Source organism: Seriola dumerili, unplaced genomic scaffold, assembly GCF_002260705.1.
Source record: "Seriola dumerili isolate Sdu_G_001 unplaced genomic scaffold, Sdu_1.0 BDQW01000044.1, whole genome shotgun sequence".
Taxonomy (NCBI): domain Eukaryota; kingdom Metazoa; phylum Chordata; class Actinopteri; order Carangiformes; family Carangidae; genus Seriola; species Seriola dumerili.
The window spans coordinates 1649508-1720976 of record NW_019174299.1 but is presented as its reverse complement, the minus strand read 5'-3'; the positions used below and the strand labels follow the sequence as shown (position 1 = coordinate 1720976).

At 38.9% G+C, this 71469-nt stretch overlaps 5 protein-coding genes across 7 annotated transcripts; 3 read left to right on the top strand and 2 right to left on the bottom strand.

Moving 5' to 3' along the window:
* Nucleotides 1–25416: 25416 nt before the first annotated feature.
* On the top strand, nt 25417–32004 carry kdm8 (lysine demethylase 8). The gene is made up of 8 exons (XM_022739618.1): nt 25417–25585; nt 26893–27371; nt 28408–28580; nt 29297–29429; nt 29556–29606; nt 31366–31515; nt 31618–31710; nt 31814–32004. The coding sequence occupies exons 2-8, from the start codon at nt 26916–26918 to the stop codon at nt 31976–31978; spliced, it is 1221 nt and encodes a 406-aa protein (XP_022595339.1). The 5' UTR covers nt 25417–25585; nt 26893–26915; the 3' UTR covers nt 31979–32004.
* Nucleotides 32005–34168: 2164 nt separating this feature from the next.
* Nucleotides 34169–45554, bottom strand: LOC111217542 (UNC93-like protein MFSD11). The gene is made up of 13 exons (XM_022739455.1): nt 45130–45554; nt 44387–44442; nt 44172–44279; nt 44000–44079; nt 42543–42639; nt 39634–39692; nt 39306–39450; nt 38163–38212; nt 36677–36742; nt 36461–36586; nt 36201–36375; nt 35960–36095; nt 34169–35005 (listed from the first exon to the last, which is right to left on the bottom strand). Exons 1-13 carry the CDS (start codon nt 45217–45219, stop codon nt 34853–34855), a joined length of 1341 nt encoding a protein of 446 aa, XP_022595176.1. The 5' UTR covers nt 45220–45554; the 3' UTR covers nt 34169–34852.
* Nucleotides 45555–47278: 1724 nt separating this feature from the next.
* ubfd1 (ubiquitin family domain containing 1) lies at nt 47279–52991 on the top strand. Of its 2 annotated transcripts, XM_022739294.1 has the most exons (8): nt 47290–47324; nt 47503–47534; nt 49316–49588; nt 49693–49901; nt 49982–50047; nt 50188–50293; nt 50391–50473; nt 52221–52991. In XM_022739294.1, exons 2-8 carry the CDS (start codon nt 47519–47521, stop codon nt 52329–52331), a joined length of 864 nt encoding a protein of 287 aa, XP_022595015.1. In that variant the 5' UTR covers nt 47290–47324; nt 47503–47518; the 3' UTR covers nt 52332–52991. The 2 variants fall into 2 exon arrangements, with proteins under 2 accessions (XP_022595014.1, XP_022595015.1); XM_022739293.1 differs by lacking the exon at nt 47503–47534 and having other exon boundaries at nt 47279–47324.
* Nucleotides 52992–53922: 931 nt separating this feature from the next.
* rmi2 (RecQ mediated genome instability 2) lies at nt 53923–57283 on the top strand. The gene is made up of 2 exons (XM_022739486.1): nt 53923–54270; nt 55901–57283. Exons 1-2 carry the CDS (start codon nt 53931–53933, stop codon nt 56050–56052), a joined length of 492 nt encoding a protein of 163 aa, XP_022595207.1. The 5' UTR covers nt 53923–53930; the 3' UTR covers nt 56053–57283.
* A 94-nt stretch (nt 57284–57377) lies between these two features.
* On the bottom strand, nt 57378–71148 carry zc3h7a (zinc finger CCCH-type containing 7A). 2 transcript variants are annotated; one of them, XM_022739484.1, is made up of 23 exons: nt 71025–71148; nt 69565–69668; nt 67382–67421; nt 66998–67201; nt 64969–65127; nt 64269–64349; nt 64066–64119; nt 63929–63968; nt 63492–63835; nt 63128–63380; nt 62939–62967; nt 62687–62831; nt 62391–62549; nt 61846–62051; nt 61095–61195; nt 60795–60976; nt 60569–60642; nt 60088–60224; nt 59022–59127; nt 58811–58919; nt 58599–58732; nt 58009–58172; nt 57378–57912 (listed from the first exon to the last, which is right to left on the bottom strand). In XM_022739484.1, the coding sequence occupies exons 2-23, from the start codon at nt 69630–69632 to the stop codon at nt 57723–57725; spliced, it is 2979 nt and encodes a 992-aa protein (XP_022595205.1). In that variant the 5' UTR covers nt 69633–69668; nt 71025–71148; the 3' UTR covers nt 57378–57722. The 2 variants fall into 2 exon arrangements, with proteins under 2 accessions (XP_022595205.1, XP_022595206.1); XM_022739485.1 differs by having other exon boundaries at nt 60088–60221.
* Nucleotides 71149–71469: the final 321 nt, after the last annotated feature.

Genomic DNA, 71469 nt, shown 5'->3' with positions numbered 1-71469 from the left:
GAGGTTAAACAAGTGGCATGAAATTGTAATTTTGTTGTTTTGTGTCATTGTCTTATCACACAGAATGGTCTTTTTGCAGCTCTGGTTTCAGAATGTTTTTCTTTTTCTGAAAAATATCTGAAGAAATGTTTTCTTTTCAAATTTCAGCGTTTGAATTAATTATATGTCAATTAGGCTCTGAGAGACTTCAGATCGATGTCACTCTGAAGAGTCTTGGTCTGGTTTGATGTTTTTAAAGCGTCTATATGTAGGATTTAAACATGCATGACTTTAAAAAGATACTCCGTCAGAATTTCTCTACAAACAAAAATCGAATGCCACAATGATGTGAAAGATATAATTCCCAGTGAGTTATGACGCCCCCCCCGAGGCAAATAAATGTGTATCTGAGAACCAAAATGAGACTATGTGCTTGGATCCTTGCTTTAAAAATGTTTATCTTCAGTCTCCAGTAAACGCTCCATTAGGCTGATTAGTGCAATTCTCAAACTCTGTACCACAGAGTGAAGCTCTATACTTTCATAATATTCTCATTTTCAGAACATAACCTTTTTTCTGTTTGACAAGTATTTGCGTTGTTTGGATTTGTTTGGTAAAATGTATTTCGATGTGTTTGGGAGGCACTTCAAAGCGATGTCAGAGCGCATCATCTCACCTGAACTCTTTTAAAGCTCCTATGTGTAGGATTTGAACATTTCTGACTCTAATGCCCCCCCAGTGGTATAGTATGAATACATACACTTTTCACTTCGATGTTTCACACAGTGATGAAATGTCTCGTTTCTCTACAGACATCAACCAAAATCCATCACAGTGATTTGAAAGATCCAACAATCACATAAAAAATGTACTCACAGGGATTTTAAATGTCAGGTTTTCTTTTCTTTTAAGTCATAGGCGTTCCCTGTGAGACATATACATATTTATCAGAGTATTTAAATGAATCTTTCCTTATCAGAGTATGACCAGCTGACGTATCACGTATGAGTTCAGTGAGTTCAGTTCAGTCAAACACTGACACAAAGTCCAAAAGCAGGAGATGTCACCTCTCTATAGGTTTGGTCACCAATAAGACCGTATGGGATTTGACTTACAGACTTGTGACACACACACACACACACACACACACACACACACACACACACACACACATCAGCATCACATAATGCCCTGCCATAACACAGAGCATCCTGACAGATTAGTGAACTGGTTGTTTTGTTTCCTCTCCTGCTGAAATCCCTTTTGTCATTCACCGCAGCCTCCGTCTCACTCGACCTGCCGCCTCTCTGGCTCAGAGTGACTCGGCTAAATTAGTCAAATAAAGCAGACAGACACTGTTGTCTTTCCAGACTGATTCTTGTGTGAATAGTCATCTGTAGCCCAGAGAACAGCTTCATTTACATTGTTAAGGTCACTGATCTGTAGCAACAGTGCTTTGGTCCATCCCATAGTGACAGAAACGCTGTAACTAATGCCACTTTACCAGGTTGTTTTCATCCGTCTCCATTTTCTATAAAGGATTGACGGTGTTGTCCCTGAGGTAAAAGTATTGAGATTCATCTGACGTGCGACTGCGTTGTTATTCGAGCAATTTTCAATTCTTACGACCCAACAGTTTGCAACAGCTATTGATAAGAAAGGGCGACAGATAGTGATAACAGGATCAACTCTTAATCTCTTCAAATACTTCTGGCAGAAGTACAAAAGGGTCTGTGGCTCTTTAACAGTTCATTTGATACGGTTGAAAATCCCCTCCAGCGTTCAAAGCTGACAACGTGAACTCTTAACATCACAGTCATTGTCTCATTTCACAGTCAAAGTGCGAAGAGAATGAGGCCAAAAAAAAAAAAAAAAAACCTCATGGAGTTACACAGCCTGAATACTGCCATAGTTTTCTCTGTGGATGCCTTCGCAGATGTTCGCCTGAACCCTCGCAGTTTTTTAAACTGGAGGTGCAAAATAAGTGCTGAAAGAAAACCTGACCTTTTCCCGTCAAATAGTCCTCAACCGTCAGTGGCGTCTGCCTTTGGTTCTCCTCTCAACAATAAATAAAATACTAACATGTATTTATTAGTGGGATTAACTGCACCAGGCATCGGGTAGGAAGTCTGAGGGGATTCTTCTCTTTTAGCTTTGTCAGCATGAAACAGTAGAGCTGAGCCGCAGATGGACTCTCCAGTTTACAGATAATTCGCTATAGTCCTGTCTACTCATGCGTTATATTGGAACTGATGGCCAATATCATATAATATGTATAGGATATATTTTGTGAGGACTTATTTTATTACAATACAAAATGAAATCAGGAGTATTCATGTCCTACATGATTTAGTATATGATGTTTCATTTAACATTTTTAAAAACGAAGACGGACTAAAAACAGTTTTGAATTACTGTTTATAAATGTTTAATCACATTTTAAAATAGAAAAGAATTTAATTCATTTTTATTTCATATAATTTCGTTCCATAACAACATGTTTTATACACTTATTTTATACACAATATGTACATAATGCGTATGTACAGTTCATTCTACCGCTAAAAGTCATTATATAAAATCATATTGAGATTTGTTCCTGCATTTAGTTAATTCCTGTTTAATACGATTCCAAATGTGCTTTTTGTTGATTTATTTTCATATACTACTTCATATATTAGTTACTAAAGTGGATTTCAGTGCACAGCGGTTTATCATCCACTCATCCAGTTAGGTTGATAATCAGTGTAATCTGAGGATCAGTGGACATATCAGCTCTTTTTAAATCAGTCTCTCTCAGATATGAGAGGGTTGATCAGGCCTTGGAAGGCGTCCAAGCTACATGTATAATCTATACATCACTCTTCTTTATCCGCCAACCATCATCAGAGCCTGTTTCAAATCGCTGCTGCAGTATCTGTACATCTGCGACGCCCCCAGGAGACTTTCACAAATGATCCTGATACTGATGGCTGGGCTACCTGACCCCCGTGCACTTGCCTGCCTCTTGGTGGTCCACCTCCCCCGGGGAGCGGTGCCGTGCACGCCTGCTCAGTTAATCCAGGCCTGCCAGGAGACTGCGGGGTTTGTGGAAAGACATCTGTGTGACCTTCCTTGATGAGCGCATACTGTGTACATCACTCCTAGCTGTGCCGTCAAGCCCTGATACTCTGTCATCTTCTCATAATTGAGTCTCCTCTAGCCGGTTCTTCTGGGACAAAGTCAGCACACCTTAAGCACCTGTGCTGATATTTCAGACTGCAGCACATTGTTTAGACTATAGGCACGGTAGCAGTGATGTGAATTAGAGCTGAACTGCTACACTTTGAACTGTCTGTCTTAAACTGCTCAGTTGACCCTCTCGGCTGTGGCTTCTCTCCTGCTTTGATGAAAGTGGAGCCGTGCCAGGCTGGGTGGAGTATCTCGCCTTCAGCACCTGGCTGTCACACCAGTGATGACTCTCTCCTCCCAGCGCTTACAGCTTAAGATGTCTTACAGTCTTTCTCTTTGCAGACACGGAGAGCATAATAGTCACCCAGCAGAAGACGTTGGAGAGGCTGAGGAAGACAAAATAAACTGACTGAAACATGAACCTGACTGAAAGAGGCCTGGAATATCAGTACTGAAAACAAGAGATCCTACGCTCCATCGCCTGCTCCCATCCAGTCCATGCACCTTACCGTCTTATTGGTGTGTAACTCTTGCACCGCTGCTGGCACTTCCTCCGGGACCCATTGTCAGCTGTTGTTTTCTGTCCATCCAATGCTGCAGCACGGTTCTGGTTCAACGAGTTTAGCTAAATGTGTCCAGATTCCTCTCTATGGCTGGACTCTGCGCATTAGAGGCCTTATACCCCCCCCCCACCAACCCCACAAGTAACCACAAAGTGAACAGTGAATGCAGCTTTGTCTTGTTCTTGTCATCATGTTTCGATCTTCCCCTGAGAGCCCTCAACGGCAGACAGCAGGAATTCGCTGACAAATCCAGGTCTTGAACTCACTTGAAGGCCTTGATTTTCCCCATCGTCACCAAATATGGGTCTAACGGCAAACTAATCATCACGATGGATGCTACGTCCTTCAGGTTGCGGTCAAAGGATGGATTGGATGATGGATGAAATAAAGGGAAAACACTTTTTTTTCTTCCAACAGATGAGAGCTTGTTTCGCTGAAGATTATCTTCGCCCCAGATGATGTAGATCGCCAGTTTCTTGAGGCAACAATCTCAATAAAATGTTTTTTCCTGCTCACAGATGCCTCTTGTTTTTATACATCAGACGGATATATAATTGAGCTTCATGTGATGTTTTTGCGATATTTCTAAACCTACAGCTGCACTTTCAATTACGTCCCTACCATTTGCATGTGTGAAGAAAAGGTGTTAAAAGACATGGCACTACCCTCAAGCATTTGTACATAAAGTTATCTTTCTTCATCGAGAGAGAGAGAAAGAGAGAGAGGGAGAGAGAGAGAGAGAGAGAGAGAGAAAAAAATCACACACACATAAATAATGGATTGTTTTGAGTTGTTGCAGAGCACTCAGCGAGAGGAGAGAAAAGCAAACGCGACATATTAGAAAGACTCCAGTTTGTTCTTGTTCTTTGCTCGCCTCTCACGACACTGGGACTATTTTCACACATCTGCTGCTGCACTAGAGGCTTCTGTCAGAGTTATGATACCAAACAAGTTCAAGCAAAACCATTGTGAGATACAGTGGGATAAATTATGTCCAAATATGCCGCTCAGTTTTCACAAACAGAGATTCTTCCTGTTTCATGCCTCAGCCGGCATGAAACACAGAAGGCAGAAAAAAATGCCTTCACCTAGCCTTGATAGTTACAGTGTATAGCCTGTTTAAAATGAGGGATGTTAGGCATTTTGAATGTGTGTGTGTGTGTGTTGCCTGTGCGCGGGGGGGGGGGGGCGGGGGGGGGGGGTTAGGAATTCCCTTTATTATAATAATTAATTAATTAATTAATTGTGTGTAACAAATGAGCGACAAATAATCATTCAAATATGAAATAATATCAGTAAATAGCTGCTATCTGTAACTTCAAATAGCCTACAGCCATAGACCGATTATGAGACAACGGGCCCCTGGGCACAAAAATGTAAATAGTCCCCAACGGGAGCAAGACACCGAAACTGAAAGAGACAAGATGAGACGAGACAAGTCGACTACAGAAGCTTTGAAGGGACAAAATTCAGTGTCCTGAACTTCATATGCATTATACCAACATATAATCCTAATATAATTATTAAATCAGCTAGTCGATAAAAAGTAAGTACAGTCATTAAAACAAAAGTCTCAATGTAACTTGTCAGATTGTGTTTTGGTCCAAGAGAGTGTGGCTGTTGTGTTGTGAGCAGGGCTTTTAAATTTGTGTGGATTTGTAGTCACAGCAGTTTTAGATCAGGGCAGGGAGCCGCAGCCACACTGTTTATAATGGATGCAGTTTCATCCACATGCTATAAAGCGGATACTCACTCACTGGTTCATTGCAGCATTTGCCGCTTTCTCGGAGGGTGCATCAAATGAAGGAACACTCTGTGTGAGTTAGATTTGCTCAGTGACCCTCTTCATAACACTAATGTTCATTACTGGCTAATGTGAAACTTTGAAGTTCCCCAGATGGTGTTGGTTGTTATTATTCATGCTCAGTGTTCAGGCTTCATGACCTGTAAATAATACTCTAAACTGTGTTGTTTTCAAAGCTGAAAGTACATATGGGAGCCTCGCTTGTCGAATTTCCAAGTGTCATTCACTGGCTCTTTTAAATACATGACCACACTGTTGAGGAATAACCTCTTTTTTTTTCTTTGTTTCTTTCATTTTTTTGGACAAATTCGTATGATCTACTTCACACACAACCTCATTTATTTTAAGGCCGGTGACAATGAATGAAATGCGTTTAATAATTCCACGTTGGATCGTGGCATAAATCTGCAGTCTCAAAACAACAGTGTGCAAACAACAGAGAGCATTTATACATTAATAAACATAAGTGCACCAGGAAACCCACATAGCGTAATAAAGGGAACACGTTGCATTAATAAAGTAAGCTGGTAATAATACAACTGAAAGAATCACAGCTCCAAAAACAACAGGAGAGGAATGTTTAAATCCAGATTTTTGGAGACAGTAAAAGTTTGTGGCACCATAATTCCATAGTTAATGTTAGACAAGACCACAACAAGATACAACCTGCTGATTCAAAGATCATTTAAGCTTTCACTAAACTCAAAAATGCCTTTTTTCTCAAGCTACACAGCACTCTAACAAAATGCAACTAACAAAAACAGACCCATAATGGCAGCAGCTACAACTAACATGTAACAACATGATAATCGCATGGTGTCATGGTATATATGACTGCTGCATAAGTTTATTATTTATCAAAATTATTCATCAACGTAAAGCAACATAATTATAAAGGTCAAATATATAAGAAAATATTTAATAGATGATCACAAAGACAGAAAAAAACAAGAAAAGGAAGCAAAATATTGTAAATCGCATTATATACACTTCTAAATTCAAGAGTGGTTTTTCGTATTATAATAACATCAATCTTGGGCTTTGCTTTACTTGCTCAGTAGAAATAGGATTCGGGTTGAATATGAGACACTCCTGTTTAAAAATGCCAGCAAAATTCAAATAGACCCAAGTCTGTATATTTGGATTTTTCTGAAGAGGATAAAGGTTGAGAGTCAGTACTCATTTCTTATCGGGGCTCATTGGTCATGCTATCCGCTACCACCTTGGATCTTGTCTGGCCTGTTAAATGGATTACTGATAAACCAGTTATGTTTTGGGTGGCGCATTTAGCTTATCACTCACTGCAAATTTGAGCTGTGTAAGTGATATTTTTGGATTCCTCCACACAGTAATTTGGATGAATAAAAGAGTCTCTTTAGTATGCAGGTGTAGTTATGGTGGCTATTAGAGTGGCTTTACACCTCAGGAATCAGAAAGAGAGCTCCTGATTCTGACTGATCCTGTGCTCAGGGCAGGCCTCTGCTACCAGCTCAATGATTCATCCTTTCATAAGATACATTTATGTAAAGGACAATATTTGAAGATATAAATCCACTTTAAGTGTCTTTAAACCCACAGTATTTCCTGCAAAGGCCAAACCTCTCTAGTTTAGCTTCAAATAACTACAGTTTTATCTGCTTTTTACTGGCTGTTCATATTGTTTCACACAAATTCTCAGCTTTACGACTGAAATACATGATAGCACACGGCACCACTGAAATATATGATAGTAAATCTGGTAAGTCTGGTTTATCGAAGTCTACAACCGAACAAATATTTTATTTCATATTCCAGTGCAAGTAATCAACTTCTTTTCTTTTTGATGAAGATGTTGCAAACCCTACTGTACATGAACACACACACACAAAGGAAAATTATTAATAAAGATTAAGGTTACAAGGGCTGAACAAAAGGACCCATTCAACTCCTCTATTATGTTGAAAAAAGAATGACATCCATTATTAGGGCAGGCATTATTATAGGAGCAGCAGCATGTCCGACATGAACACAAAGAGACTGGACAAGCTGAGCAAAAAAGCTGGGTCTGTACTTGACAGGAGTCTGGACTCACTCAGGACTGTTGTTGAGAGACGCATGCGACGTAAGATGGAGGCCATCTTGGACAATACCAACCACCCTCTCCACAGCACTCTGGCAGGACAGAGAAGCAGCTACTGCAGCTGTAGCCAATGTCTCATCTCACTGCATCTCTGATGATGATGATGATGATGATGATGATGAGCTGCTGGACACCTGAATTTCCCATAGGGGATGAATAAAGTATCTATCTATCTATCTATCTATTATATGGGTCAAACTGACCCACACTGTTTAAATGCACTCACAAACAGGCCGAATCTGAGAAATATTAAAGACAAATATTAAATTATCTGGTAGATACACTATATTTTACAGCTATAAGATAAACATTTACAAACTGTGATATTTTGACAATTTTGTTGATATAATGCATTGATTTCCTCATATTCTGTAATGCTAAATATCAAGACAGTGTTATGTGGAGCTGAGTGTCATGCAAACTGACTGGTTGATCCAACTCCTGTCAGGAAATGGATTCAAAACAGAGGGGAAAACAAGACTAAGAGTCTGCAGCCATGATCGTGAATCTGTCAAGTTGTGTGGTGCTTTCAGCTATTTGCTCACAAACTCAAATATTGGACAAACTGAAATTTTCAGCACATGATGACGCTAAATGAAAAGTTAAGGAATCATCAAAGATCTTACAATTTGTCCTGTTGCAGATATGAATGTTGGAGAATGTCTGTAGCAAATTTCGTGGAAATCTGTCTAATAGTTCTCATGACGTTTGATTAAAAGACAAAAATGTCAACCTCATGGTGGCGCAACATGAAGAGTCAGGGGATCACCAAAGTCAGAGGGATTCATCCTCTGGGGACCAGGAATGTCTGAGACAAAGTTTATGACAGTCCATCTAGTTGATTCTGGACCAAAGGAGTGGACCAGCAGTTCAACATTGCCACCCATAGAATCTTACCTCTAGCATGGCTAAGAACTGTTAATGGTACACAAGTTGTATGTTATATGTACAAGTAGCCTGTAAAGAAACAGCTCACAACACCTTTGGCATCTTTTCTTGCAGAGAGCAAATGTGTTATTTTTACCATGATGGGCCATTCTTAAGTAGTCATGATGACAAAGATAAATTTGTATTTTTTCTCTGTGCAAAGATTTACATGTATGAGAGCAGACAAACAAAATGAGAAACAAAAGGTTCTTTGATTGCTCATACTGCTCATAGTCTCTAAGCTTCCTCTATGCATTGCTAATTGCTAACGTAACTAACTCATTAATTAGCAAGAATTTTATTAGAGCCACACGTGTGTCTTTGCATGCTATCATGTTCAGAAGAATGTGTCTACAGAGTCACAGACTCACAAAGTCACAGAGCAACATGGTCAGAGAATGACAGTGTCATAGAGTCATAGGCTACGTCTAAACTTTTTAGTTTTCAAACGCACTGGCTCCGCAATGCCTCTGTTTTAGTTTGAAAACTATGGAGTTGCATCATAATCTGGATGGGCAAAGACAGAGACCTTTGTTAACGATGACGTACACACCCACGGTCGCACCCTGATTGGGCCTTATCAGCCTCTACTATGAATGTTGAAAGCAACATGGATAATGAAATACAAGCAGTACTGACCTTGTTGTCTTTGCTAGCAGTTTTGCGGAGTTAAATTCTAAAATCTAACACTACAGCTGTCTTTGCTGTTCCTCGTTCATAGTATTTTTTCTGCAACGAATCAACTGCAGAGTAAACAGTCTGCTTCCTGTTTACACCAGCTCACACATGCTATGCTCAGTGTACGTGATGTTTTCAGGTGCGATAGTATGGATTGAGATTGTTTCTGATATTGAGCAAAAACAGTCGTCTGGACGGAGATTTTCGTTTTAAAGCACAATTCTAAAATCAAAACATTGTAGTGTGGACGTAGCCGTAGAGTCACAGGGTAACAGTAATGGAATCACAGAGTCACAACTTCCAACGAGTAACCAAGTTCTGAGAGGGTGTAGTATATTTGGAGCTGCAAGTGTTGACTTATGATTACAAGCAAAATCATAGTCAGGCTGGCTGGCAGGCTGTAGCCTGACAAATCTCCTGTGTAAACTGTCTGACAGGCAAACCAACACTGAAATATGTTCAAAACTATGAAGGCCGTTAAGGCCTGTCTATTGAACCAAACCAGTGAGTTGGTGAGTTGGATTTGTTCAGTCATTTCATTGAGACACAAATGAATCTGTTTGCTTTCCAGCTCACAGATTCTTCATTCATTATGCCTGACCATCTGCTACATGAAATATGGCTGATTTCAATCTCTCCAGGTTCAGAACACCAACAATTAGTGTCAAACCCCAATTCATCCATCCATTCCATTCATCCATCCATCTATTGTTTGTACTTGTTGTCTTCTTCTATTCAGACTGAAGCGCCTCCCAGCAAACACTAGGCAAAAGACTGGGAAACACTTGGGGCAGGTCAGCAGTCTATTACTGACTAACACACTTTCACACTCTCATTCACACAGCGGTCAAGCTGACCTGCATGTCTTTGGAGTGCGGTAGGAAACCGGAGCACCCAGAGGAGAAGCCTTGTGAAGTTACAGTAACTCAAGTCAAGTTTGCTTGTACAACCCTATATCACATAAAATGTCTCAAGGGGCCTTCCAGATTCACAACAGTTCCCGACACAGTGTGAGCTCTCAAAGGAGACGAGGAAAAAAACTCAGTGAAAAGATAAGTAGAGGTCTACTGAAGAAAAAAGAAGAAACCTGGGGAGAAACAACAGCGAGAGATCAACCTTCTTCTCCCAGCTGGATGAACAGTGGGGGCTACAGGTGAGAAAACGGCATGAAAGAACACAAAGTTATACATAAATGCGAAACATGAAAAAGATAGAATGAGGTAGGTGCATGCAGACACACTCTCAGAAAGCTTCAGGTCAAACCCTACATGAGTATCTGCATTGGATGTTCTCTTTGTACTACATAGTCTTAAGTTACCACCCACAAAGTTGATTGAGTCCAACTGTGGTAACTGATTATTCATCTGTGTGATTACATGTATTTGTGAGGTCAGGATCAGTTTATATTTGTGACATTCACCTTTTCTTTCTTTTTTTTTTGAAATTATTGTAAACTCATTAAGGGTCATGATGTCATTGGTCATGTATATATATTTGATTTTGTATATTTTTGTATGTATATAAAGCTGTTATAAATGCAATAATACATGAGATTTTAGTTTTTCACAGTATTTTTGTTATTTTTTTATTCATTGTAAACACACTAGGTATACATAGATTGTGGTTGCCATACAGTATATTTGTAACAAATAATTGTATCCTGCAACATCAGGTATCATAACCCATGTCATCTGCTGTGGATTTTAGTTCCTCAGAGGTTTTCAGAACAACAGAATTATTATTTTGAAATATAACTGCACAGAAAAAGATCTTATTCCTTTCATAACATCTTTTGTTTGGGTAAAACTGTATGTCCTGGTGAGATTGTTGATTGTTCTGAGGGTTATCAGCATTAGATTCAAATATTAACAGGATGTTCCATGTTCCATTTGCGATCAATGCTTTGGTCTCTCACAGCTGGAGGTAATATACACAGTAAAGGAGGGGGAAAGAAGAATTTCAGGAGTAGTTTGGTGTAAGGAAAAATGGTATTTGTTCACTTTGTGTTCAGTATCTTATGTGTGTAGATATTGATGAAACTAGTTACCTTCATTTGGATACAACTCTCATGAAGGAAGAGAAGGTTCGAAGAAAACATAATTGGCTAAGACTAAAGCTTTAAGTGGCTGAGGGGCTGCATAGACGTGCGGGTTTAACTGACGCGCTCAACATTCTTGACCACCTGCTGATGTATAGCGGAAATATTGTTCAATTTCCTCTTATTGTTTCTGATGCAAGGTTTATTTCTCACCGTTCTAGTCCATACAACAAATAAAGGAATCCGTCAATCAGTGTCCAGAAACATCCAAATGACAACATATTTCAACCTATAAGTGCAGCACACCTGGCGTGACATGGCAAAGTGTTGCAGTCAAAAAACTATATGCCCTCTCCGTCTAGCAACACCTGTCCCTCAATGAAAGCTTGCTACCTATACTGTCTGACCCAGAATAGTGACACTGGCCAAACTGGAATCCCACATACATTTATAACAGAAATGGCTCCCATAGTCTGTAAAAACATGCTTTCATATCAACAAAAAGGGCAAGGTATCAGTGATTCTTTGACCTGCTTATGTTTCTGCAATAAAGTTACATTTTATTTATTCCTAGAGGTGTCAGTGCCATATGATTCAACATACTGCAGTTTTAAACACATTAAATTCCATGTATATGTGCGTGCAGTGGAGACATGGACAGTATATCTCTTAAATTTGTGCTTTATGCCACCACAGTTCACTCTTCTCTTTTTTCCACATTTTTCAGATTTTTAAGCCTTTGAATTATATGATCAAACTGTTGTCACACCTGAATCTAACTAAATGGCAGCAGTCTTCATGTATACGATGATGTGACATTAGTGCTTGGCAGGTTAGAGACCAGATAGATGAAAGTCAGGGCGTCAGTGGTGTCCTGATTTGGTTATGTGAGCACCCTGAGGCAAAACTATACGTATAGCTCAAAGCAGCAGTGTGCTAATTTCATTTAATTATTCTCATCACACCTATAATATTCTCTTTTGACAAAAAAAAAGAAAAATGCGCTGCTAGTAGAGAAAAAAAAATGTGCCTGACTTACCTTCATTAGGACCTGTGAGACCCACAGGAGTCCTGCAATTATGTAGGCTGTCAAGCTACAATTCAGGCCACATAGGGATACATGTACAAAATGATTGAGATGCCCTCACCTGGAGTCCTATGGATGTCAACTGCTGTGGATGTAAGAATGTAGGAGGAGGTAGTATTTCTATACACCGAACACCAGAGCAAGACAGCTTAGTAGAAAATGAAGGTTTAATAGCCAAGCGTTTTGATGCAATTAGAAAATTAAACTGATTTGTTCAAGCACCCCATGGTTGACTGGGACTGAGAGTAAGATGCAGCTAAGGCAAATATCTCCAGACGAGATTTTTCTTGCTTGTTTATTTGAAGGAGTAGAACAAGGCGCCAGAGCTCGCCATTACCTCAAATTACATCCTCATGTTTTCAAAGAACCACAGCCACTTAAGGTAAAGGCAAATGTATCACAGTGTAAGCAGGATTGTTTTAGCAGTCGGCCCTGGAAAAAAACCTACAGCCCTCATCTCTCCTCTGAGGAAGACACTCCTCCTACAAAGCATGTCTAATTTGAAAAAGAATGGGGGGGGGGTGATTTCAATGAGCCAGGAAATGTAATGCATCTGGCCCAGCAGCTTTGATGGGAGTCTATCAACTCCAATATTAATGTGAGGATTTGCGTGGCCATTCATGTGTTGTGCTCTCCGGCTGAGAGAGAACACAGTTGTTCTATTACATGGGTTAGCACTTCTATAGAGATCACCTGAGACCTACTGGACATTTTCCCTCCATATCCTCTCCCACATTGTCACTGCTGTGCTGAGTGAAGTGGAGTCAAACAAATAACACCTACAATATGCAGATGAGACAAGCCTGGGAATGACCAATATACCATTTGTTATTTGATTTACTTAAGAGATTTCATGATGTCATCAAGAGGCAAATTATAGAGCTCTTTCACAGCCTGTGAATAGGAGACTGATTTGTAGACATGGTAACAGCACCCATGTTGATTTTACAGAAAACATGAGGATATTTTCTGCTTCATAACGGTACAATTTAAAGAAGCCCACGTAGCTCATTTATATGTAAAAGGTCAAATATAAGAAAGAGAAAATATGTGTAATGTTGTCTCTTTGTTGATAAATTTTACCCTTCTTTCAATTTCAGAGTTGATCATGATCATCAGTGCATGGATTTTATTTTTGTTTCGCTTTCAGTTTAATAGTTCAACACTGTAGGACACTCTAATACACTTATTTGCTTACTTGCCAAGCATTAGATGAGAAGATTGATTCCATATTTGTATAGTGAATATGTTGCTGGACACAGAATCTGGTCAGCTTAGTTCACAAAGACTGGAAATAGGGGGCTAATGGCTAACCTGGCTCTCTCCAAAGACCTCTAAATCTCACATGTCATTTTTACACTTCAGTTTTTGTGCGGCGTAAAGGACATATTTGTACATTTTGCTATTGCTACATAGCCAACATTAGCATAAACAGCTGTTTACTTACCAGTCTAGAAGAAATGTTCCGAGTTCAGCATCAAACTTAATTCCTTTACTCTGCAAGAGCTGTCTCCAGAGGTGGAGAGCAACACCAATGTTAATTTTTATTTGGCTTCCATTTCTATCACTTCTTCGAAATTAGCATGCTAAACCGGTAGCCCCAGCACATTCCAGCCCGTCTTGTCATTTTCCAATACCAACTCACTATAGCCTCCAATCTGCCCTGAAGATGTAACGCTGCTCAGAGGGCGTATTGTAACCTCTTGTATTTAAGGATGGCTGAAAGCTCTTGTCAAGCAACAATCACCACCACCCACTCCCAGCGAGAAATCATGTTCGTTGGCAGGGAAAATTTTAAAATAGCCCCTTTAAAAAAAACGAGATGTTAAATGTTGTAGTGAGCTTTGGAGGTTTTTACCTTTGAAGAGAGCCAGGCTAGCAGTTTCCACCAATTTCCAGTCTTTATGCTAACCTAAGTGACCTTGCAGTCACAATCCCCTCATGTAGCTCTCAGCAAGAAAGCCAATAGGCATATCTCCCAAAATGTTGAACAATTCATTTAGGTTTAAAAGATCTATCAGTAATGCATCCAGGGTCAATAGCAATCCAAAGTCACTGCTCAAAGATTAACCTGTACTTAATCTCCACACTGAAATGGGAGTTGGGATAAACCAAGCGCTCAAACATTGATGGCAGCAGTCTGGAAATTCAGGGGTGCAAATGTCAGGGCGTTTAGGTGTAGTGAAGAGCATGCAGAGGTTGAAGCTTCTCGAACACAGTGCAGCGCAGCACACCAGCGATGGGAAATGCAGGACATCTTGCCAGGGTTATGACTTCAAACATGTAACAGCCTGAGCAGCTCCAAGCCAAGGGAACAGATTGCTAAAATTACAGCAAGCCTCACACACCAGAGTCCCCTTGACACACGCAACGGTCTATTGGAGTGGACTTAGGGTAGTGGCATGTTGCTCTGGAGCACTGGGGGCCCACACATCCCACTGCCAATCTGTATTCTGTTTGAACCCACAGACATCTCCTTTTAGCCCAGCTTTCGTTTCAAATTCTGTTCAGACTGGGTGTTTTTGGCTGCCAACACAGGTGATTGGCACCTTCTCTCTGAATTTATAACAAAATCAATTCTCTAACAGCATCCCTGAGCACATCAATCTAAGAGAGATGCTTGCTACCCCCTCATTTTCAGCTTCACAGGCAGAGTGGTTATAGATGAATCCCTCAGTATACTTACCCGTATCGGCTCTGAGTGCCGTTGCAGAGCACTGCTTTAATTGGCAGCGTCAAGTGATGCACAACATGTTAGGAGCCAGCAGCATTGGGAATCACCTTGTTAATTGAGGGCCGCATTTGAGAGATTGACTAATTGATCAAGGCCTTTACAGAGGTAGATAATTCATGGCAGCAACGCCGCAGGGGGAGGAGCCTTGTCAGTGATGATTCATGTGTCTCTTGGAGGAGAGTTGGTCTCCATGGTCTCTTTTGTTCAGCAGGCTCAGTATGAAGGGGACTGTATCATCAGCACCTCCACCCAACCATTCACTTCACCCTCTAAATCAGAATTAAAAAGGTGAGGCTGGTGTTGATAGGTTGCCACAAATGATACAGTGTTGTATGTCTGTATACTTCCCCAGATGGCTGCTGCGCCCCCCAAACACCATCAAGATACAGGGAAGATGTATGGTTGTGTTGTAATGAAAGCATGAAGGGAACCCAAGTCACAGAGGAAATGTCTCCATCACACAGGTAGAGAGGTAATCATGCCCCAGTGTACTGTACTCTGGGAAAAAAATGAAATATGTGGCAACAATGCAAAGCTTATAAATTGAAGGTGAGGCTGAAATACCTCTGATCAGATCTGTGAACTGAGGTGGTACACTGTGTTGTGGTGTAAATACTATCTGAGGTTTATTTCTTCCTGTCAAAATATTCATGCAGGATGTGTAAGTGGTATATGGACAGGATGGTGAGCAGCACCAATGTAGGGTAATGTAGGGTAAATGTCGCTGCGGTGGGGGTAATAGAAGCTCATGTTGTAGTTTTTAGGGCAGATGGATGAGGCAAAAAAGATAAATGGAGAAAATGGCAGGTATGTAGTAGATGTGAGCATTCAAAAATGGATTAAAGAAAAAGATAAAGCAACAGTGCAAACATACAATGTCTATATGCAGGTGTGTAAGGAGTGATGGAATAAAAATTGAATGTAATAGGTCACTTTATGAACACAAAGCTGGTGGTTACGTACAGTATATGCATATATAGAGAATATACGGTATAATGTGCTTAGATTTATATTTGTATAGAGAGATATAATGACCCACACTGTTGCACTGGGTTTCATCATTATAACAACTACAACCTCTATAGTTTATTTTGAGCCAATCCCACATACACCCTCGTAAATACTCACCAGTGGACCAAATATGTATTAGTCCACCCCAAATAGTCCCCAACGAATGCACTACTTACTCCTGTTTGGTTTATGCTTGTGAAAAACTACAGTACCCAGCTGTTTTAGAAAATAACTTAATCTTTTTTTTTAATGAAATTATACATGTACTGATAACTGATTTGTAAAGATTTATGATCTCGATTTAAAGAATGTACACAGCCAAAACAGTGACTGTGATCTGGGTTTGGTAGATTCTTCTCATTTAATAGTTGGAGAAGCCTGTGTGTAACACAGCCCAATATGTATATAAACATAAAATATAATGGCTATTCTAGATTCACTTTTTGGTTTGATGAATGACCGGAAAAAAGTCAAATATATGTTTTAGGTATACTTATTTTTAAGTAAAAATAATTCTATGTTCTGAAAAGTTTTGAAGCAATGTTATTTTGTGTTATAGCTCAATCTATGTTGTTTAATGTCCCAAGGTACGTGGGTATGTTTGGCATAACGTTCATGCATTAATTATAGTATTTATTGTTCATTGGGATAGGATAAGATTCGTTATTCATATACCTAATAACTAAATAAATCCTGTTCATTCATCACATGTTTTGTTTAAGTTAGAGGAAGAAATCAAATCTGGCTATGGTAAGAAGAAACCTGTTATGCTTTTTTTTTATCATTTGTTTTGTTTGTCAGTTTTGAGAGATGAGATCTGCATCATTCTTCTTTTTCCTTATGAACGGCTTCTGTTTTTATTTTCTCCCAGAACGGAACTCATCACTTCCAGCTCAACTTGAGGAGGCTTGGAGGATCTCTATATTTCATTTTGAGAGACCATCCCAAGGGAGCTGAAATTAAAAAAAGAAAAAAAAAACTTTGCATAGTGGTAAGTTGATCCCTAATAGTAACTTGGTACTTGCTGCATGCATTATTCTTTTTATTTTGGGATATGTTTATTTTGGAGGCGCAAGTATGAATGCAGCGTCTTCAGAAAGTAATCAGACCCCTTCACTTTTTTGCAAACTTTATTGTGTTGTACTTTTCACTTTAAAGGAGTAGAACTGCCATTATTGCCCATCAATCGACACTCAATAAAGTGAGAATATCAAATTAAAAACTGAAATCTCTCATTTACAAAAGTATTCAGAGCCTCTGGTGTGGTGAGGTCGGTCCTGTTGGATTTGATCATCCCTGAGATGTGTCTAGAATTGACTGCCACTGTGTGTACAGTACAAGTCTGAAGTGTGAAAGTGCACATATACTGTATGTATGTTTGTTTGTTAGTTGGTGGGTGAGGTGGGGGGTTTTTTGTTTTATGTGTTTGGATGGGGTGTTGCGTGTGTCTGTGATGCATCCACATTTTGATTATACAGTCACATTTAATAGACCGTGATAATGCCAGTGACTGAGATGATGATGATGATGATGATGATTATAGTGGCCACACATGTTAATGTATCATGTCTGAATAATTACAAAATTACCTTTGATGGTGGCAAAATATAGTGTAGCTCTGTTGCATATCCTTGTTGTTCAAGTTTGTATCTTTGCAAACTATTTGCTTGATTTGGACAATGAGCGACTGCAGTGAAAAAAATGACTTAAAGTGAACAGCTTGAATTGTTTTGATGATTTCACACAGGCTACTCTCAGCTACAATACTGAATCCCAGTATGTCTATGTTTTACTTAGCATTAGCATCGAGATTAGAGGGCCATTTCAGGGAGAGATTTGAGTTTGAGACTCCCCAGTCTAACTGAGCTAAAATACAAAATATTGAGGCTTGCCAAGTTTGCCTGGAGTCAGTGAACTGCCAAATCTCTCACATCGTAAAAGCAAAGGCTTCATCTCAGTGTTTCAACAGCTGAAAATGTGGCAACTGGAAATGTTTTCTGTGGCCAGACAGAGAATCAAAGGGTCTTCCCACTCACAATTTAACTATTTGCATGGATTAAGTCTATTATTGATTACTGCAGAACTGCTAAATCCTCTTTATTTTGCTGAAAATGAAGGTGAGTTGTGAATCATGCTGATAGAAGTTATCCTACCAGGGGGGAGGAGGGGGGAGCATGTTAACTTCTTATATTGTTATTTCACTTATCAATGTCAAAAATACAATCAAGTTAACATAAAACAAACTTTAAGGCCCACAGGCAAGGCAGGACAAACCTCCCCCCAAGGCAAATCTTCTGTGAACTAGAGAGAGGAAGCTAATGAACTGGTTGGGTTTTGATTTCAAAGTAAATATAAGAAGCTTAGGGAGGACAGCAGTCCTTCAGCCAGTTCAGCTGTGTGTCCTAAGTGCAGTTCTACACGTTTTATTAACTCTGCTTTCAACACATTTCTAAGAGAATACATTATATGGAAGAATGTGGAGAATTAAACTCTGGCATAAACATTTAATTAAAGGTGCTCATGGTTTTTCATTCTCATGAGGAGTGAACACGGTACATTATTTCTTCAGTGACTTTTCTTCAGTGACTATAATAAAAAATGAAAGTTGAGGATGCCTGAATAATCTGTAATTTTTTGAAGGACCAGTGCTACAGCCATTTCAAACAAGACTGCAGTTTCCAAGGTTACCAGCTTTGTTTTGTTTTTTGTTTTTTTGTCTTTTTGGTTTTGTTTTTTTTAGATAGCAGGACTTGGGAATATATCACAATTTGTTTTTGATGAGGAGCAAAAGGGAGAAGAAAAATGTGTAATAGGGAACCTGTTAAAGTTTGCTGTGGTGGGTGAGAAAAATTCATAAAAGCAGGAAATCTGGCAACATTGTCCACAATTTGTCTGCTCCTTGTTGAATTGTTCTTCAATAAAGACAATAAAAGTGGTGAGCCTCACACATTCATTAGATGAATATGTATTGCCAGTAATAGACAGTGAAAAAGAGAGGTGATGATTTATTTTGTTTTATTTTATTTTAATGTAGTTTGGAGAATCCTTGCTGTAAATTTCAGAATAAAAGCTGTGGATACTCAACTCATTTAAACATATTAAAGATTTATTCAAAGTGGTAAAAGTGTCAAAATGTGAACACAGAACTTGGATGATGGATCAGCACCCATTTGACAGCTGGATGTGATAAGAGCCCTTGGGCATGTTCACAGAGTGTGTGTCTGTGTATTTGTTCAGCGGAGAGGCAGGTGGTTGAAGGACTGAGTTATTCAGCTCTGCTTTATCTATGTTTTGGCTTCTTTTAACCTCTCTAAAAATGTGAAACAAAATGCAGACATGTTGTAAGGAAAGAAATGTGCAATTTGAAGGGGGTTTGGAATGATAATATTTTTTATAAAAAGCAATGGAAAAATATGAAGGCTTTCCATCCATATGGAGCATCATGAAGAGCTGAAGAGAGAGCCCAGTGAAAGGAAAGCTCATTGTTCACAGAGTGCAGAGTGGAAATCATCAATCAGCTCCTCAGGTTTCCTAGATCAATACCGTGTGATGACACACTGACATCGCTCTGCATACGTCTGTCCAATACTGTTGGGACAAAATAAATAAATAAATAAAATAAATAAATAAGACTCTGCTTCTGAATCTGCCACGATACATCTTCCTCTCTCCCTCCTTATTCAAAGAGGCAGTTGTTTCTTGACAGAAACAGCGGCAGGTCACAGGTGCCATGAAAATTAACCATCTTCCTCCTTGCACTGCAAACAAGTGCCAACATTTGCCCTCCCATATACTGACATGTAGCTCCGTGGATGCATTCACCCGGAGCATTAGATTTCTAACTTTGGACACAAATGAAGAATAGACTCTTTGGTTACAAGTGGAGGTGACTGCTGACCCAGTTTGAAGCTGGTAACATGTGCCAAGGTCAGATACCCACCGCTTTTATTTGTTCACAAACCGCCAAAAGGCATTCTTGACTCAGGTGTGCACACCGTTGTGGGGTTTTTGTGCATGTTCGTTTTCAACTCTGGATGTCATCCTGGTCTTCCGCTGCCTTTGTGAGCCTGCATGTGCCATCAAAAAGAAAAGGGAAAATTTTTTTTTTTTTTTTTTTTTGTACCTGTAATAGGTTCAGAAACATCAATGTTACATCTCTTTTAAAAAATGAAATCTCTTTATTTAATCCTTCAACTTTAAATTGAACAAATATGGTGACAGGACAAAGAGAAACAAGCTCTAGATGCATTTTGTTGATTCATTAAACTCATTGTGAGGAATTTCAGCTCTTTCAGTGAAGAGTTTTCCATTGGCCATTTTCTGTTTACAGCTCAAGAACACATTTATTTACCTGAAGAAGAAAATCATTGTTCTGTATTTTGAAAAGTACAGAAAACACCACATTTTTGTGATTCTTTTGTTAGTGTTCATATAGCTAAGGCTTTTCTGTGTCTTGACAGAGGTTTTGAAGTCTCAATCTCTGTTTTACAGACTTTCCCTGTAATATTGTGGATGTCATTCATGAATCTGACCTGATGAAAAAGCCTTTGGAGTCAAAACACTGTCAGCAAAGAAAGCATGACATACCTGACTATCTCTTGTTTCCTCTTTGCATACTAAATTATTAAGCCGTGATGTGATGGGGGAGGACTTTGCTGCCACAATACTGCTCTCTGCTGGTAAATTAACTTCTTATGTGAGTCTGACCTTTGCACAGTTTCAGGACAAAGGTGGCGAGAATGAGCGTTCAGGTTTGCATTTGTTAAAGGAAAAGAAGGACTAGCAGAAAATTCAATTGCAAAAAAAATAAATAAAAACCACAGGTAAATCCAAATCCCTGGAATGACACAGTGCACTGTTAGCATAGTATCAAAAATATATATACTGTATATTTGCATATGTATGAAGAGAGTTTAATCATCAAACCGGTGTCATTAATTTTTTTTTTTCCTGCAGTGAATGCTCTGCAGAGATTTACAAATGTTCTGTCTTCTCCTCAAGCAGCTTTATGAAACAGATCCTCCACCGTGTGGCTTGCAGATTATCAGACTGTGTGTGTGGGGGGGGGTTGCAGCTTTGGTAATGGTTCACAGGAGGCACCCCCCGCTGTGGGGCGCTCCCAAACATTTGGAGTAATATCACTTTGTTCGGATCCTTTCGGTCATATGTATGAGCTCCAAACTCACACCTTGTCAGGAGCTAAGAATTTCCTGCAGAGCCCCTGGAGCTGACCACCCACCTCTTTTTAGCCTTGTTAAAGAACCAAAGGGAAATCATATTTTAAGATGGATACCCTCTCTCTTCATCTGCACTATGCTTATTACTGCATCCAAGAAAGATCAAAGCTACCTAAACTACCCTAAGAGCTTGCAGCCCCCTGAAGATTCTTCACAGTACTAGAATAACGAGGTGAAGACTGCCTTCACTTTTATCTTCGCCTTGCTTAGCAAGTGAGACATATTTGTCAGAAGTGAGTCTTTTTGGCCAGAAGTGCCATACTCCTCTGATAAATGCACTGAGGGAGAGCTGAAAACAGGGGATTACTCAAACAGGCAAACACATTCAATGCCATTATTACTTTTTTCCCATTGCCTACTAAAGGGTGAAACAGCATATCCAGATATTGATTCATGTATCAGCATTACCCAAAGCTCGCATCAATAATCAAATGTGACCAGTATCAAGTGGTGAGTGAGGCAGCAGACTAACCTGGGGACCCTCTCCCTCTCTGTCTACCCTGAAACAGCTGTTTGAGCTCTAATTAAAGGGAAGTAGCAGGTGTCACCTGAGCCCCAACTGCAGGGGCACACCTGGTTGCATTAATTTGATCCAAAGTGGTTTTGACGGACTGCCTGCACTCTGGCGTCCCACATTAAGCCACTGGAACTGAGCACCTGCTTGGAGCGAACAGGCGTTAACACCACTCCGTGGAGGTACGCCAAGCTGACGTAGCCCATGTCTCTTCTTCTTCCTCTTCGCCGCGACCCAGGGGACGGCTCCATCAATCCCTGCCTCTGACTTACCAGCAACATCTGTAAGTGAGCATGTGCTGCGACGCTGACCTGTAGTCACACCGAGCTGAGGGCTGTGGCTGTGCCCCAGATAATTGTCTGCGGAAACCTCCCCGAGGCTGTAAAGGCAGCTTGTTTCTGGTCTCCTGATGATTTCACAGGACATTTAACTTTACACCTCTCATTTGTTACCTCTTCAGGGTATTTCCAAATATCCATTACCAGGTTGCCGAGGAATGTAGCAACCTTTAACCTCCACTAGCTTTTATGTATGCATAAATTACCTTGGGGATAAATGTGACACTGCATTTGGGGGTATTGACATGATGCGCGTTTGTGTGCAAGCAAACAGATGACCTTCAAAACTGAGTAGTGGCAAAAAAAAAAAAAAAATGCCCAGAGTTTGGAATTACATATGCAATATTGTGTCATCTCTCTGACACTTCAATTGCCTAATGAAATTTACATCCCACAAGAACGGAGCTACAGCGGTATGAATGGGTCCTGCCTTGGGTCATGCTGCACTCTCTGTTGCAACAGTTTCTTTGTGCCACGACAATACATTAATTTCATGAGTCAACAGGCTATGACTGGCAGTTTGTGTCGAGCTAAACAGTGTTTAATTGGATTCTGATCCATGGCAACACCACCGGAGGCTTGTTTCCCTCTTTTATTTCAGCAGCACCTGGAGCGTAATGGTGGTGATTACATCCTTCCTGTGGTGTCCCGATGGTTCAGCCCTCGCAGGCCTTCTGGGAATACGCTGCAGACAGTCACGGTCCACGATGCCCTGCTGCCCTGTTCAGCTGCTGGCAAACCCTGAGCTGCTGCTGCTGCTGCTGCTGCTGCTGCTGCTGTTACTGCTGCTGCAGTGACTTTTTGTTACGGCGCAGCTGAGACAAGCACAGGTTCAAAGGGAATTATGATAATACAAACCAAATTAATTGTTTACTGCACAAACTCAGGCACAGTTGAGATCCCAAACAACATACCAATGTATTGTGGAGGAATAAAATGAATGTTGTTTACTTCAAAGTGAAATTAATTTACAAAAAAATCAAGAAGAGATTTTTTTTTTTTTTTCATGAAACACACTCAATTCACCTTTGATCAAAAACAAACCATGCACACTTAAATCATCCTTATAATGAATATTAACATTTAAACTATTAGATTCAGGATGAGTTAAGTATCACAACAAGAAGTGAATGTAAGGACCACTAGAAACAGCTTTTCACAACAAGCGGCTCTTGAGCTTTCAGGCATGTCACGTGATCTTCTGCATCTCATGCTGAGTAGGACCCAGCTCCAGAACAGCAACATGTGTGGGATTTTATTTTGTCAACTGGAATGAACGTGTCGAGAAAATATCTTTTTAATTCTTCTATTAGCTTAGCAAAATCCTTTGATTGACTAAATATTGTCAGTGATGGGGATGCAAACACAGGTTTGAACTGATGAGAATGAATTCTCTTGTAAATATCCTAAATTAAAAAAATGGACAAAAAAACCCCCAAATCAAATCCTTTGATATTTTCTGAGTGACACCAGCTGAAGAGGCCCTGGGAGAGACAGCCCACGTGATCACCCTACACCCCCACCCACCCCCCACCCAACCCCCTCACCCCCACCCCCCCTACATGTAAACCGGGGAAAGGTCACTGACCCCTGCCGATGAAGATTTGGCAGGACGGCCTGCGCATGAAGTCAGCACTGACAGTACAGGGATGAATAACATTGCTCGGCCTTTGACCTTCAGTGTAGCCCCACACTGTCTCACAACCACAGAGTTGGACATGTCTGAATAATACATCGGCCTCTCCTGCTGGGACCCCACCACCACCACCACCACCACTCACGCAAGCAGAGGTGCACAAACACAGCATTCACATCATGGTGTGAGGATTTCTCCCTCAGTGTCCCTCACAATGGTGAACACAGTGTGTTTGACCAGCTGAGGCCAGGTCCCTATTTTCCCTATTTTTTTTTCAACTGTATTCGTTTACATTTAAATTTGTAAATCACATTTTCTTTAAGTCCCTTCATTTCAGCAAAAGCTTAAAGGAAAACAATAAAACAACACATTGCAGTTTTGTACTCTACAGTAATTTCTCACCTCCGTGCAAGTAAGTGAACAATAGATTGAGCCAAGAGAATTCTGTTGTTTACACAGTGAGAATGAACAGAAATGCATGAAACATTTCAAAATCCCCTGTGATTCCTGGAAAGGCGGGCTGTCTCTCTCTTGTTTCCATCTGCTTTACATACAGGAACAGCTCCGCAGTTTGCTTCGAGATTATTTGAATTTCATAGAGTGTTTGACATTTGATAATAGTGCCGTGTGTTTATAGATTCCAGACTTTCCCTGCCAAAGGTTTCCTATCATGTTTGTTCAGGACCCACCACCAACCCCCCCCCCGCCGTCCAAAAAAAAAGCAGTTGAATTCAAAAAATTCAAATATCTTTGTGTGACATTGAAACGACTAACTCAATTATTGCTTTGCCTTCACAGGAGCAGATACATATCAAACAGTCTTCTAGGAATGTCTATTAGCATAAAACTTTCAGAGCACTAGGAGCAATGGAGAGGGGGTGAAAAAAACAAATGTTTGTGTAAGCTTATTCTTTATGGAAGAATTGTTGTCTCAATGGCACATAATGACCGTGCTCACCTGTTGAGACAGATTTGTAATTTATGTAATGTGTCTCTAATCAGTAACAGGAGCACTGTTTTATTTTAACTGACTGAGCTTTACTGCAGATGGTTGATAATGTGGAAAGAAGGTGAGATGAGAGAGAAGAGAGATTTCTGTGCAGCTTCAGGGCTGCAGAGGTTGTGGACAGATGTGGTTGTGTAGGAGCAGAGTGTGGGAGGGGTGTATGCTCAGTGGGAAACTGGCACCACATGACAAACAGGTGTGTGTGTGTGTGTGTGTGTGTGTGTGTGTGTGTGTGTGTGTGTGTGTGTGTACAATCACTTAATAAGATGTCATACAAACTGGCTTTATTATTTCACAGTTAGAGCTAGAGCAGATTACTACCATCTACTGGACCAGAGAGTTAATGCAAATCAAATGTTTTCCTATAGAAATAAACTAAACATAAAGACCTGATACCCTTGAAAATGCTTACACTGTAATGCCGGTGAGTTTGCGTATTTTTAAAACCTTTTTAAAAAGCTGTTTGTTTTGTTGTGGAATATCTTCAACGCAACATGGAACTAATGTTTTCCGGTGTCCCAGTTCCCGCTCGGTGTGTTTTTGATGCGCCACCGGCAGCAGAGTTGTGGCTGGAGTAGTTGCAGCAGCTTCGCTAAGAGTTTACAGTCTTTTATTTCATGTGTAGCATTGTAATAATAACAGTGTAAACATCGTAACAGTAGGTCAATGTAGCATTTAACGTATTTAATGCAGCTGTTGCTCACTATTTGAAACCGTGTCGGTTTCCTGGACTCGCTGTGTGGGTGAGTATCAGCTCACAAATCGTCCTCAAATGTCAAACTTGTTACTTTATTTATCCACATATGAGTTTTGTTTCATGCCACGTCTTAAATGTTTAAAATGATATCTGATGTATAAGAGCTGTGGTTATTGTCGTCTCTACGTACTGGAGAATTTAGATTTTCTGATGTGTGTAAATGTACAGAATCAAAATTTGTATATCTAGTCAAATTAAATATATTCAACTAAAGATATTTTTGCAACATTTTCAAATTATAGATTTGTGTGTCTTATTGTCTTCAGATTTCATTTAATCTGCATTTGGGTTTTAAAATACCTTTTGATTGAAACTATTATGATCCAGCCTTGTAGCAACAAAGCCGACATCAGGTCCTTCACTGCATATCTTTGTTTTTTGTGTGATAAACATGATCATAGAGTGGTTATAGTCATAACCAATCCACTTCAGTTTTTTAATATAGACATCATTATTTTCCTCCCACTGCTTTATTTAAAATGCATTTCAGTGAAGCTTCACTCTGCCCACCTTGTTTAATGACTTCCTTAATACATTTGACAGTGGAACCTTAATTCCCCACATATCCTGAATAATTCTGCTTGTTCTGTTATTTTTGCAAAAGCCAAAGGTTGCAGGGCTGTTTCAGCTGCTGTGACTGTGCAGGATATCAGGATATCTGTGCAGTACTGAAGTGTTGCAGCTGTTGATTACCTCAGGCATGTAAGATACTTAAATGCAACCATTCAGTTTGACTCTGTTCAGTCTGCCTCAAGGTTCACAAGGCTGTGTTTATGTACTCAAAAAAAAAAAAAAAAAAAAAAAAAAATCAGGTGCTCCATTAGATTAGTTGGCTGCTTGTTACTTTGGCATCACCTCCAGCTACACAGCATCCAAACGTGGATGGAGTCACATGGAGGCAGAGCTGGCAGTTCCAGGCACCGTGTGATAGAGTGTCGTCATTGTGCATGTGTCACAGTTGCAGCTCTGGCTCAGGATGCCCTCACCTGCGATTTCTAGATGCCAATTTGGAAACTAGGTGTATACATCTGTTTCACTGCAGCAAAGAGGTTGTTCAGTGATGGAAAAAGCAAGTGTCCTGTGTATGTAAATAACGATGGTGGGCAGTTTTAGTAAATTGTGACATCAGTGGACCCATGATCAGCTGACCACAGGGGTGAGTGATTAAATAAAACCCTTTGCTTCTGAGGAAACACAGTGAATTTTAAAGTCAGGTGACAGAGTCAGCTTTATTGTCAGGGTTTCAGTCTGAACAAGTTCTGTCATGACTCTCCACCACTGTCCGTCCCACAGTGTAAATAAAGACCTTCTCATCGATGGCCACACTGTGGTCTAAACTTTCTGCTGTTCTGCCTGGAAATGAAGAAGAGTTCCCACTGCAGTTCAGCGACACAGTCGAGTCAAGTGTGGTGGATGTGCTGAAACGCTCCAGGCAGCAGCTGTACGGTGACGCTACCACTACCAGCCGTGCTGTTAACGCTCAGATCATTTTGGACTTTTCATGGGAGAAGCTCAACACAGGAACGTGGCGTCATGTGGACAAAGAGTGGAGACGTGTTTATTCCTACGGCTGCCTGTTCAAAGTGGCCGCTCTGTGTCGCGAAGGTCCATCAGAGGACGAGATCCTGCAGGCCGTCAGGACTTGTGACATGGGTTTACTCATGGGTGCAGCCATCATGGATAATATACTTCAGATTATTGTTGGGATCCTGCAGAGTGAAATCAGAAAATCCTCAGAGGAAGGAGATGAAACGGAACATGCTCTGATCAAGGTTGGTGGTCTCTTTGTTTAAAACGCACATTATTCTATGAGTGAGTTAGCCACTGAAGTTTACCAGAAATTATAATTATAATTAACATCAGAAGTGCTATCAAAAGAGGAGTGAAAGCATTTGAAATGAGGAGAGTGATGCTTCACTAGCATTTGAGTATCAATCCTGAAATTTTTAACAACAATAATTGCAGAACCACATTTTATTTGTTAAACTTATAAAATTAAAAGTAGAAAAAAAAGAAGAATTATCATAAAATAGGGTTTGCACTCTGTTTCTTTAGGTGAGCAATCGGGGTGCCTCAACTAACTTCAAAGTTGTTTTCACTTGTCAATGTAGAACTAGATAGTTTTCCTGTCATTTTTAGGCTGCAATTTTAAAGCAGTGCAGCCACGAAATTGTTTTTTTTTTTTTTTTTTTCCATTAGATTCTCGATGATTTAAAGTTTGCAACAAACAGTGACTGATGAGGACATTTCAAAATAAGCCCTTCTCAAGTTTTAGAGTAGTATTTCCCTTGTTGCCCTCCATCACTGAAGATAAAGTGTGACAAACACTCAAATGTCAGATGGCTTTGTTTAGCCGCCGTCAAAATTGAGATGGAGAGTTTCAAGCAGGTTTTTTCAGGATTGTCTTTGTCTTTAAAAAAAAAAAAAACAACCCTGCAGAAAGCCTGTACCGTAATCATGTATGTCAAGCATCCACGTTGTGCTGCAACTGTTATCTTCTGATCTGCCAATTGCTTTCTTGATGAATCAATTCATTGCTTTGTCAGTTATAGTAAATGTCAGAAAGTAGAATATTGAATTTGCTGTCACGGAAGACAAAGATAATAAGCACATCCTTTACATTTGAGAACCTGGAGCCTGAAAATGATTGGCAGCTTGCAAAATGACTGAAATGATTAATTAATGGTCAAAATAGTTTCAGATTAATTGTCTGTCGATAAACCGATCAATTAGAAGAAATAGAGGAAATATGATCAGGTATTTGTCTTGCTTGTTTTTTCCCGTTTTTTTTTTTGATATCATTAACAGAGGATGAAGATCGAGAGCCCACATGCTCCTGTCATCAAAGAAGAGTTGGCAGTTCCCAGAATAAAGTGTCCGTCACTGGAGAGCTTCAACACAAACTACCTGCTGCCCCTCAAACCAGTGATTTTAGAGGGGATCATTGACCACTGGCCCGCCCTCAACGAACACCCCTGGAGGTTTGGCATCCTACCTTTGTATACTTTGTATTAAAATAACATCATCAATATTGGTTTGTATATTTTTGTTCAGATGACATCATCTTGTCTGTTGTTTGTCACATGTTTTTTCAGATTCAATTTTGATTCAGAAAGCCACTTTTTCAAAATATCACATTCTGTCTATGAGCTCTGGCTTCGCACTGTTAGCATTAGCATATGCACCAGCAGTCCTCCACCCTACTTGTGTTCAGTCTAGCCGTGTAATCAGACTGATTTACACTTGTGACGGCAGATGAGTGCGTTAATCCATCTGAGAGCAAAAACCTGCTGGATTCTGGTACTGAAGGACCACTGGCATGTAACATATAATTTATATCAGTTTGACTCAAAGCACTTAGATGTATAATGTAAGTTTCAGTCTTAATCATTGCCTTAAAATGTGGGTAAGTGAGAACATAAACTGAGTTCAGATCACCACATCTGATTCCTGACTGTAATGTCTGATATAACTGCCCCTCCATAAGAATATCCTTCACTGTCCTCCCTTTCACTGCCGACTCCTTACCGCTTGACTATTCGCTCTGACATCTGACATACGACTCCTGGCATCTAACTCTGACGGTGGAGGAGGACAGGAGGCTGTTCTATGAATGGAGAATGACAAGGTTTTTTGTGATTTATGCTGTGGTATTACAGTAATGTTTAATTCATCCATTTTCTCCCCTCGTGCAAAGCATAGAATACTTGAGGGCTGTGGCTGGTTGCCGGACTGTTCCTGTTGAGGTGGGATCCAGGTACACAGACGAGGAGTGGTCACAAACGCTGCTCACAGTCAATGATTTCATCGATCGGTATATTTTGAATAAAGTAAGTGCATCCTCATCCTTACTTGCTGTTGCATTTGTGAAGCACAAACAAGGTAAAACATTTCCTTGTGATTTCTAACAGAGTATTTTTTTCATTTATTTTTCCTCTGTGGATCAAAATTCGCAGGGTGGAGTGAAAGGTTTGGGTTATCTGGCTCAGCACCAGCTTTTTGATCAGGTATGGTTCAATGTTTTTCTTTTGAATTAATCTGATATCTTCAGCACTATGAAAAAATACAATAGAATTCTCTTTTTCTTTCCAGCTGTCTTCCTCCCGCCACGTTGCTTTGAACAGTGTTGACTTTTTAGTGCTAATTTTTACCGTAGAAGTCAATACATTGTCTGGGCTGAACTTTACGAAAAGGGCACCTTGTCAGGCCAAAATAGTTGTGTGTTTTCGGGTTGTTTGATAGATCAGATCGAGGCCAAACGAGGATCCATCACACATCCAGATCTTTCACACTGTATCCTCACCTTTCAGGAATCATCTGTAAAAAGTTGTTTATTCATATGTATGTAGGAACTGCCTTATTATACAATATCATTTTAACACCTGAAAAAAAATATATTCCTCTAAATTTTCCTTCATATTATTTAATTATAATTATGATCTTTTCTTCAGATTTTCTTTTAATTTTTCTTCTTCTTATCATTATATAATAAAAATAATTGACTCAAGGAGGACTATATGCATAGATTTGGGGTTTTTTGAAGTATGTATCTCATGACACTATAAACTATACAAACTGAATAATTTGAAAGCAATATGTGGCCTCATGTTAACTCTCATATAAACTGATCCCATTGAGTTCCATGCAGAGAGGGAAACACAGAGCACTGGTTTTTGATTGGTACTCAGTATAGGCAGGAACCCTGAATTGGTAATTGGAGAGAAAAAGCCAGATAGGTACATCTCTAATTGCCATTACAATAAAAGTTGTTAGGAAATTGCATTAGAGACAGGACAGCATTCAGCATACATGTCCATACCTGCCAACATTTAGGTTTCAAAATACATCAGATTTTTCAGGGTGGGGGTTTACAGTAAATAAATAAATGATATACATAATATATATATATATACACAGTATATATAAATACATGACAAGATTCATTTCAAATTTTTAAAGTTAAATTCCATCACATGTCAATTAATATTAACATTTATCATTTGTTAAACTTGTTAATTAACAGACTTGGATAAAGTCAGACAAACATACAATACATATGGATCCATGTATGATGATTATTAATAGTAAAGGGTGAGGGCTATGCAAATTACAGGAGTTTCCTGCAAGAAACAACAAAAGGGGAAGGCCCTGGGAGACTCTCAGGAAAAAAAGGAGTGTTGGCATGTATGCATGTCTGTAAGATTCATGAGCAGTAAAAAGATCCAATAAATACATTTTTACAAGACTAAGGAGTCTATGGCCATGCTAGTCAATTTTAATGCTGATGTTTAGCTGCAGCTATAGTTTTTGCATGCTAACATCAGCACTAAACACAAAGTATAGCAGCTGTTTTACAGGTATTTGGTCATGACACAGAGTATATGACAAATTAGAATTTTGGCCTGATGAAGGTAGTAGATAAACGTGCAGATGATCCCTTAAGTTATTACCATTCATCCTGTCGGGGATACAGATGTGTGTAGCAAATTTCATTGCAATCCATCCAATAGTTGCTGAGGTATTTCACCACCAAAGTGGTGGACAGATTCACAGACCAACAGTGCCATCCTTGGAGCCACGTTGCTGGCATCGCTGAAAGTACTTTAAATACCATGAGGAAATGCAGAGTAAAAGAGAAAAAACAACATTATTTAATATTACTTGCTGGGAAATGTCTACAAATGTTCTGGTAAGAAACAAGATATTATCTAGTCAGTGCCCCTGATGTAATCTTATTTTTTATTTTATTGTTTAATGTTGCCTTAGATACCAGAGCTGAAGGAAGACATCCGCCTCCCCGATTATTGCTGTCTTGGCGAGGAAGACGAAGACGATATTACTGTGAACGCATGGTTTGGGCCTGGAGGTACGGTGTCTCCTCTTCACCAGGACCCTCAACAGAACTTCTTGGCTCAGGTGACGATGATAAGGCTGCTTTATGTATCCAGTTAATGTCAAAGATCTGTCACGTGATCACGGTTTGTTTACCACATGAGATTTCCACTGTATACACACCAGGTTGTGGGAAGCAAATACATTCGCCTATATTCCCCAGAGGACACAGACAAGCTGTACCCTCATCAATCACAGCTGCTTCACAATACCAGTCAGGTGAGATTGACAGTCCATAGAGATAGTACATGTTGAGCTTGCAAATATATGCATTTTTTTTTTTTTTTTTTTTTTTCTCCAATCTCTGACTCCTTCCATGCAGGTGGAGGTGGAGAATCCAGACACAGAGCGGTTCCCAGAGTTTGCCAAGGCTCCATATCTTGAATGTATGTTACAGCCTGGAGACGTGCTGTTCATCCCTGTCCGCCACTGGCATTATGTCCGATCCTTGGAGCTCAGCTTTTCCGTCAGCTTCTGGTGGTCATGATTGCAGATGTAGAATAAAAAGTAATTATTTTTGTGGTAGAATTTGAGTACAGCTTGTTTTCTGCTGCTTGTGGATGGAAATCAGTCTGGAGTTCTTAACTAATGCGAGGCTAATTCTCATAAATGTTAGGACAACCGCTGATCACACAAACCTTTGATCCATGAACAATGAACACACACTGCTGAATGATTAGTTTAATTGTGCTGCTGATGACTGCAACAACATCTATTGTGCAGAAAGCTACCAGCAGGGGAAGAAAAAAACAAAAACAAATGAGCAGTTAAAACTGTTTGTGCTCATTTCATCCTGCATATAATTTACAGAGGGTTGTCATCTAATTTGATAGGATATGTTTCTCTTTTCAAATTGGCTTATTTAATTGTGTTCTCAACCTTATTCCTACAAATATCCTCAGATGTGTGATTTCCATAATTCATGGAAATGAGGCAAGTCCTCAAATTTAATAACCGAGTGAGCTACAGGTACAAAAATGTGGTAATAAACATGGCTCTCTGGTGGAGGCAATCAAGCAGGTCACAGATGAAATTTAATAAATTAAATGAATTAATCCCCTGGGCACAGACAGACTTTGAAATTAAAATGGTCTCGTTGGTTAAGTACCCTGACAGTACAACTCTTGTCGAGTGCCAGAAAACACAACGCCCGACAACTAAGACAGCAACACTTCATTTTCAATTTCAGCCCTCTGACAAAGCCCCAGTCGTGTATCCCGTAGGTCCATTTCAATCAAGCCTGCTAATTACATCCATGAAGTGTGTCGGGATGTGACAAAATAAAGTAGATCAGCACTGATGTACACATCTGATCTGCTTGTCAACCAAGTTCACAGTCAGCTAAAGTACCATTTTGGGAAATCAAGAGAACAGTATTTCCGTGAACGAGCTGAAGAGCTTTGTGGGAATATGTTTGTTCAAACAGCGCAAGGAAAGGGTATTTCATGTGCTGTTTTTCCTGATTTAGTGATGAGTGAGGATTTCAGTATGAAAAATTACAGTTGAAAACGTTAAATAAACCTTGTATGAAGTTAAGTTTTACAACTTGAAAATATGCAACACACATTTTAAAAGTCCTCAACCTTCAAAAATATTTTCTCAATTTCACTGTTTCAGTCAGTGCTTTGCTTTCTCAAGGCAGACTGGTTTCATATTAGCTATAACTTTATAAGGAGACACTTTGTGACTAAAATTTAAATCACACTATCCTCTAAGTGCTTATGAATATTTTAGCTATTTACTGATAAATGAATATTAAATGAAGGATAGTTGATAGATTTACCTTGACAGATTTCAGTGAAGTGCTGCTGCGGAGTTACAGTAATAACTGAAAAAGGGATTTTATAATTACATTACAATTCTCAATTGAGAAAGCACATAAACTAACAAACAGCTGATGCATTATACATGCCAGTGTTCAGGTAATAGACTTATCCAAACCAAGTTACTTTCCTTAAAGGGTTATCTCTCTAAACCAATTATATGAACCCCATCAGAATTTAATTCTGAGTAAATGCTGTATACTTCACTTAGCCCATTAGTGCATTGTTGCTGTCAAGTAACTGGCACAATTGACTTAAGATCACACAAAACTGCTTACTCTCATTATAATGTAATCAATAGTCAATTACCAGTGAAGTAATGTGGGACATCTGGGCCTGTAACCCTTTCTCTTCCACCTGGACCCTCTCCTGCTACTCCTCTTTTGATTAATGGCCTTGTGGATTTTGGGAAATCAGGTTTAAATCCAGTAGATTTGTCTTGTAATACAATAAAGTGAGCGCTGGATGTACACTGGGTGAGATATGGTGTGTGAAACCCAGAATCCCCCTCAAACCTTTTGGGCCAAAGTATTTGAGCCAAAATGTTAGTGTTTAGGTTCCAGAGCTGCAGGCTGAAGGGAGCATTTAAGATCAAGATCACAGGCTGATTCTCCCAGTTACCCTCAATTTGTCTGATTTACAGGTCATAAGCAACTTGATCAATGAATAGTAAATGTCCCCCTGTATTAATATAGATGTTGTTGTGTCAGGGTCTTGTGTCAGTTGTTTTCAGTCGCCTTGGTTGGCCTTGTTTTACATCAATACCACTTGAACCTGATCTACATGTTTATCACAAGGTGTTTAGTAATATGGACAATAGTTTTGCTTGTTAGGTTCAGTTAAATTACTGAAAATGCAAAATGCATTGAACTTTATTCATCAGATACACGAAACTGGGGAAAAAGCACTGACATTAACATGCAAAATTTACAAAGAAAGTTAAGAACAATGATTGTCAGGCATTAATTAGTTAACATTTTACTCTCAAAGAGAATGACAGGAACAATATTACATTATTTTCATCAATCTGTCGATATTCTGATAAACTATAAACAGCTTTAAAAGTTATAAAGTAACACTTAGATGCATAAAATATTTTAAACAATGACACTAATAACGAACCTGAGCTGAAAGCAATGCAGATTAAGTATGACACATGAGTGGTTATTTTTACAATCCTACACTAAGATGAAGTGCAGTATAAAAATAGTGTAAATGATTAACAATCATACTGTGTACTGTCGGGAAATGAAAACAGAAAATGTGCAAGGAACAATCCAGACTGACTGATAACCATGCAATACTATTCAAAGGTTTTCTTAAGGCGACTTGGTTTCAGTTGTGGCACCAATTCAGACTTTTTCAAGTATGAATGTTATCCAAATGTGTATGACCTTCAGTGCTATAACTAAAAAGAGATTTTAAAATAACCCCTCATTAAATAAAAGATGCATGATTGTTTTTCTGATGGCCTCAATTCCTCCCACAATGTGTCTCTCGCACAAAACAATCAATTCTGATATCAGAATGTCTCCTTTCTAATATTCCTGGAATTCTACAGAGAAGTTCTGCATCCTCTCCACCACGAAGAAGCAGAGAGTTCCAGTGAAGCCCAGGATGATCATCAGCAGGAGCTGCCACATCAACAGGACATAACCGCTGTAGAAGAACGCCACTGCTGCGAAAACAGACTGACAAAAGATAACAGATTTTACTTACTAGATGTTTAATAGACAGAGTAACTGTCACAAGATTGGACAGCTTCGAGGCCCAGCAACAGCTAACCCCCAAATGGAAGGAAACAACATTCACACTTTCTTAAACTAACAGATCCCAATGGTACATTTACTGTCAGCTGACTATTCAATTAGCCCCAGTCCTGAACAGCAATCATCAAATCACAGCTTAGTGACCGTCACCAGGCACGGCAGGTCTGCTGAGCTTTGTTCATGGGGCTTTAGTAAGAGAAAAACTCAGTATATAAAACGTTTTTAGGCTAGTGTCAGTTTAACAGCCTCTACAAAACCAAAAAACACAAGACCAAAAGTGCAAGCAATGGATTAAACTCGTTTATCTGCTCTAAAATAAGATGCAAATGTTAGCAGGTCAGGCTAACTAGCTTACTACCTGCAACACCTGGCTAACCACATTATTTTGAGTTATAGGTTGCATTAGAACAACAGCTGTTTTCTGACTAGAAAATTCACCCTGTGAGATTCAGATGCCAGGATTAAGTAACAATAGAGGCTATGCGAGTAATACTGTATAACACTGGACTATTAAGGCTAATTAGCTTGCGCTAGCTAGCTAGGATATTGGAAATTTGGAGATTGCACAAATTTCAGCATTGAACTTTAATTGTGTTGTGTCTCATTCATGCATAGGATGAAAATGTTCTGTTTATTAGACCCATGTAGCAACATGCTTGTTATTTAACAAGTATTTGTTTTCTGGGGTTTTTTCTGGTTGGAGACCAATTTTGCAGCACAGAAAAAGGGAGAGATTAGGAGGCATATGTGGGTCTTCTTCTTTTCCTTTTTAATGGGGCTTCAAGTGAATTTATTTCACACTCGACAAGACAACATTTTAACCCAGCTTTTCTCAGCTCTGCTAACAACGTCTGAGAATTGGCAACTCAGGATTACCTGGATGAATTTGAAGATGGCAAATGCAGGCGTGCTGTGTTCCGCATAAACACGGCCTAATATGCTGTAGAGCTGTGTGTTGAAACAACTGTCCCCAAGTCCAAGCAAGAAGCTGCACAGCAGGGCAATGGATACACTGAGAGGGGAAAATATAGTTCTTATTAAAACAAAACAGAATCGTGACAGGCCTTCCAAATGTTCATACATTTTTTATTGTTAAATTATCAGATAAATTAACTACCTGGGAGTTAGATATGGCGTCTTTTGGGTGGTGGTTTTAAAGACGACAGGAGCATCATCTGGGATGTTAAGGAAGACCAAATAGAAAGCAATAAAGTGGACAACCATTCCCAGGAACACCACAGAGGTCCGTCTGAAGCGGTTGTTTTTACACAACAATCCGAACAAGCCTCCCCCTGATGAGAAAAAGAACATGAACCCAGTGACTTTGGGTGACTTTAAATCAATCGAACAAGTTCTGATAGAGAAATGTAAACTTACCCACTATTTCTCCAATGCCTACCACGATCCCAGAGATCCCAATCAAGCCTTTAGCTGCTTCTCCAAACTGTGTAGTTGCTCCAATACATGTCCCGTACACTCCACTGTAGAAAGATAGCTCGAGGCCTGGAAAAACAAGGAGGCTATGCTGTAGATGCAAGCCTTGACTGGAGGGTAAAATACTTAATACATGAATGCATTCTTCATTGCACTTACCGCTGTATGCCATGCAGGGACTCAGGAGCAGTATAGTTTTAGTCTTCAGAAGTTGCAGGATAGTTTCTGAACAGGATGAGACACAAAACACTGATTTGAATTGCTAATAAAGAACATATTTCCAGCACTATTACTCTTCCTTTACCTTTGTGTTGACTTTAGATGAAAATGCAGATGTTCTTCTCTGACAACTAAAGTTCAATGCAGGTACAATATGAGAAAATATTCTGCCTCAATAGGCCAAAAAGGCACATTTAAAGGCAAGTGGAAAAACACCCAAGAGACACTTTCACTATGGCGGAGAGGGAAATTCAGATTTTAAGAGAAGAAATCCCAGTAGGTTTGTTTATATATGCCGGGTTGCCCTTTCTTGACATAAATCAGCATGCACCTTTGCTGCACTGACGGCAGGTGCAAGTACAGCAGAGTTTCCAGTTGACAAACAGAGATATAATCTGAAATAAATTCTCGCACAGGCAGTTTCTGTGTACTCTGTTGTAACGCTAGAAGATTTTTATCCACATGAAAGCAATTTTCACTTGAAGAAAAACAAAACTGCCTGTGACCGCCCGCTAGTTTCAGACTAACAGCTGTGAAATGTGGAGAACTAGAGGTTACCTGCAGTATGCCAAATAACCAAAGAAAAAGCAAAACAACACCTCTGCAAGGTCTTTAGTGCCTTTTCCACTAGTTTTTATATCAACTGCAAAAAATCTGTACCTCAGATGATAAACACTGCAATGAAAAAGAGCAGTAACACTTTCAATATCTCAACAACTACTGGATGGATTGCCACAAAGTTTTGTATAGACATGAACAATCCCCATTCAATGCATTCTAATTTTGGTGGACTTTGGTGATCCTGTCGCTTTTTCCTTAGGCGCCACCGCGACAGTCTCATTTCTGGTTGTGAAGTGCAATGTCTCAACAACTGTTGGATTGGATTGCTGTGAAATTTTATGCACACATGCATGTTCCCGTGAGGATTGACTAGTATAACTCTGGTAATCCTCTCACTTTTCATATAGTGCCATCATCCAGTCAAAACAGATGACATTCCCATCAGCTTCGGCCGCAAATCACTCTTTTAGCAAATGTTCGCATGCTGACACACTAAACTAAGTCGGTAAACATAAGCATGATGCAATATGTACAACACCAGATGTCAGTCAAACTACAACTCTGTTGCTGCCAGTTAAATTTCACAACTGTTTTTTCTTCTCGGATATTATCAGTTGTTTTGTCCATTTGTTTGTTTTGTTTTGTTTTTGCTGTTGCTGTTGTTGTTGTTATCTTGTCTAAAACTATACATCACAATCACTGCAATTCACTTTTAAGTATTTTATTTTACTTTCATATCTGTAGTGTATTGTGGTTTTATGATAATGAAAACTCACTATTTTAATTACACTGTACATGTAAAAGCCTAAATAGTAGGTGACTTAGTACTTAAATGTTATATTCCAAAAACAAGGATAAAACTTACTCATTTCTGACTTGGCATCTTGCATGGCCGTGCTTGCTCTGTGCTTATACCTAAACAACAGAAAATGAATCAATTTAAACTGAAATTCAATCAACAGAAATAATCTGCACACACAAACAATGACATAGCCTCCCTTGAGTGAAGAGCAGGTGAAGTAATTTAGAAATCTAAGAAACTTTAGCTGCAAAGAGATCACAAGACTTCAACAACCAAATCCCAACAGAGTGAAAAACAGCACTTCCAGTGAAAATGATTGCTCCCTATAGGAATCCTTGCTATGCTGCCAGAATCATGCACACACTCAAACTCAGCCAGTAAGCAAAGGATCAAATACCTGCATGTAGCAGATACCCAACACGGTTTCTAAACACAATCTGCTACCATGAGACAGACAGAAAAAGGCTGAGAGAATACGTTTGGTCCAAAATTAGGACGCTAACAGGATTTCTATTTTAGTCTCAACATGTTTTTCACACAGCTCATTTCCTGTCCGATACATCAATTTGCAACTTTTTTTTAATGTTCATTTGGTCTTTGATGCAAGCTATATTTTTGTTTTCATCTCATGATTTGAGGCAAAACTTTGTAGAAATTTAAATACGTCTGAAACAATGTGGAGGGCCGTGTCTGGAGTGGTTGGGGTCTTTAAACGCTGTCACTCTCAAAGAGAAAATCTCTTTTCCAGCTGTCCCAGATCTGCCTGATTGCACCCTACTTGTATGAAGTGCTATGATTAAGCTTGACTATGTCAGAATTGCAGTGATCTGGGGGAAAAACGCTCGGTGTCATTTTGTGAAGGACAAGAGTGGTTTAAAACATCTGCAGAACTGTGGTGGTAAGTCATCTTGAAACTGCCGTGTAAGCTCTAAGGTTATCAGAAAAATTATAATTTCTTTGGTGGTTTGGTTATAGCTAAACGTGTGCAACTAGCTTTAAGGTAAATTCCCTTTTTTTTTCACAAGTTCACTATAGTATGTCTTTATATGTTGCATAAATCACAGTCTATTTCACTTCATTTATTTTTTTTATCTCTTTGGGTTCATACCCTCTGTGTCCTTTCAGTAGCGATTCAGACATTTTTAGGTATTCTGAGTAATTTTGTGAGACTACAGGGAAAAAGGTGCAATTATCTAAACGATTTACATCATGCGGGTCGAGAGCAGTGACCGCCCTTCCTCTTCAGAGAGCATCTCCTCTTCTTGATGGCTCTTCCTCAACACCAGGAAGCTGAGTGTGCCGAGTACGGAGGCGACCAACAGGGAGAGAAAGATGTTTTTCCTGCTGCTGTCTGGGAGAGGATGATTAAAATAAACCGCTTTAATTAAAACACACAAGATATATTAACAACAGCAAGCTAGAACATATTCAGAATAGCCAATCACTTATATAATCCTCTTGATATTTTATTTTCATCATCATGCTACATTTTCCTATTAGAGTCATGAGAGCACTCACTCAAGGTTAACCCTACCTGTTATCTCTGTTTTTCCATTCCAGTCAAGGTAAATGTAAAGATTGCCAAAGAACATGCTGTAAATGAGATAATACTGGTAAATCAAAAGTGTAAATGACATTAATACTTATCAAAACATCATATTTCATGGCTGCTGGATGAAAACCTTCTATCTCCAGTGTAGGGAAATATTTTTTGACACCATTTGTCTTTGCTTCACGTGCTTTCAGTCATATGACATGATCTTCATCAGCTGACAGAACTTGCTCAGTGTCATGGGATTGCAGATGTTCGGATGTTGCGTCCTGCAACTTAGCTGTTTTGGTTCACTCTCACCACTCTCATACCGTTGCTTTGGGCAACAGGCAGCTCTAATAACTCATGTACACTACCTGCTCTGCTACCAAACAGCAGATGGACACTGTTAGCAATTAGCTGGTGAGCATAGCGGAGCATTTAGCAGCTAAAGAGCCAGATATTTCTCTCAGGAGGCTCCCTGACAAACAACAGGTGAAAAAAAACCCCAAAAAAACAGTGAATATTGGATTTAAATTCACCAGGTGGCAAGAAACATGGACTCCAAATGAATGATAATGTTGCTCCATAGCTCCTGGATATGTGAATAGGAAACTGTTTTCTTACAAAATTGCCATATTAACTTATAATGGTAATGGCACATCAATTTTGTGTTCATAACTTGTTTCTGCTGCCCCCAAATGGCCAAAGAAATCAGCTACTGGAAGTTTAAGGATGATGAGAAGGCTGCTCCTATTCCTATTCAAATGTGATATGACTCATAGTCCTGAACAGCCACTAAATGGACCTTGTATTGAGGTTGTTTTGTCAACTACTGTTTCCAAGATCCAGAATGAATGAAAGTCAATCTTAGGGTAAAGTTTTTGAGCTAACACGAGGCTATACTATAAAGGGAGACATTTTGGAGACACGTGGGTCTCTTCCATCACGCTGAAACTCAACCTCACTATAAAACAACATCACATGTTGTTCCTCACAAATGATGCAGTCACCTCTTGGATCAGTCAGAGAAAAGAAAAATCATCCTTCAAAACTTTGAGATTATTTTAAAATTTAACATTTAATTTTCATATTTAATTACCACAACCACAGTGCAATTTGTTTTGGACAGCCAGTGTTATGCGTATAAAACCTCTTGGGGCCTTTCAGAGCTTAAAATTTTGACCTTTAATTAAAGTGCCCCCGTTAGGACAATCATTGTAATTAAAAACCACTGGGAACACAGTGCTATCGGAGATGTCAGCAGAGGAAACATGTTTGATAGACAGAAACGGCACACAGTGGAAGGAGTTGTGGACTGTCCTTTGTTTTTTTTCTTGGTTAGATCAAACGCTAACTTTATAAACACAATAATCTGCATTTGTGCCTCTGAAGAGGCTTCTTTCATTTCCCGAAGCTGCTCATTTGCCTTTTGTGCTTAACAGTGCACTCCTGTAAAATGCTGTGATCTATTTGCCTTCAATTACATATCAACTAAAGTAAGAAAATGTAGATGTGCAATTAATCTGTCCCAAAACCTCAGTGCGGGATAACAGGGGTTATTCATAAAAGATAACACTGACTGCATTCTGTGAGTGTGTGTGTGCACGTGTGTGTGTGTGTGTGTGCGTGCGTGCGTGCGTGCGTGCGTGCATGTTTGTGTCTGCAGGCTGTGAAGATTCATAAGTTTACTGTGGCAGGGATAACCACTGCGGAGTCAGATTAGCATTGCCCTATTGTGAGCTTTGGCACAGGTGACAGCCAATGTAATTATTATACTAATTCAATTTGCATATTTTAGCAAATACAAATTAGTTGTCCAAGCCAGTGTGCAAGAGCAGTGGGCCAAATAAAAGAGATGAAAAGGCTAAAACTCCCACCTGCAGAACTCTCCAGTTTAATAGGCTCGGGTGTTTTTGTATTTCGCAGAGAGACTAATGACTTACAGACAGATCCGATAAGTTGTAACATGATTTATTAATTATATTTTAAAATAAAGCATATGATAATATCCTGTCAGGCTAAGAATACAAACAGGACCGGATTTTGGCGGCCGCAGTGTAGTCGCAGCTTTGATCAACTGGAATAGTTGCATCAAACAAAATGAGAGAAAAAAACTCGGTGATGAATTGTGTTGCGTGCACTGAATGTAAAAAAGGGAAGGAAACGATACAGTGCAGCTCATTTATTAGCAGCTATAAGATGTTTAGAGTCTCAAATCATTTTAGAGAATCACATATACCATAATCCAAGTCTTGAATGCAGTGTGCTTTTAAATGAGCCTTTTCAGTGAAGTAATGCTATAATCCAGTGATTCCCAACCTTTTTCAACTCATGGCCCACTTGAAAAACATGTTTGCCACCCACACCTCACCCAATAACAATATGGAGGCCAAATAATACGTTCTCAGAGCACTTGTTATTTTGATGATAATGATCGAACATTCATTACTGAAACGAAAGCAGGCGATGCTCAATTTTTCTTTTCTGTTTGACAGGGGGAGAGATCACGTTGAGATTCACCATCTGTCTTTTGACTCTCTTTCTTTTTAATTCTTCCTGTTGCTAACCAGCTAAGCCATTTTGATGCTCCAGTTTTTGGATGTAATCTTTGAGTGCACAATCAGACTGAGATAGCAAACACCTACACGATGTGGTCCGGGGGCAAAGCGGTCCAGCTGTGACAAAATAAAAGTTCCTAACATTGTCTTATCACAGTGATGTGCCTTGATATGAGAAAAAAAAAAAAACTATGAGAGGAGCTTTTATACATTAAACAACAAAAAAAACTGGCCCACTTGCAATATCTTCGTGGGTCATAAATGGGCCCCCACCCACAGGTTGGGAACCACTGCTGTAATCTATTACCACTGAAAGATTAGAGTATAATATTAGTGCCAGTAGCTGCATACCTGCACTGTAAGAGAGCCCAGAACATCCCAGTGTTCCTGTTGATGGTGGAGGCCTCTGAGTTTTCCACCAAAAAGTGTCCTTGAGCTGTCCACAGCACTGTGGGAAAGTGAGGGAGAGAGGGGTCATTTCAGCGGGGGAAAAAAATTAACGAGTCAGTTAATCGGCCATGTGAAGTGAAAAATTATCTTTCTGTGTTGGTAAGTAATGCATCTAACTACACAGTACCCAGGGACATGATGAAAATTCATCGCACTGCAGCGATTTCAAGCTGCATTAAAAACAGCCCCAAATCATTTTTCTTCATTTTTTCCAGTAAACGCTTAGAAAAAAGCTGCTTTGTCTGAATTCACACTAACGTCTTTGAGCAGGCTCAAGGTGCTGCACAGTATTTACAGAAACAGCTCATCACCCATTTAAGGTCTAATTTGGGATATAATGTTTATATGCATCATCACATCCCAGCCATGATAATCCCTGTATGCATGATTAAACACAATTTGGATTTGAACACAGAAACTGAGCTTGCATATAGGCTGAAAAAACAAACAGGAACCAAGTTAAAGTACTCTTGTGCCTCAGTATCTTGAGCTAATACACTGTATCCTGCTTGAATGTTGATAAGCACAACCAAAAAAGAGGAAACCTGCAGATTCTGTGTAAAATCTGGTATCTACTAAATAAACTGTAAGAAACAATTAGTCAATTATTTAACAAGTCAATCAAGAGGAAATGAAGCAACACCTATTCTGATAATCCACTGATTGTTTATGTCATTTTCCAAACAAAAATGCCAAACATTTCCTGATTTCAGCCCTTCAAGCATGAGGATAGGATGCTTGCTTCTCTGATAGTCTTTGGATTTTGGGCATCAGCTTGGGATATGGGAAATTATAATAAGCATTATTCATTATTTTCAAGCATCTTATTGAGAAAACAATTAACTGAGAAAATAACCAGCAGTTTAATTAATAATGAAAATAATTATTGGTTGCCTCCCTACAGTAAGATTTTTTAAAATAAAATGACATATCCTGATAAATTAGAGTAAATGCAACTAATATTAATACAAATAAAATATATTTATTGACATTATAATTCTGGTATCAGCTCATTGTATCATAATGTAGGGGAAAGTACATGGAAAAAAGACAAAGCTCCAGAATCAAAGAATCTTTAATGACTGTAATTTGCTCTCATTTTGAGAATTTGCATGGCTTTTTAAATTCTCACTTTTTGAAACAGAGTTTGTTGCTGTAATAGAAAGATGGGAATAACTAGTAAGTACCAATACTCCAATCTTCAACTCTTCCCCTCCCTTTGAGGATACACAGCTCAAAATGTAAATCTTCCTATTTGCCTTAACTTTAGTGTACGTGCAACATTACTGTGACTAAATATAAAAACAACCTCATGTGTGACGAGATGTTGCAGGGAAGTCCATGGGAGAGGTACTTACTGGCTGCTGCTATGCCGATGAGTACAGAGGTCAAGTAAAAGGACCATGTTGAAGGGATGATGAACACAGCGATGTACCCACTAGAAACAAAACACGGTAAACAACATTAGAGTCAAGTTTCACCCTTCATCTCTTTCAGCATCCTGTATGTAATTACCTTGACAATGTTTACCTGTAAAGCAGGCCACTTAAAAACATGGTCACTTTTGGCCCAATCACTGTAACGACTGTTGGTGCAAGTAAATTTGAAAAGGAAAAGATGCCATAGATGATTCCAAGACTGTAAAGGAGACAAAAAGAATCAATATTATTAAAGAGGAACAACAAAATTTTTTGAATGTCTTTTAATCCATTGCTGAGTTGAGGTTGTGACCATGCCTGGCCTACCTGTGGTACCCACTTCCAGTGAAAGTATCATTATCCAGGCTTTTCACCACAGTTTGCTAAAACATAAATAAATAAATAAAAATGGTGAAGCACCGTGTTAGACAAGACAGAATGAGTCATAATTACGTCCTCATGTCATTCATCTGGTTTGATCATTTCTGACCATTGAAGAAAATTAGAAACACGAGATGCACATGACACAGCTCTGACTGGCCTGTTTCCTCCTGCCTATCAGACATCTGATGTTAGATTTAAAAATCTCAATAACCAAGTCCAAAAAAAAATTTTTTTTAAAGCTAAAGCAATAAAAAGCATTAGTTTTTGGCATAAAGTTATCCTAACCTTTAGAATAAATTATTTAAAAAATATGCAAAAATAGAAAAGTCATTTTAAAAAAGCATTAAATCCATAAGAATTATATCGTTTTTATGTGTGTTGCGAAAATATAGTATGGCACACTTGAAACATCCTATAACATAGTTACACATGTGTAAGAGCAGGGATTATCTTGGCGTTTTGAGTGTCTCACAGAGACTGGGAGGCAGGAAATCTGTGCCCTCCATTAAAACAATCACATCTCAACTCAGTGCTATGTCTCGGCTCTGTTCAAAATAAGCGTTTGAGGAAACGGACCGAATAGATGCGCCTGTCGATGTAAGACGATTTTAATGAGTTAAAACTCAGTCATAAAGTTTTGTTGCTTTTTGGTTTGTTCATGTTTTCTTGTTTTCTTTTTAACTTACTTCAACGTTCCCACAGGTGGTGAAGGCGGTGAAAATGAACAAAAATCCCACACCCAAAATCACAACGTTGAAAGTCCTTCTGTCTGCCATGGTGTTTTCTGAATCGTCCTAGCAATACATTGTATATTTCTGCTGTGCTGTCCACTCATATGAGCTACAAATGTAGGAAAGGCTCCCATACACACTCCGATCAATGCATTTTAACAAAGTCGCGCCAGTAAAGTTGACTTCACTAACTGTTCAGTTACAGTTTAATGCGTAAAGAGCAGGGAAGGGGGAGCAGTGGAGTGGGCACAGATAGAAACAGCTGTTATAAGGACACTTCCCTCCTATCATACCAAGTACGCATGACAACTTGTGACTTTAATTAAAAACACTTTTTTTATGGTCAGTCTCTTCCTTTCTCTACTCCGACTTCTTCGTCATTGTTGTCGTCATCCTCTCCTGCTTCTTCTTCTTCTTCTTTTTCGTCTTCTTCTTCTTGAGCAGTTTTCAATTATTTACGCTTATTTATCTTTACTGCCTCCCAGCGGTAACAGGAAGAACATTCTCCTATAAGGGAAAACTTTGACAATGAAGACTTTCACACTTCGGTGTCATTGAACAGGGTTTAACACGCTAAAATGTAACTAAGCAGCTTCAATTAAGTGCTAATCTTGTACTTGACTTGAGTTTTTTTTATTTTTTTGTTTCATGCTACTTTAAACTTCTATTCCTCTACAAGTCAGAGGGAAATATTGTACTTTTAATATTGGCAGCTTCAGTTGCTTTACAAATTAAAAATTTTCCATGTAAAAATGCTTATAAAACATGATTCTTTGCTATTAATTAAAGTACCCGTCAGTATGCACTAGTAGGGCTGAAATAATTATTTTGTGATTGTGATTATATTGTGATTAATTGATTAGTCGATTGACAGAATATTAATTGGCATAAATGAAGAAATGTGAGTACTCTGCATTGGGTACTTTTAACACCTTCCATGTGCTTGATACATACTTTTACCTAAGATTTTAAATGCACGGCTGCATTTGCAGGATTTTTACAGGTGATATTAGGTCCTTGAGTAAAAGGCTACTTTTACTCCCTCCACCACTGGGGTTTAATGTCAACAAAATATATTTCTATAGTGCTGTTACTTCACAGATTGCTTCAAAATTAATAAAACCTCATGTAAATACAGTAACAGAGCACCTCTACACATACGGTGAGTTAGGTAAATATTGAAATGTATGGAATTTCAAAATCCAAATGAAATGAAAATATGAAGAATTACATGAGAATGAACACAGAAACTAAAAGTGCAGTCCTGCAATTTCCCTGTGTTCAATATTATTATATTAATTGCAGTCTCATTGATTGACTGATAATCAGTGGCTAATCTCAAAGAACCCATTCAAAAACTATAATTATTATCATGCCTACTGTTTCCGCAGGACAAGCAAATCACAAAACAATGATGAGTACAATGATCATGAAAGATAAATTATGAAAAGCATATTCATCTCATTCTTCAGCTTGAGCTCTTAATTGTGAACCCACAGAAGGCTTTACTATTGGTTTGTCATAGTTGCATTGAAATTGGGTAAGTGAACCAAGTTCCAAATTGCAATACCAATGAGCAGTTGCCTACTCTTATAGGTAATATACAGCATTTAAGTGGTCTGTCCTCTGGTCATTGATAGGATTTCTACTATGTCAGTCACAGACTTCAGCCTGGGGCTTAGAGGAGAGACTTTCTTTTACAATATCAGATAGTTGGAGATGTTTCATAAAATCCAATAGTTGGCGACAATGAACCATATTAAATCCAAAACGTCATGCAATGTTAAAGAAGAAAAACGTAACCAATAGAAATTGAGAAAAGTGCCACCTCTCGGTGTCTGCCATTGCTGTCACAAAATACAAAGAAGTGTGGCAAAGCGAGACGTATCACTACCACTCACTTCCGTGTTTGCTACAATTCCCGTTTATGGCTACGTTATACAGCTTGTATATTTGAAAATGTTTTTTTTTTTGCGCCAGGCTTATTGAACTACTTTATGTTTACGTAGCATGTGGTGTATCATAAATTCAACTGCCTTTATCATAAAACAACTTTATTTGCAGTTGTTTTGCGTGGACGCATGCGCAATTCGTTTCTGTCTTTCTGTTAACCGGCTAACTGAATCTACAAACGTTTTAACGGTGTGAAGGTAAGTGAAGCTGAACTTATTGTGTCAGTTTCAAACATCTGCTGATTTTTCTTGGTACGTTATTTTCTTACACGTAAATACGCGTTTGAGCATGACTTTAGCTCTTGTGGACTTGTGACTTCCCGAGTATCGGATCTCATCCTGCTCTCTGTAATCTCTTTGCCACAACCTACAACAGATTGTACACAATCATCATGGCGACGCAGGATGGTGGGTATTGAGAAAATATAGCACTTTTTCCTTCATATTTTTACATTGAGCTTAAACGCAGTTAATGAAATAACACATACTTTTACCTTGCGTGTTAAGGTACGACGCTATTAATACAGTGTAATGTAAATTTGCGTCTATCCGCAACGTTATTCTTAAAATGTTCACCAATGTTGTCGCTAGCTAACGTTAACGATTGCTAACATCAGTCAAATTTAACCAAATTTGTGGAGGACTGCGGTCAATGTTAGTTTTAACCAGTGATGGGTCTGAATTGGTTAACATAGCTGTTTAAGGGCTAGCTAAATATGGTAAACTTTTGAATGGTAACGACGAAGTACCAACATACTAAATGTTACGTTAACGTTACCAGTTTTATAACCAGTAAGGCCATCCGTATGACAAGAACCACTGTTTTGTGAGTACACATTGTCGGATAAAAACTCATGTGCTTTCGTTGAGGCGTGGTTCGCAATTTTTAAGCCCCTCACCCAACACAGAAGTAAAAATTTATCCGTAGATGAAAAAAATTAGCGATGGAAAGAGCTAGAAAGACCACGAGAGAGAGAGAGAGAGAGGAGAGAGAGAGAGAGAGGTGGTGGGTGGGGTGGGGGGTGAGCAGAAAAGCGAAACTAGACTTAAGTACACACTTTATAATGTTGACTGTAGTTATGTTTCCATACTTTAGCTGGTGATTGTGTATAGAGAGGATAGGGAATAGGGAAATACAGCTGAAACAAATACACATTTCCATTATTCAAAAGAAAGCCATAAATATTGTAAACAAACTAAAGACTCAAAAATTATAAATTTGACATATTTTAAAATGGTAAAAATTCACTATAAAGTAAAAAAAAAAATTACTTTATGAAGGTTGCTTGAAAATTATAGATGGATAACTTAACTTGTGAGGAAGGCGCATGATGAGTGAGCTGGATTTCCCCCAGAACTTTTTAGTAGAGGTGGTAACCCACCCAGGGCCTGACATGTCTTTTCTCATGATCAGTTTAGTTAGGATATGACTGCCTAAACAACAGACACACTCAATTAATGCAGTTTAGTTTCTCATGGTGTTAGTGAAGCTGGTCCACCTCTGCTATAAAATAGTGTGGGAAACCATAATGAGGACTAATATTACATTTCATATTATTTGTAGCAGTTGAAGTGAGTACATGACAGTGCATAGTACCTTTTTGAATACTTTAATTAATAGACAGATGTATGATTAAAATGGCATGTTGGCATTGGTAGAAATATTGAAATTTGATGTCAAATGGCTGTAAGTGGTTTTATGTAATTAGTTGTACCCTCTGTCTCCACCTTTTAGCCTATCTTTTGTGTTGTGTTGTATTGTTGTGTACTGTGCTGTTTTGTTTTGTTGGGATTAATTGCTTTGACTTTTTGGTTGTGTAATTAGTTACATATTGAAATAAACTTAATTTTCACCTTAAAAAACTAAACTGAAACAAAATATAATTGGGTCACATGCAATTGTGGTTACTATCCCACTAGAGCAGATACTTATCCTACAAACACAGTTATCAGTCTGCTATAGATTGCATGTACTACTACTACAACTATTACTACTACTTTTAAAGAAATTGTTGCAAGACACCATGACTCCATTGACTGTGGTGTAGTAGGACATGCCAGATGTGTATTTCTGAATACTGTGTCTGTAGAAATGTGGTATATACTTTTCTGAGAACTAACAATTTTGCCCTTAGCAGCTACACAGTTTCATTTCATGGATCTAATTCAGGTTTTTCATGCTTTACCAGGGAGTGAAGAAGTCTTAATGGAGACTGAGGCAAAGCCAAAAGAAGCCGAACCATTAGGTGAAGATGCTGAAAAAAGTGACGCAGAAACTACGTCTCACACAGATGCAGGAAACGCCACAACTCAGGACTCTAGTATTAGCAATGGGGATGACGCAGATGATAAGCAGGAGACGGTGGACTTGAAGATTATCTGGAACAAGAATAAATACGATCTGAAAATTCCTGTTGATAGCGCCGGAGCCAAACTAAAAGAGAGGATCCATTCACTCACTGGTAAGAGAACACAGTAGTTTACCTTCCACTAAATGTTACAATAGGTGCTAAGAGTGAATCACAAGGACTTGGAGCTTAATGACTGTTCATCTTTGTCATTTTAGGTCTTCCACCGGCAATGCAGAAAGTGATGTACAAAGGACTGCTTCCAGAAGACAAGACGCTACGTGAAATAAAGATTACAAATGGTGCAAAAATAATGGTAGTAGGATCTACAATAAATGATGTATTAGCTGTGAATACACCCAAAGAGGTAATTCAGCAGGAAGTTAAAGCTGAAGAAAACAAGAAAGAGCCTTTATGCAGGCAAAAGGTAAGCCTAATAACATTTCTGCAGAATACAGTCAAATATTTGTGGACTTTTTATTTTTAAAACCTGTACTGTCATTTCAGCAACACAGGAAAGTTTTGGACAAAGGTAAACCAGATGACATAATGCCAGCTATTAAAGGAACAAAGGTGAGAGAAGATGAAGGGAGATCAATCCTTGTTTTTGTTTGTCTTGCAGTGACTGCCACAGCAGTTTAAAGCGGTTATCACCAATAATATGTTAAATATGTAACCAGACATGGTGAGCAACTGCTTTGTCCCGCCAACAGGAACGATTACCAACAGTGCCTTTATCCGGAATGTTTAACAAGTCCGGAGGAAAAGTTAGACTCACATTCAAACTGGAGCAGGATCAGTTGTGGATCGGAACGAAGGGTGAGATTACAACTGCTCTCATTTAGCTGGATTTCTTGCAACACAAAGATACTGATGATGATATTTTCTGATTTTCTTAATGCATTTTCTACTACAGAGAGAACGGAGAAAGTCCCAATGGGCTCCATTAAAAACGTAGTGTCTGAACCCATTGAAGGCCACGAGGACTATCACATGATGGTAACTGTTTTTGCTGCTACCTGCATGTCAGACTTGTCTGTTTTATGAAAAATCAAACGAAGTGTCTGTCTGCACCCAGGTGAAAATAGTCGAACGGCAACTACACAGCTATTTAGACCCATATAGAATGCCCAATCCCCAAGCACTTTTTTGCGCAATTAGAAATGGTGTAGAACATGGCGCAAATTGTTGCTGTGCTTATTGAACGCTGCTATAGCAGAAAGGCTTTATGAATTAAGATTCAACTCCTGTGTGAAATCAGAAGTTGATACTTACTTGTTTTAGTCTTATCTTAGTTGACTTATTTATTTATTTTTATGATATTCAGTTTTCAGTTTAGTTTCAGTTCGGTTAGGTTTAGGCAACAAAACTACTTTGTTAGGTTTTTGGGTTAAAATAGACCCTTTCACAACATTAACCATGTGTTTGAAAGACATGTGACACCTGGGTGCAGATAGCGTCTACCCAAATCAAAATGCCAAATGCTTAGAGACCAAAATACTTATGTATATGCATCATGCCACTGAACCAAACTAAAAAGTTAAATACATTACAATACACTAAATTTATTTAGTTCTATAAAAGGTCCTTTGTGTAAGTAAACAGTACAGGTTGAGCTGTTCGCTGAAGTCACTGTGGTATTTGTACATTAGAGTGATGGGGTCATCATTTGCTGTTTTGGGTTGTGCAGTAGAGCGGTAAATGTCAGTGCCTTCTCTAGATTAACCTTTATGTCCAAAGGCACTTCTGTACTTCATTGTCAGAGAAATAGTCATGAAAGAAGTAGCTTCGGTTAGTTCATCAGATAGTATCCAGAAGATCAAGATTTCTTTTTCAGGAGAAGAAAAATTATACTGAATTTAGAGAGAGTTTAGAGAAAGAGAATATTCAGTTGATAATTCTGTCACCTGAATGACTGATGTCATTTTAAACTGGATGTTAAAGAAGGAGGCCCTATTACTGTATTTTACAACAGTACCTTATATCTCATATTGATATTGTATACATTTTATATGAATATGAAGTAGATAGAACCAGAAAATGAACTATTGTACACAGAAGTAATCTGATAGTCATTCTAGTACAAAGTGATATCAGTAAAAAAGTCTAAGCTGTTTTTGAGGGAATTTCCATGTTCATGCTTCCTTATTGAGGTTTACCACCAACTCCCACAGACTGAACATAAGACTAAGACTGAACTGTGTAGCCAATAAAAATGTGTGAGCGTTTAACCGATTTACTGATCTAGGTCAATGTGTGTTACACCTGTAGTGCAGAGATATTATATCTTATCTAATGTTTTGGCTGAACAATGAAACATGATGTCAGCTACTTGCTCAAAGCATGTTCCTGCATCGCTGTGGAAACAGTATGAGGAGCAGATGAAGATGATTTAGAATGTCAGTGGGCAGGAGGCTTTTATTCCAGTTATTGGTATCAGTGATTCACCCTGAGTGAACAGCAACATGAGTGGATGTGAAAGTCAGTAGTTTTTGGATTGCTGAGTGGCTGTTAGAGTGTCTAAGTTGGCTGTAATATAGTGTAAAGGAATAGATGTTTTCCATTGGAAGGTCTTATGAGAGGCAGTATAATTGTATTACACACAGTATACCTAACTATCAGATGGCCTGTTTTAGGATTTGCCTTCAAAACCAATTTTTTAGATGTGATTATATGTTTTTGTTTTTAGCATTTGAACAGATGTGACACCATGTGATGCGCTTACCATTCTTTCTCACTTTCATAGGCTTTTCAGTTGGGTCCAACAGAAGCTTCTCAATATTGGGTCTACTGGGTGCCTGCACAGTTTGTTGATGCAATCAAAGACACAGTCCTTGGAAAATGGCAGTATTTCTAATGTGCCTCTTTTTTGACAATGATGAACTGGGATTGAGAGGAGGAGCCAATGACAAATGAAACTGGAGTCAATAGTGAAGCTTAAGGAACTTCTTGGAATATATTTGAAGGAAACGGATGGATGCCTGTGGACTAATCATATTCTTTTTAGGTTAAAAGTGCACTATGTGGCAGCATAACATTTCTCAGCCCTGTTGATCATTCAAGGTTTGCAGCAAATCCAAGGGAAAACAATGAAACAATTGTACAGAAATTGCTAACACTTTTCCTCAGTTATTCTTAAAGAAATAAAACTTATTTAATGAAATGAAATCACTAGGACAATGTTGTTTGTTCTGTCTGTGTTGAGTGTTGAATCCACCCAGACTTTGTTGACATTATTTTTCACCCGTTTTGTGTGGAACCACAGAGTTGCACGTCTCAACAATGCAGTACTATTTCTGTGTGCAAAACTGCTGAAACTGTGTAGTTGCACAGCGACTTTGAGTGAACAGCAATTTTCAGGTCCTGCCACAAATTGTGGATTAGATTGAAGTCTGGATTTGGCCACCCCAGGACCTGAACACTAGTCCTTATAAAGCAATTCCTGTGTAGTTTTGGTTTTATGTCTTGGGTCATTGTCTTGCTGAAAAATAAATCTCCCAGGTTTCTTTGCAGGCTACAGCATATTTTATTATTTCAATACAGCATGACATATTGATAGCCCTCAGGAACATTACACCAACATCAGTGCAATCTATTCTTTTTTATAGCAGTATTTACCAGTAATATTTAACAGTATTCATCAAAGTGATCCCTATAATTTGCAGTTCACAACACCATTCAGACTCATGACAAGTAACACAATACATTAAATCTGGTACTATTTCTCTAAACACACGCAGCTTGTATCGCTTAGAAAAAAACTTTTTCCTGTGACAGATGAGGAGTCCCTTGGTCGCATGTATATATTTTTAATCAAATGCTCTGAAGTAAAAATGCAATATGAAGTCAAAATTTAAAGCTAGTACTTCTTACACTTGTTTCCCTTTGACTTTAATGTCATGTATGGCAGAAAAAAAAAATTATAAAATTGCTAATTGATAGTGTAATTCTTAATGCACAATTTCTTGAAATATACTTGTATTTTATTCTCAAATGGAATTGTAAATTGGCAAGGTTGGATTATCAAGCAGGCAATTTCCCAAAAACCATCATCATTTGGGTCTTTATTATTCCCTGAAGCCAAAGTTAATGCATTCAATTTGCTTTGTCTGACAAACAGTCAAAAACTAACCATTTCTCAACATTGTTGCAAATAAATCTTCTATCAATAGACTAATCAATTAATCAACTAATCATTTCGTCTCTAAAGTACTGGTTGTTCTCAGGGCTTCTGGGGAAATAATTAAACTATCACATACAGTGAGGGTCAGTAGGGGCCTCGTAGGAGATTAATCCAGCCATGTCTTTAGAGCACCTGTACATTTATGGTGGACATTCAGAGCGTGAGGTTATGCTTTTACTTTGAAAGATTCCAGGCGGGAACTGATAGTTGTTGGTACAGGAAAAAGACCGCCACCTCTTCCGGTTAAACGTTACGCACGGGGCAACGCGGGTAATGCAAACATTTCCGGCCGTGACCCACCGTGAAACGACAGCAGCACTCGGAATGTATAAACCAGAGGAAACAACGACAGAAAGAAAACGTCCTCCGCCCGTTAAGGTGCTGTCCGGTCAGCTTAGGACCGCAGAGAGCCGGGGGCCAGCTGACGGCGGGGATGGCTATGTTATCAGACCGCGCAGGGGTAGCTCTCTGCCGGTCTCACTGGTGTGGATGCAGGGAACTGTACTGGAGGTGCAGCTGGACCGAAACACCGTGCTGCTCATGGATGAAACGGGGACGTTTGCAGTTCAGGGCGTCAACAACATCCCCAAGGGGAGGCCATGTTTGTTCCAAGGTAAACGAACTTTAATGAAGTTGGTGTCTGATTCATGAGTTGAGAGATAAATCTTATAAAGACCGTTTGATATGTTATGTTTCAGGGGAGTGATACCTGTCTGACTGGGGGCGGTACCACAAAATTCTGTGTACCAAGTTATATGAGCTCCAGGGTCACCAGTATCAATAACTCTTTATTGTTAAAATCAGCTAATGTACTATCCTGACCAATTATTAATAGGTTATTTCTAAATATATTTTAATTGCCACCAGCCAGTCATGAAGCATTTCTTGTCACTATTCCCTTAACCACATGCATGTTTGAAAACACAAAACAGTTTTTAATGGTAGCCTAAATGATTATTTGATTAATTGATTTGACTTTGGTAAAAAAGAATTCCAAACTGATATCATCAAACTGCTTTGTACAGTGCAAAAGTTAGTTAGTTTCAAGATGACCGAAGATGAGAGGCAGCGAATCCTTACAATTGTGAAGACTGAAAAAAGGAACTGTTTGACATCTCTGCTTGAAAAATGTCAATAAGTTGGGTATCAAAATAGTTGTCAATTAATATTCTGCCAATCAATTATTCAACTTATCATTTAAGTTTGGTTGTATTAAAAGTGAGTACTTGAAAATTATTGTATAGTGTCATTAGTAAAACCTTTATTTAATTTGTTACCCCAGAAAAAGGAAGACAACACTGAGTCTTCACTGTCCAAACTATCTTGTGTCAGAGAAATCCAGGTCTACATCATAAACTGTTATTTGGACCAATTAAACACAAATGATACAATACTGTTTCAGATTTATTAGAGAAACCTTTATTTTTGTTTAAGTTGAGGGGACAAAGGTTGATTTTGCCATCAAATTCTCCATCCAGATCAGACTGGAACTGGTATTGTCTCCTGTATTGTCCATGTCAAGGGAGAAAAACTTGAAATTTCCCTTTTTTTCCAAAAATGGAGCAAAAACAGTCACTAGGCTGTTTATTATGATATCTAGTGTCTGTACATTTTAAATGAGTCAAGAAATATTTTCTCATTAGTAAATGATGCTAAAGTCCCTTCATACAGCAGATACTTTAAATTATAACAGGTGTAACTAATAACACTAACTACGGCTTTGCTCCATTTAAATATGGCCACAGAGCCAGTATGCACAGAAGCAGGAATCATGAACTAACTGGAATGCAGCCATTGTTATTGTCATGACTTACACCTGTGTTTGATAGACTAGATTGTCTGCTGTGAGAGGTGTTCAGCTGTTAAGGCTTTAACACTCTGGTATTTTGACAAATACATGCAGGGGTTTTCTGTTAATGGCATCTTTTAACCTTGTGGCAAACCTACACCCCTGCCAATTCTGAATTGTTTCAATGTATTACTGTTGAGTAGAGACCACACTCCAGTGCAGTATATTGTCTCTCATTCAGTTCATGATCCGTGGCTTATTTACATGAAAATTCACAGCAGCCAGCCCTGAGAATTGCAAATTGTTTCCCTAAAGCAGGCACATTAAGCCTGAAAATAATGACTGCACATGAATGAAAAACACCCACATCCCCCTGTATTTCTCTCTATCACCATCCTTGTTCCTTTGAATCCATTGTCACTGAACAATTGACCACCTGCTGCTGTTGTTACAGGCAAGTATGTCATGGTGATGGGTGTCATCCAGGCCATCTCCCCGGAGCCAGTCATCCGTGCAGTAAAGATGGCAGACCTCTCGGAGCTCGCTGCGCTGCACAGACGGATGTGGAGGTTGGAGGTGGAGGACCTGCAGCAGGTGCTGGCCTGAATGCAGAGCTGCTGGTGGCAAGTTGAACTGCATCTGTCATGTGTGTCCAGCTGGCTGTCCAAGTATATAAGTGATTGTTGACAAATGAAAAACTTTCCTCTCTGGATTGAGAGAGATGATTCTCCAAGATGTCACACTTAGCTTGGAGGTAGGATTCAAGAGTAACTTTACAGAGAAGACATGACAAGACACATTCATATTTGTGCATGTTTTGATGCTGAAACGTGGATGTATTTTTCCCCACTTGACCCCTGCTCCGAGGAGGTCAGTGTCTTAAAGAGAAGAAAAAACTGTAGACCTTCAAGGGACAAATGCTAACACATGGTTAAAACACAGGTTATCCAGCTGAAAGAACATCTAACCTCTGTAACAGATCTACTAATGCGTGTGAAGAGCATCTTATCAGGTTGTACTATAGGCATCACCATTGTAATTCATATTTTCAAGTGCTGATGTACTTTTCTCTACTAAAACTGGAGTTTAATTTAAATATTTCTTCACTGCATTAGGATTGACAGATTGGGATTGTGTTAACAAAACCTGGTTTCCGGGGATAAAATATTAGCTTCTTTTTGATTGCTGCAGAAAAGCAATTTAGATCACAATGGAAAAAAAAATTCTAATTTCTACCTGTGACATGTTAGTAAATGCTGGAATGTCACGTAAGTACATTTACTCAAGTAAAATTTTGTTTAGTGCTTTAGTTTTACATTTTATGGGTAAATATTGTATTTTTACTCGACTACAATCATTTGACAGCTGTAGTTACGAGTTAGTGTATAAAGTAGAATTTTACATACAAAACATGAGCTTGTGAAATGTACCAGTTATAGATTAAACTACCGTATAAAACAGTTAAATAACTTCACCCAAGTTAAAAGCTGCTTACACATTAATGCATCAGTAATAATGATACACAATATTACAAAATACCAGCCAAAGAGAAGCAGTACTCTTACTTTTGATACTTTGAAACACCTTTAGCTAATACTACCTACTGTACATACCTTTACAATTTTCAGTGTAGTACTGTTACTTGTAATGGAATAGTTTTACAGTATGGTATTACTTAAAAGATTTGAATACTTCTTCCACCACTCGTTCCAGATGTGTAATTAATAAAACATAGCAGTTCAAACGCAGGTTAAAAAAGAAGCTTTATTTGGTGTGGTGCCCATTACACTGGTAACACTAATGGATAAATGGAAAAATGACCTAAATTGATGGATTAAAATAAAAGTGTCAACTGAACTCTCGATTTAAGTTTTCCATACCTAAAACTTATTGAAAAGTAAAAGGTCATTAACATATACAAACCGTTTATGAAAAGAAATTAGTTTTTTTTTTTTTTAGGTCAACTTATCTGAACACGTCTCTGATCAAGCTTTACACATGCTATTTTCATCACCGGTTTCAGATATTCTACTGAAAGGTGCATAGCAAAGCTTCAAGTGTCTTACACTCAGTATTTGCTGTTAACGATAACACTCGTGTAGTTCTGATCAGAGTAAACCATCCACCAATCAGAGGGCTGGTCCTGAACGCCCCCTTTAAAATCATGCTGTGATCAGGCTATTTCCTGTGCACCTCAGGGGCCCTCAAGGATCACCTGACTCAAGACTGTTTGAATACTGCATTATTTGCAAGTAAGCACGAATATTGTCACCATATTATTTAATGTCTTTAAGCAGAAAACTGTATTTTCCAAAGTCATTGTCATTTGGTGCTATAAGATGATCTTTTCTGGCTTTGGCAAGTTTCATCAAAAGGAATTCCCTGCGCTCCATCCACTCTTTTAGCTCCTGCTCCCCGTGTGCCAGCTTACAGAAGTCGTCCTCTGTGCACGTGCCTTTGAGGAACCTGTCAAAAACACCAGATCAAATGTCAACCATCAAAACCTACGGGAATCAGACTGGGAACCAGAGACACACCATATGCTATGGCAGATAATCTTACCTCTCACAAACTTTGAAAGTGCCTGTGGGAAATCGATACTGCCAGCAGTTCTGATCATCTTCAGAGTTGAAAACTCTGTCTTTGTGTTTTTCTGAAGTGATATGCTGCTGCCACTGCTTCTCGCTGTTGCAGTTTTTACCACACAGCCAACAGTGATTGCCAGCCTGTGAAGAAAAACACACAGCGATCTCATTTGCTCAAACGACTAATTACCATCTGTTTCTTAATTGCTCAAATTTATCACCGTTTATTTTAATCACTTTACAAATAAATAAATTAAAACAAGATTCTATTAAAATTTGTTCTATCACACAATTTAACCGTTAGTCATCAATAGATTTTAGTGCTGCGACAATCAAGTACAAAAGCAATACAAGGCTGCCGTTTTTACTCATAACAGGACAGTGTAATAGTTGAAGATCGTAACCTGATGAAACAAAAGACTGCAGCATTTTGTCACGTGCAACCAAACTGAAGCTGTAGGCTCATAGTTTATGCATTATAAACTAATCACAATGGAGCCGTTGACACATACACACACTGAATGCATTAGACAAAAGCACTGTCATTTGCTGGGCTTTTAAACTCACCACTTCCTCGGCGTAGTCTGTTGGCATGTGGATCTGTTTGCCGTTCTCTCTAACAGAGTTACTGGAGGTCTCTTCACCCCAGCCAGGCTTCTGAGACTGCAGCCACTGCTCATAAAGCTGATCCATATCTGGAACTAAATGAGGGGACAAAAAATGAAGTGTGCATCACATGCTGATTAAATTCTACCAAGTAAGACTCCGACAAAACTCACTGTTGTTTTCCTTCATGTAGGTCCAAAGGTCCCGTTCTTCTACACTGTGAGCAAAAGTGCAATTCCCAATGTACTGACACTTCTTGCCAGCTGTCACGTGCATGCAAATCTGAGAAAGAATAATTACATTTTGGTGATCCTTGCAGGGATTGGTTTCATCAGAGACACAAAGATTGTAGGCAACTTCAGGGTAGAAAAATGTTTTACACACCTCAAATTGAGATGGGATTGGCTTTTTGGTTGGAAGCGGTCTGACTGTTGTCCACTTTTTCCTTTCATGGGAACTTACAAGCACCACTCGCCTGTCTTTTGCCCACCTGAAACAGAAAGACAGACTTAGTGATGATGTACTGGATTGCACTGTTCATTTTTCATATATACAAAGACCAAAAACGTAACACTTTTGTTTTTGCTCAAGTTCAAATAAAAGACTTTTTCAAAGCACACAAAAGGCTTCTTTCTCTTAATTTTTCTTCACAAATGTGTTTAAATCCGTGTTAGTGAGCACTCCTCTTTTGCCAAGATCATCATCCAACTGACAGGTGTGGTATATAAAGATGCTGATTACACAGCATGATTACTGCACAGGTGTGACCTAGGCTGGTCACAATAAAAGGCCACTCTAAAATGTGCAGTTTTATTTTGAAAAAAATACATGTATGAGACACTGAACTATGGATTTCACATGATTTGGGCTACAGATGTGCATTTTTCTTTTTTTTTTTTGCAGAGTTGATGTGGCCTGTGGAATCTTGGCCCACTCCTCTTCTATGGCTCTGAAGCGCTGTCATACACCAGGATACATAGCGTCCACAACATGCTCTATCTAGTCTGGTTCCATGGTACTGCCACATTCTCGTTAACGACACTGGAGAAACCTTATGGTCGTGAAATGTCCATTCACTTCAGGGGCAACAGCTCTGATGGACATTCAGCATGTCAAACTGCACGCCCTCTCAACACATGCAACATCTGTGAGATTGTGTGTGATAAAACTGCACATTTCAGAGTGGCCTATTATTGTGAGCAGCTCAAGGCACACCTGTGCAATAATCATGCTGTATAATCAGCATCTTGATATGCAATACCTGTCAGGTGAATGGAGGATCTTGGCAAAGAATTGCTCCATGACATGGATTTGAACACATTTGTGAACAGCATTTAAGAGAAATACACCCTCTGTGTTTGTCTTTTATTTCAACTCATGAAAAATGGGAGTAAAAACCAAACTGTTCTGTTTATATTTTTGTTCAGTATACATAGACCTAAATACTCACGTGTGTCTTGCCTTGGCTGAGCAATACTTCTTGTTTTTGTCTGCTTCACTTAGTTGGCCATTTCTCCAGCACTGGCCACAGACAAACATCATCTTCAGATTTGGAGGTCCGAACCTCCTCTGTGCATTGGAAAGCTGCTGATGAGATTTGAAGGGTGGGTTAAAATCTTTGTTGTTGACACAAATCTGCCACAGCAACCGTGGGACAACTAAAGGAGATTTATCCAGCATATCACACACGCAGCAACTCAGCCTTAATCCAGGGAAAAACAAATCAAATACCACAACTAGGCTTAAATACATCTAGACACATAATAGTCAAAACTATTTATTTACTTTTAATAAGTTGTTGTAGTGAAAAAACTGTATAATTAGATTCACTGCCAGTGAGCTTTATTAAATGCAACCTCGTGCTGTCGAGTTAGGAAATGCCGGCAGCAAACAAAGATGAGAAATCAGTGAACAGACTCCTGTTGGCTTACCTGGACTCCCTGCAACGAAGCCGTGGCATTCCAAAACTTCTTTGCCTCTAGGACAATACTTTCATGAGTGATACCTAAATGACACAAAATAAAAAGACAACAGTCATGTTAGCAGCGAAAAATACTGCAAAGGGTGTTCATGTTGGCGTGTGGGAAATAAACATTTTAGAAGAACTGTACTTGTGGTATCATGCTCTTGAACGAGCATTTTAAAAACAAGTCTTACCAAGCTCATGCTGCATCATCCACACCTTCAGCTCGATGAGGCTGTGGGCGTAGAAGCAGTCGTCCTCTCTTACGCAGCCGTAGCGGACTTCATGGCGACAAAGATCCAGCTGGCACTGGGTTCTCAGGGGTCTGATTTTGGAATAACGGACTGTATTCTCCTTCAAAATGTGGACCAGGCACCTAGAAGACAAACAGGCCATTAATGCTCACAGTCTTATCCTGTTCTTATTTCCCCTATCTTAATCACATAAATGTAAATGCTTTCATAAAACAAGTGAGGGTTTTTAAAGTGACTTACTTATGATCCTCAAAGTCATGCTTTGTCACTGGATGAGAGCAAAGTGAAGGGTCATCTTTGTTGGTTTTGCTGATGATTCTGGGTTTGTGGTCAAAGCACACCTGCAGATCACATTAAATTTAAACCATTGCAAATTTATTATGGTAACAACAAAAGGCTGACGGGGCTCACATTGATAGGAACTCTCTGGATTAGTCTCTTGGGCTCCTGCGCTGCAGCATGAGTAACTACAGAGGTTCTACCGCAGCAGTAGATTTTGTTTTAATAGGAGCAGAAAGGCTAGCATGTTAAACCAGCCAGGCAGCAGGAAATGCTTATGTACTATTATATTGTTCTATTCTTGTATCCACCTAAAATGCTATAATAACTTCTCAAAGTCTGCCAGCTTCTAATGATTACCAGAAAAAACTACAATTGTTACACAAAAGGAGAAAAGAAAAACCTCCATTAAAAAAAAAAAAAAAAAGGCACAAACCATTTCCCACATTTCCCTCATCACTTTATACATGTAATTGCCTTATTTTTTAATTTTTGGTCTTTAAGTGCTGAAAAATGATGCGTCTCATTCGGAACAATCATCTATTGTCTTGACATCAGAAGATTGTTTCTTGTAAGAAAAAAGACAAGTGCTTTTTTTCCTCTTCACACTGAAATGAAAAACAATGCTGACTAGTTCCAACAGCACTGTACCACTGTGACCACTCCGCTGACGTCATTCTACTTTTAATTATGAAACTAAATAAATACTCACCCCACAGAGGAACATGAATATCCCATGATGCTCCTGTAAGATCTTGGGGACAGTCAACCTGATGTTGGAGTTGGGTCCAAAAGGATCGAAGAGCAGTTCTCTGGAGATAAACCCTTTTCGTTCCAGAGTCCAAACATCAATCTCTTCCTGGCAGTATGCAAATGTGCAGTGGCCAGGGTAGAGGCACTCTTTTCCAACAGCCACCTCTGAAATGACACATTGTCATTTTAGCTCATGTCTAGACATGATTTGTGAGTGAAGCAACAGCAAAGTGTAAAAAGTCCCAGAAACAAATACATGCCAGGCAGCAAAAAGATATTGAGGAAGTAATGGGTAAAAAACTGAACATGCCTACAGAAGTGAAAGCCTTTTTCCGCTTAATGATCTTTATTAAAAAAAATTAAGTAGCCACTGAGAAAATCAAAGTGATCAGATGTATAGGTCAAAAAAAAAAAAAAAAGTAATATGAAGGCAAATGCAGATATTTCTGGAACAAAAAAAAGAAAAAAAAAAAGAAAAAGAAATTGCACATCTGTAAATATTACCTTTGCAAATGTAATATGGTCCAACATATTGGGTTTTTGTCGGTCTGGGCCGAATGAGCTTCCACGTTTTGTCTGGCGAATGTTTGATTCTGCCGAGTAAAGCGTCCTTTTTGCATTTATGCTCTTCAGTATGAAGTGTGTAATCCAACACACCAGGCCCTGTGGATATGAAATTGAAAAAAAAAAAAATATTACACCAACCACTACTTCCCTTCCCTGGAAAAAAAACAAAACAAAAAAAAAACCTAAAAACTAAGCAAAAAAAAAAACAAAAACAAAAAAAAACAATTCCTCACCAGTTTTGACATAGCAGAGTGAGCAGGCTTGTTTGAATTCATGTGTGTCAGCTAAGGGGTTCTTTGCTAAATCCACAGCAGCAGGAAGACCCTTCACTTCAGGCATCCCCACAGCCATCCCCATTGGGGTTTCCTTATTGTTTAGCTGTATTTAAAAAAAAAAAAAAAAAAAAAACATTTGACAAAATATGAGCCTGTAACAATGCCTAGACTGAAAAATCCCCAATAATTAATAACATATACAATAATTACCTGTGGAATGAATGGACTTGAAACATAATCTGAAAGTTTGACAAGGGGAGAAAAAGAAAAAAAATATCAGACGACCAATACTTAACTTGCCAATTTAATTTGATAATGACTAAATATCAGCAGTAATCAAACCAAAGTAAAACGTCATTACTAAAAGGTAACGAAGGGAAAGGTAACAAAGTGTAATACCTGTTTTAAAGTCTGTTATAGAGAGACTGTCCAGAGAGTCCAGTGGTGGGGGCAGGTGGTCAAAAGTGTCCATACCAAAATACGTACTTGACCCTGACTTGTGATACAGCGGGGGCAGAGTTACGGTGCACTGCTGAGCACCACTGTGGAGAAACGGGTTGATGTGAGATGGCATCAGGAATGGACTCGACATGGTACTGCCCGAGGCAATACTGGTAGGCAAAGGAAGAGGCCCCTTCACTGTGGGTATAACCTACACAAAGAGACCAAAAAAATAAAAAATCATCCCACTTCTGTCCAGATATTGACACATTGTCCCATTTTATTCATCAATGAGACCCTGCGGTCATGTCTGTCCACTAACCATGCCTGATTCAGGGCCAGCTTGGTCCAGTAGATCATCTAGGTCATCTCCTATGATGTCTGCGTCAAAATCTTGACTGGTTTCAAGCATCGGGCAAGGCTTAGCGGTTCTGCACCCGTTTACAAATGTGAGCGCAGGAAGAGCAGCTGACGTGGTCACGGACACGGGCAAGGGAACAGACTCGAAGCCTGGAGGCTCAGACGGGGTCACAGATGAGATACTGTTGTTGGAAGGAAATTCATCCACTATTGCTTCATTCAGAGGCGGGTGCACTGCCACTGGAGCTTGGATGGGAGCTGGGACAGGAGCCAAAACACTGCTATCCTGGGTCAACTGAGGCACTTCTAAAACACATCGAGGGGAAAGTAAGATGAGCGACTTCTGTCCTGCCCTGATTTGAGTAACAAATAAAAGCTATATTAAAGTACTAAACTTACCAATTTCTATATCTTCAACTGAAGACGAGCCATGGGAAAACTGAGAATAAAAGAATATCATATTTCATTGAATAATGGATTTCTTAGAGGGCAGATGCAAATTTTGCCTGTGTAATGGAAAAAGTTATGTTGCTCACCTTGTCACATGATGCATCTGGATAATTTGATCCTCGCAAAACATTCAAGGCAGGCTGTTTAAAAAAAAAAAGAAAAAAAAAAAGATAAAAACCCAATCAACTTGATTCAATTAGGACTTTATGTTAGGACAAAAAACAGAATCTGATCCAAACAATGTAGTTTCAAGCATCATAAGGGTGAGATATTTCTGTGACACACATACCTTACTCCTCACATAAGCTTTACGGATTTTCAATCCCAAAATTTTGGCAAGGTCCTGAGTCAGCTGTGTGACACTGGGATCCTGAGCAGACAATACAAATTAACAAATTATTCAGACACATCCTTTATTCTTTGTGCATTTTAACATGCTGCGACATCATAGAAAATGATTTTTGTAGAGTAAATTTGTGTTTTTTTTTATGGTCCACATTTCTACATTTATGGTCATTTTTTTGTACTACCATTTTCCCTTGGAAGCCTGGATACTTCGAGGTAAGGTGTAGACAAAGTACTAAGCTAGTGTGCACTGTGCAGGTCAGGAAATTATTTCTGTGTTCCTTAGCAACACTCCAGTAGCAGTTCAGTTGTTTCATAATTAAACAAATCATAATCTGTTGTTGCTTATTTAACTAATATGGCGCTCGCAAAACTGTTGTATAAAAGCAATATCACACTGGAGGTTGTGATGTTTTACTGAATATCAGCCTGGCTGTGATTGTCTTAATGTTTTCCTTCAAAGATTTTTCTTACAAGAAACAATCTGCCGCTGTCAAGACAATAGATCATTGTTCCGAATGAGACGCATCATTTTTCAGCACTTAAACACCAAATCACAGCCATGCTGATATTCAGTACAACATCACTCCCCCTTGTGTGATATTGCTTTAATAAAAAAAAAGTTATGTTATGTTACAGCTCACCTGAGGCACTGCTAGAGAGCATTTGGCAACAGTCTCATAGGCCTCTTGATGTCTCCCCATCTCCTTCAAAGATTTTGCTTTTCTGTACAGTGCTTTGTAGTTCCCCTCATTCAAACAGAGAGCTTTTTCACAGTCTTCTAATGCTTGGTCATACAGTCCCTAAGAAAAAAAAAACAAAACAAAAAAAAAAACATGTCAGAGTTAGAAAAGCTGGACTTGTCCACAGTGATGTGGTGAACAGGTAACAAAGAAGCCACGCTTTGATCATAAATTGACTTTGCGTGTGAGTTGCGTCAGGTGTGGGTGTGGTGTGTATCCTCCACGAAAACAGCAGAGCGGGTTTTTTTTTTTTTTTTTCAACTGACGTGTAACATGACTATGCAGACAGCCACTGACAGGGAGGCGAGACTGGATGTTGCTCTGAGAGCACCGGATTCTTTTCCAGATATTACCTGGTATAGATATCATTTTTGAGTCTTGGAGCTCCGAAAGCCAAGTAAAGCTTGTCAGCTCTTCACTATGCATTATATGGTTAAAACACAAAAGCATCGTCCTCAAGCTTGTCCATCATTTAGTTTCTGATGGAAAAAGAAGCAGGCAATTATCAACTTTCTACCTGCTTGCATGACAACCAAATTATGGGACGTCTATTGAATCTAAAAGCATCTCATTGTGTTATCACAATTTAGATTACTGGATGTGATTTCAGATAAGTAAGTAAATAAACTGGTTTATACAAACATTAATTAAGAACAACTACGCACGTTGGCATGATTACCTCCTGTGACACATGCTAAGTAGCTTCCGAAAACATAAAATGGATCTCACGTCATTAAGGTGGCCTGCCACACCCTGCTGTGCCTGCCCGCCCTCAGGCTAAATAAGACTCAAGCTAGAAGAGCAGAGCGTGTCAAGAGTGTTGAGAGTTGTTGGCACAAATAGGCTACAGCGCTGTCTTTAATAAGAAAAGCTGGCAAACTCTGAAAGTAACGCTGGTATAGAGATCCTCTTTTTGGTCTTTCTATGATGTCAAGTGCTGAAAATGAAGAATAATAAATGCACACACAAGCTGAAAAGTCTGTCTGGGACTTGACGGGTGATGCAATGGGAGATTCCAGCTGTTCACATATTAAAGATGGCTGACATAGATGTAATAATAAGGAAGACTTTTTACAAGTGAGCAGATAACATTGCTGTGAGTCCATTAGGAGACAGAACATTTTTAATTATTTAATTATTTTAGGTGTGCCATCGGGCCATCATTAACATAATCAGGGCCTGCAAGCAATGCAGTCATTACTAATACTGACAGTTGCACCTGTGTTAGACAAGTCAAGATGTCTGCCTTAAGAAAAATCTGCCGTTGTTTTCTTAATATTCTTGACAAAATATAAAGATGTTTTTACCTTTTTTTTTATATTTAATGGGAAAGACAAACAGCTGATGTTTTCCTACAAGCACTGGCAAGTGAAGGAGCCAATCAAATATGCTTTGTTATACACTCGACAGCACAGACGAGAGCAGGAAAACAGCATCGTGATGCGGTATGATTCAGAGATTGCAGAGAGAGAAAAATGATCTAGCACAAATTGTAAAACAACAAAAAATGTCCCACATATCAGTTGTTTGGTATCATTTATGGTCTATTCCTGAACATTGCAAAATAAGTTGCATACATGTCCTAACGTCCTATTTTATGTTGACATTTTGTTTATTGTGTTTTGGTATAGGTGATTTGTTTGATTGAGTAGAAGCAATCCAACCTGTGGGAAAATCTTTGCCCTCAAACATGACATGTGGTAAATATTCTCCACAATGGCGAAGTTCTGCTGATCCACAATTCACATTTACGAAATTATTCTACAAGACTCAAAACCATCTCTTGTATTTTGGACTTTCCTTGTTTTCTTTAATTGTTTTTGTCATTCAGTGTGCATATGTGAAGTGGAAGACCCCGAGGAGAGGGAATTCAAAGTGGTTCAGGCTGAAACTGAAACAGACTGGAGTGGGACGGTCACCACCTACTTACCGGAACAACATTAAGATATGCTGCAGCTCGATTTGCATACAGCTTTTCCAATAAACCTGTTGGAACACAGATTTCTTCAGAGTCGGCGTAATCCGCTATGCTCAAGGCTTCGGTGTACATCTCGATAGACTTTGTCCATTCCCCCTCTTTAAACACGTCATTCCCTTCTCCAAAAAGATTCCACACCAGCTCCTTAATGAACACCTGGAAATGAGAAAGGACCGAATCAAAAATTGTCTCTTTACCCAGACACCTTCAATTTTGAAAAAACTAAATCACAGGTTTTCTTTCCCTTGTCACTGTACCCAAATTAGTTTAACTCAGTACAGTACAAGTGTTGAAAACGGAAGATGGAAACGGCACATTAAAATTTACATAGCTTACCTCATACTGCTCTTGACTTCCAGGAAATGGAAGGGTTGATCTGACAGCAAAAAAACAAAAAACAGGTTCAAGTTCCAAGAGAAGACAGCCTTGAAGTTCATGAAGTTTAATTAAATACAAAGTAAGAGTGTGAATAAAAATCATTTGGTCATTCTCTGTATCTTTTTCTACATATTTATCAAAGTAAAACATTGTTATTGTCAATTTATTCAAATTGCCACAACAATAAATTTCATTATATTAGTAATATCGTTGATATTTACGGTTTTGGTCTCATTCCTAAATTTTACTATGCTGTATATAGTGCTTCAGTTGGTACATAGCATATAGTTTTTGCTCATTATAAAACAAATCATCACAACCGGAAGATTTGTAGGAGTGTGTGTTTATGTGGGTGTGGGGGTGCGTGTGTGTCATTGGTTTGATCGGTTGCCATGTGTGCAGCTGCTGACTGCATTGGCTGCCGAGTGCAAACAAGTCAGCAAAAGCAACATTGTGTAAACAAGCCATCACCCTCCAAAAGCCAGATTCCACTCAACGCTGTGAAAATTTCTAATTGTTATATTTTATTTGAATGTTTTTAAGTTGGAAAAAATGTCTGCCATTATTCATGTCGTGTCAAGTTATACTGACTGACAATAAAAGCCAGATAAGTAAAGTGAGATATACTGCAACCGTCTCAACATGAAGCCAATAATGAAATTATTTATGTCACTACAGTCATTCTTAAAAGCCCAAATTATACATTAATATCCATCACTGGCCAATCAGGCAACTTTAATAATAGAAAGCCACACATCTGCAAGCTGACACAGGACCAAACCTACTGTCAAGATTAATAGCTGCTGTTATTACTCATTTGGTGCATTGCTAGTGGTATGCCAATAAGTGTCATGATGGAAAATTCACACGCAGCGAAGTTGTTTTGTTATGAAGATTTCTAGTTCATCTTCAGTCTGGCATTTCTTCTTTTGTGCACTGGACTATAAGGGAAACTAAGTTTTAGTTTAGACCATCACACTTTCACTGAGGCATGCTGAGCTCTTATTACAGCTAATGGAGAAAACAGCCGGAGCACAAAGGCTGTCTAGATATAAGAGCCTTATCTCGCAGATAACACCAGCAACATGCAGGACTGTACACAAAGTCATTATATTTACAGTCTCCCGAACGGCTAAATGTTGTGTCTAAACTTGATTAATGTTTTTAATTGTTTTAAAGCACTTTTGCTTCTCTTTCCAATATGTTTCTAGCATCAGTTGTTAGTACTCGGTGTTTAGGTTGATGTATTATCATATTTTACATGACATTTAAGCATTTACTAAATTAATATGGCTCATTAAAGTGGCATCTCTGTAAGTGGCATGAATTGTAAAGAAAACTTTACACATCATGATATCAGTGAAGTTTCACATTTACTGAACAGCAATGCATTGAAGTATTTTAAATATCACTTTTGTTTTAGGAATAAAGGGCCTTGTCAGATTAGATGAAATGGAACACTGCACTGCCTGGCACAGCTCTAAAACAATATGTGGACAATAAGAGTCCACCTGATGCATGACAACAAAATAACCCACATTAAAAACAAAACTAAAGTAAAGCCAGGAATCAGTTGTCTCACTGACACACAGCTGATCCGAACAACAATACATGATGCAAGGATGACAAATCATTCTTGCACTGTGCAGTCTATGGAGGTGACTAAGCTTTTTCATTAATTGGACTTGCAAACACAGGCAGCAGCAGACATGTACTCATTACTGAAAAAACTCTATCTTAGGATGCTCCATCTTATGTTTTAGTTATCCTCTACAATATTTCCAAGATAGGAGAATAAGAAATAATTCTGAACCTATATAAAAATAGGACCAGAACAGTCATTACACTTTATTCACATTATTATTAGGGGTTGAAATATCATATTAGTGATATTCAGATATTCTGGGATCCTTTGACAGGGAGATCCTAACACATTACCAACCAGTGACTTAAACCTAGCCCCAGTGTGTACCTCTCGTGTATTAGTAAACACTACATTGGAGTCACAGAGGTAACCATCCATTTCTCTAAAAAATAATGAAACAGCAATGTCTAACAAAAAACAGAGGGTTGTCTAAAATGTTTGCTAATACATCAGAAGCACAAACCGGGTCTGACCCATGACAAGCCATGCCACTTACTGGATGAACTGCAAGCCTTTCTGGATCTCCTGCCAGCGAGTCCTTCTGTCCTGACACGCTCCGGACATGTTTGCGTGTTTTAATATCCACTCCTCAGTCAGCACCTGAAATTGTGATACACATTGTTGTATTGACCGGTAAAAGTCACAGGTGAAATTCCCCACAGTGCCAGCATAAACACACCTCTTCCTTATCATTAATCACCATCTACAGGTTGTCCAACTGGTTAAGTGGCTGCTCACTCACTAATTTTTGACAGTCACTATATAAAAAAGTCTTCATGAGGTTCATCCAGCTTGGTTTCTGGGGATTTTTTTTATTTTTTTTTTTTATCACTTCCGCATTTGATAATGACGAGTACAATGTAGTTCCGGAAATTAAATTTTTTGTTAGCTTGAGAGCTAATGGTGTCAACAGAGGAAGTGTTTGAGATTAGAATCAAAAGTTGGACTAAATACCTGAAGCTGTGGATAAGAATGAGTGCGCTTACTGGTCCTGGGAAACTGTTTAAACTTAGCATCTAAACGCAGCAGTAGCTCCATTATCGGACACATTTTGATGGCTGATAATTCGGCAGTTATCAGCGGCTACTTTCTAACAAACTCAAGTGTTTCAATAGAAACAAATAAAAGCCACTTATGTTTTGAGTGCCAGGATGGTTTCTACTGGATCATATAACGTTACTGTTAACTAATTATCATGTTTTGATGTGAAACATTGCAATCCGCGCATAAAACCCGCCAAGTTACAACTGTCAACCCTGCTTCGTCATAGCTAATGTTTAATAACTAGCATATTTCTGGCAATTTGACTTTACTTTTCTTTACATTTAGTTGCTAATCAGATGAGGATCTGGGTTACAGAACCATATAATTATAAACTCATCGGGCAGAAAGATGGTGGTAACTTCATGTTAGCTATAGGCGGGTGTGCCTGTCCTGCTTCGGTCAGCAAAGCCAAAATTAACTTTATTCAATGAACATTATTGTGTCAAGAAGCTAACAATAACGTCTACTTCAAGACCGAAGTACTGACTATAGAAAAAGATGTAATTTATTTTAAGTTTTATGGGAGAGAAAGATGTGTCCGACAATGGACACATACCATTTAGCGCACGTGTGTTACCCGCGGCCGGGGACCACAGAGGAGACTTCTCGTTAGCAATCATCACCTGCTAGCAAAGGTTAGCGAACTGTAGCCCACAGTTTAACCGCTGTTTAACCACACACAAATAAGCTTAACAGTTTTCTCCGGTGCCGGAAACACACGGGCTTGAGCAGCTACATGACGCTACCCGACCAAGTTTCTAGGAAGTAGCCTGCACCTAACAAAGCAAAGGCATGTCCAAGTTAAACTAGTTCCCCAACGCAAACAATAGCGAGCTGTACATGTTTAGCTCCTGGTTGAGACCCGCTAAATATCACACATATGAGCTACCAGTGGCCGCTGTACATACTTACATGAATGGATCTTTATTCCAAACAAAACCTACGCCGGTTACCTAAAAGGAGGGAAAGTGATTTTTCGTTTTAGCTAAAATAACTTAGCTAGATGTGCTGTATCGCCGAAGGCCGCCCTTTGCTTCTTCTTCTACTGTGAATGGAGGCAGGGCGAACAGCGACTCCACTGCACTACTGCTCCTCACAGGCAGTGGAGGAATATGACAACATTTCACATGCAAAATGACAATACAACTTCAACAAGCATTCATCACTAAACATAATTATGTATTTGGAAATACATGAATAAAGGTAAAAAATAAAATAAAGAAACACATGTAAATAAATATGATTTATAAAAAAAACAATATCAAAAAATATTTAGAAGATTTACTCCAAGTGGTGTTTCTTGTTTTAACATTGTTGCAGTTTCAATTGCCTTCAGCTTGATGAGGATCCAGCCCTT

Coding starts and splice junctions, on each gene's coding strand:
- kdm8 (XM_022739618.1), top strand. CDS start 26,916: ATGGCCACACTGTGGTCTAAACTTTCTGCTGTTCTGCCTGGAAATGAA. Junction 31,516..31,617: donor AACAGAACTTCTTGGCTCAG/GTGACGATGATA, acceptor TATACACACCAG/GTTGTGGGAAGCAAATACAT. Junction 31,711..31,813: donor TGCTTCACAATACCAGTCAG/GTGAGATTGACA, acceptor CCTTCCATGCAG/GTGGAGGTGGAGAATCCAGA.
- LOC111217542 (XM_022739455.1), bottom strand. CDS start 45,219: ATGGCAGACAGAAGGACTTTCAACGTTGTGATTTTGGGTGTGGGATTT. Junction 44,080..44,171: donor TTAAGTGGCCTGCTTTACAG/GTAAACATTGTC, acceptor TTTTGTTTCTAG/TGGGTACATCGCTGTGTTCA. Junction 39,693..42,542: donor TGGGCTCTCTTACAGTGCAG/GTATGCAGCTAC, acceptor TCTCATTTACAG/CATGTTCTTTGGCAATCTTT.
- ubfd1 (XM_022739294.1), top strand. Junction 49,589..49,692: donor GAGGATCCATTCACTCACTG/GTAAGAGAACAC, acceptor TTGTCATTTTAG/GTCTTCCACCGGCAATGCAG. Junction 50,048..50,187: donor CAGCTATTAAAGGAACAAAG/GTGAGAGAAGAT, acceptor TCCCGCCAACAG/GAACGATTACCAACAGTGCC.
- rmi2 (XM_022739486.1), top strand. CDS start 53,931: ATGCAAACATTTCCGGCCGTGACCCACCGTGAAACGACAGCAGCACTC. Junction 54,271..55,900: donor GAGGCCATGTTTGTTCCAAG/GTAAACGAACTT, acceptor CTGTTGTTACAG/GCAAGTATGTCATGGTGATG.
- zc3h7a (XM_022739484.1), bottom strand. CDS start 69,632: ATGTCCGGAGCGTGTCAGGACAGAAGGACTCGCTGGCAGGAGATCCAG. Junction 64,350..64,968: donor GCTCTCTAGCAGTGCCTCAG/GTGAGCTGTAAC, acceptor TTGTCTGCTCAG/GATCCCAGTGTCACACAGCT. Junction 59,128..60,087: donor TCAGCCAAGGCAAGACACAC/GTGAGTATTTAG, acceptor TTTCTGTTTCAG/GTGGGCAAAAGACAGGCGAG.